This window comes from Oncorhynchus tshawytscha, linkage group LG32 (genome assembly GCF_018296145.1).
Source record: "Oncorhynchus tshawytscha isolate Ot180627B linkage group LG32, Otsh_v2.0, whole genome shotgun sequence".
NCBI lineage: Eukaryota > Metazoa > Chordata > Actinopteri > Salmoniformes > Salmonidae > Oncorhynchus > Oncorhynchus tshawytscha.
The window spans coordinates 2,958,411-3,030,499 of NC_056460.1; the positions used below are offsets into that span (position 1 = coordinate 2,958,411).

Here is a 72,089-nt window from a genome sequence, read left to right on the forward strand (position 1 = left end):
ACGGTGCAGGTCTTTCAGTGTAGTTATTTCTCGTCACGCTTCAGCCTTGGAAAATATTTGTTTGTAAGTTCGATTCAAGTATTTAGCTAATGATGATAATCTTGTTATTGATAGTTGCTTGCATATCAATGTTGGTTGGTTGCATTTACTCACACAAATTGCAATGCCTTTCATGTATGTCGTTAGCTGTATTACTTTACTCGTGCGTCAATGCAAACGAATTGTAAAATATACAATACTGTAGTTTTGTTACTGTTTCTATTGTATTATGCTTTGTTATTCTACATAGATGGTTGTACATTATTAGAGTAATGAAAGGAGTTAGCCAATTAACATATGAGTAACAACTAGCTATATGGTTTGGCATCATGCCAAATGCATGGTACCTTAGCACGTGCTTTGTATTTATGCAACTTCAAATGTATAATGTACAGCTACAGTATGTCGGTGTGAATTGAGTACTAAAGTATATTCTTTTCTGTATTTTTTCAGTTTCACAACATAAACGTTTTCAATATATTCATTCAAGAAAAGTCATGCCTTGGGAGTTTTATTGAAGACTTAGTTGTTAGCTATCTGTCTAGTTTTGCATGAGAACGCAACTCAAGGGCAGAATAGGTATATTTGTTGTTAGGTGAAGTTATGGGCCAAACAGTGTACAAACCCTCATTGTCAATGTTGATGGAAAAGCTAGACAAAGAGCCTTTTACTGGTTGAAGTGTTTTTTTAAATGCAAAGCGGTTGATTTGCGATGACACAAACATTATATTAAGCAGGACATTCAAACTATCCTTATAATGATAATCCAAAGTAGTGTGAAATGCACTCATAAACAACCTGGAAATGGAGGTTACTCCCCTGAGTTTCCCCTTTCACATTCAGAATACATTGTGAAAAACTACAATCTTTGCTCACCATTTTTGCTCCTGGCAGATATACTACATCCATAACTAGCGGTTTCCTCATTACCAGATATACTACATCCATAACTAGTGGTTTCTTCATTAGCATGGAGGAGTTTCTGCAATCAAATTGCCCTCGTGCCGCTATTTTATTAAACACTGAAAGGGGCCTGTATTGGAGACCAAAAGTCATCTGGCACACTGCTTAGAGTTTCAACAACATGAATAACTTATTTCTAGTCTACAATCTTAGATGTTACTAATAATGTGAAAACAACACAAAATATGACTTCTTGCTCATTTTAAGACAATTGTCAAATAATTTTAACATTCATTACAGACATCAATTGTTGTACAACATCATGGCTATGCTGTTGGCATCACCTTTTACAGTGGATTACCGCTGTTGTGGGCCTTTAATCATCTGTCTGTCTTTGTTGTTCACACAGGAGAGATGCGGGACTACCGTGGATCCTCTGGGGAGCCTCAACAACCTAATGATGCTGATGAGGCAGAGAAGAGTCTCTCCAGATCAGAACACCTGCAGAGATCCACAGGGAAGAGAACTCACTGCTGCTCTGACTGTGGGAAGAGATTCATCTCCTCAGCAGACATTAAAATTCATCAGAGAATCCATACAGGAGAGAAACCTTATAGCTGTGTTCAATGTGGGAAGAGTTTTACTCAGTCAACCATCCTGGTATAACACCAGGAATACACACAAGAGAGAGACCTTGTAGCTGTGGTCAATGTGGGAAGAGTTTTACTACATCTAGAACTCTGACTCTACACCAGAGAATACACACAGGAGAGAGACCTTATAGCTGTGGTCAATGTGGGAAGAGTTTTGGTCGATCTGGCTCCCTGACATCACAACAGAGAACACACACAGGAGAGAAACCGTATAGCTGTGTTCAGTGTGACAAGAGATACTCTGATAAAAGATATCTGATCAAATATCAGAAAATACATACATGAAGGAGTTGTTTCGTGATATCAATGAAATAATGTCACAATGTAGAATGTTTTAACATTGTAGAAGGAGTATTTTATGGAATTTCACAATGTAGAACCCAAAACGTTTGCCCCATTCTATTGATTTCAGCGTGATATGGATATTAGTCTCTGGAAAAATCCAGGTTCTGAATTGAAAGAGTACTATTTACTATTTATGAGATTTAACAAAAAGTGACTCACACAACAACAGCTGTGTTACACTTACCACGTTGGTGACCCACTTGAATCAAAATGCAACACTTTGTGTCCTCTAACCAGGGATGTACACATTACTCCCAGATTCCGTGTTTTTGAGCTGTTAGTTTTAACAGGACGTGCAACCTCATCTCCATCCTCTCGGCACAATTCATTTCAACATGATATCGATGAGTGATGACAAAGTGTTGTGTTCCTTCCTTGAAATGAATCACTCCCAAATGTAGCTGACTGTCTTCTGCAGGTTGTCCTCTAACCAGTGAGGTGAAAGATATCTCCCATTTCCATGTGTTTTTTTAGTTGTGTTAGTTTCAACAGCATGTACAACCTGATTTCCCCCCTAATGATATCAGTGATTTATTGCTACTTGTCAAAACAACAGTGTTTCTGGTGCTTGTGTAACAGTATAACTTTAGACCGTCCCCTCGCCCATACCCGGGCACGAACCAGGGACCCTCTGCACACATCAACAACTGACGAAGCATTTATAAAAAGCCCTTCTTGCAGAGCAGAACTATCTCAAAGTCTCAGAGCAGTGACGTCACCTAAAACACTATTTACAGCACCACTGCAATGCTAGGTTTCAATCCGTTACACTTGTGCAGTTTATAAGGAGCTTGTTTAAAAAATACAAGTAATATGATTATTGTGGCAGATGTTTGTGTAGATAGTACATTTTACGTTTAGGTTTTCAATTTCTCACAAACTGTTTCTGCATTTGGACTATTGATTTGGACACGTTTAAACTGTGACGTACAATATAAGTTTGGTTTTAGTTGAAAGTTGAAAAGAAAACTAATTTCAACGTACTTGCAGCTTATATACATGGACTCAGTATAATATATTGGTTTATAATAAATTTTATTAACAATCCTAATAAATTGAGTCATAAATATAAAATATATTTGTTGTCCTAAGGGGAAGGAGTTACAGTCTTTGGTTTTTCTATTTATGTTTTGAGATTGGACTTTAGCATGTATAGCTCGTTAGCACGTCTAGCTCGTTTGCATGTCTAGTTCGTTAGAACGTAGGACGCACTGATTTTGGTGTCACCTCGTTAGTCAGTATGTGTTACACCTGTGCTGGCTTGTCCATCTCGTTAGTGGGAAGGTGTTTCACCTGAGCTGGTCCAGGTTCTATTTAAGAGTGTCTGGCCCAGTGCTCCAGTTGTCTTGATAGATGTGGAGAGTCAACACCTTTAGTCGATCCACCTTTTTGGTTTAAGATGCTTTCTTTTCAGGTTGAAGCTTATTTCTGAAGAGAGCTTTTTTTTTTAAATGAATACAAACAAGCAAACCTGGTCGGTTCCGGGGATTGGTATAGCAAATACCGTAAGATTTTCATGGACTGAAAAGGAGATGGAACCTTGGGGCAGGGAAACTTTTGGAAGGACTATATTGATGGGATGCCTCAGGATAGAGGTGAAGGAAGTACTCTGCCTTCAAGGGAACCCGAATGAGAAGGCTTTCGATGTGACGTTTCACAAAGAGGAGAAACATGATGATGTATTGAAGATGGCAAAGGAAGCGGAGAAAACGGGACCCCTGTGCCATTATGCGGTGACCAGCCTGGCGAAGAACAACTTCAGGGTGGTCACCGTAACCATGTACAATCCGCATGTGAAAGATGAAGAGGTGAGGGCCTTTCTGGGGAGGTACATGGACAATGTCTCCTCAGCGAGGTACCTCAGGGACTCCCTGGGTTTCTGGAATGGGAGGAGAGGGTTCCAGGCATTACTCAGGGAGTCCCCGAAGAGTGTGGATGGCTACCTCCATCCTCCAGCGATGTTCTCCCTGGGGGCTGACAGGGGAACACTCTACTATGCACGTCAGCCCCCCCGTTCTGCAGGCGTTGTATGGCCTACGGCCATATCCTGGCCTCGTGCAGCGCCAAGAAATGTCGTTTTTGTGGGTCGGAAGAGCACGAGGCCAAGGAGTGTGACGAGCCCAAGGCTTGCCACGGGTGTGGCTCGAAAGTACACCTGTGGCGTGATTGCCCGGCTCGTCACAGGTCATACGCGTCTGCAGCTGGGGGGGGAGCGGGGGATGGGGGGAGGAAAGAGAGGACGCATGCGGATTGTACGGATGGCACAGGGGAAAGGAAGGAGAAGGACGAAGAAGGGAAGAAGGAAGAGGCGAAAAGAAAGAGGAGAGAAGATGGAAAGAAGGAAGAAGAAGGAGAGATTAAAAAGAAGGTGGAAGAACGTGGAGGAGCTGAGAAGAGGGAGAAGGGGACAGTGGTACGAGAAGGAGTGGAAGAAGGAACGGGGACAGTGACGGAGAAGGAGGGAGGAGTGGAGTTGGGAGGGGGGGGTGGGAGGGGAGGGAGATGGGGGAAGGAGTGGGGGACAGCCTGCCAGGCTTCCTCGAGGTCGAAATGAGGGATTTGGTGGAGGAGTTAGCGGGGATGGGACGTTGTGTCTCCCCGCTACCTCCTTCACCAAAGAAGAAAGGGATGAAGAGGGGGAGCTTGGCAGGAAGTGAGAGGGAGGGGGTGTGGAGGGGGAGGGGGGGGGGCTAAGAGAGTGGCGGGGGGGGGGAGGGGAGGTATTTTGTCCTCCCGGTTTGCCTCAGCCCCTTGCATTTTAGTGGATGACTCCAGTGAGGGGTCGGTGGGCTGTTTGCTAGAGGGATCCCAACTCCTGTTTGAGGAGGTGGGGTCCCCTACATGCAGCCCCGAGGCAAACAGGGAGGGGGGATGGTGGGTGGGGAGGGAGGACCCAACACACTGCCTGGGTCATGGGTTGGGATGGAGGACGGGGGGCGTCAGGAGAGGAGAGGACGTCCCCGCCGGTGGAGATGGACCAGGGGAGCATCGGGTGAGTCTCCTGTTTTTTTTTTTGTTTTTGGGGTTTTATTTGTTGTTAATAATTAAATGAATAGTTCTGTTTCTTTTTTAGTCTAAATGTTAGGGGTTAAGGAATAATGTTAAAAGGAGGGCGGTTTTTTGTTATTTAGAGGGTGTGGGGTTTGATTTCTGTTTTTTACAGGAGGTTCACCTGAGGGATGGTGGGGATGTGTGTAGATTTAAGAGGGAGTGGGATAAGGGGGAATCTTTTTGGGGCATAGGAGGGGTGCACTCAACAGGAGTAGGGATTTTGTGTGGGCATAGAGAGGTTAAAATAGAGAACACTTTTGTAATAATGCAGGGTAGAGTTTTGGGGATAGATGTTAAGTTTAGAGAAGCTAGATATAGGTTAATTGGGGTGTATGGGCCACAGGTGGCGGCAGACAGGAGGGAGATGGTGGACTGTCTGGCGCCCCTGTGTGTTACAAACAGGCACTTGGTGATAGGAGGAGACTTTAATATAGATTTAGGGGTAGGTGGTGATAGCAGTGCAGGTGCCATCTCTGGGCTAATGGCTTGCCATGGTCTGGTTGATGGTGGCCTGCACACTAATCCGGCAATGGTCGGTCCTACATGGCGCAACTCCAGGGGGGATGCGCGGAGGCTCGACTACATTTTTGTATCCAGGTCTTTGGGTCAGTTGTCTGGGCGGCTGTTGCCTGTTTTCTTCACGGATCACGACGGGGTGTTCCTGCAGGTGGGGTCGCCAGTCTGCCTCTTCGGTAGGGGGTACTGGAAGTTAGATCGGGATATACTGGAGGAGCAGGCTTTCGTTGACGCATTTTTTTGTTTCTTTCGGAGGCTTGACGGCCTCCGGTCCATGTGCGAGGGGGTGTTAGAGTGGTGGGATTTAGTTAAGGTGAGGATTAGGGCTTTTATAATAGGATATTGTAGAAGGAAAAAAGGGAGGAAAGGAGGGAGGTGGATCGTATCCAAAGGTTAATTGAACTCGAGTACGAGGCAGGCAACCTCGGCGGGTCGATTGACTGGGAGAGATTCGCAGCCCTAAAGGCGCAGCTCAGGGAGCTGCAGGAGCAGAAGGCTCGAGCTTTCCTGGAGCGTGCGCATAGTGGCTTTCTAGAACATAATGAGACTTGTTCCGCTATGTTCTTTAAGTCGGTTAGGGCCAGGCAGAGTAGGAAGGTAATGCATGGAGTTAGGGAAGAAAATGGTAGTATAGTAAGTAAACCAGAGGAAATGGTCAGGGTGACAACTGATCATTTCCAAGGTTTATTTAAGGAAAGGGAAATAGATGTAGAGCAGGGAAACGTGTTTTTAGAACACTTGTCCCGGCGGTTGCCAGAGGACATTAGAGACGTGATGGAGGCCCAGATCTCACTAGAAGAGGTTGAGAGCGCTCTTAGGAGGATGGGAAAAGGGAAGGTGCCTGGGATGGATGGGCTGCCGGCTGAGTTTTACCTCAAGTTTTGGGGTATACTTGGACCAGTGGTTCTCGAAGTCTTGAAGGCCATCCTTGAGACGGGGGTCCCGGGGGGATCAATGGCTGTTGGTGTGCTGTCACTTCTTTATAAGAAGGGGGAAGCAACTGACCTTGGCAACTGGCGGCCATTGACCATGCTGTGCGTAGATTACAAGATTCTTGCAAAGGTTTTAGCAGACCGGTTGCGCACAGCCCTTCCCTACGTCGTCCACGAGGATCAGACGTGCGGGGTAGAGGGCCGCTCTATAAGATGGAACCTACAGTTGATCAGGGATTCCATCGCTTGGGTTGAAGATAGAGGGCTGCCTTTAATGGTAGCAGCGCTAGATCAGGCGAAAGCTTTTGATCGCGTGAATAGATCTTTTCTATTCAGGGTGTTAGGTAGATTAGGATTTGGGGAGAAGTTTATAGGATGGATCCGTACTTTATATGTCGGAGCGGGGTGTCGAGTTAGTGTAAATAGTCACTTAGGTGACGTTTTTGACCTCTCGTCTGGGGTCAGGCAGGGATGCCCACTCTCGGCTCTCCTCTTCGTTCTGTACATGGAGCCTCTGGGGGCTGCCATTAGGGCAGACACAGGGGTGGAAGGCTTGTTGATCCCTGGAAGTGGTGGGCTGCGTGTTAAGATGACGCAGTACGCCGACGACACTTCCTTGCTGTTGTGCAAGGACTCGTGCCTGACAAGGTCCCTTGCCATCTTTGGGGATTTCACCCGAGCGTCGGGAGCAGTTCTGAACCATGCAAAGTCTTCCGTCAAGTTTTTCGGAAGATGGCGCGGTAGAACGGATGTGCCTGGGGGGTTATCTCTCTGTGAAGGGGCCCTGAGGATTCTCGGGGTTCATTTTGAGACCTCCGGCTCAGCGACGCTAAACTGGAACATGCGTATCGCAGTGGTACAGAGGAAGCTAGCAATGTGGAAGGCTAGGTATTTGTCTTTTATGGGCAAAGTCCTGGTCCTAAAGGTGGATGTGTTGCCGTCTCTTTTGTATTTGGCATATATCTACCCATTGCCGGCTTGTCTGAGGAGGCCTCTAGTGAGGCTTGTGTTTCAGTTTATGTGGAGTGGCAGGTGCGAGTGGGTCGCCAGGGCACGCATGATCTGTCCCATCGGGGAGGGAGGTAGGGGGGTACCACATTTCCCCCTCAAGCTGGACTCAATTTTTGTTTCTTTCTTGTTAGCGGAGCTTGCTCAGCCAGTGATACACCCGTCCGGTTACCTCCTGCGGGTGTTCTTCTCGTATCAGGCGAGAAGCGTAATGGTGTGGTCTAACACGGGTCCTCGGGCGGAACAGCTGCCGTGGCACTTTGGTCATGCGGCCAAGTGGCTGCGTGCGCACCCCGAGGTTGAAGTTGCCCGAGTAGGTTTAGACCACAGGCACCTGTACGAGGAGGTCAGGCAGGCAGGGAGTCCTGCGCCCGTAGCGGGCATCTCGTCAGTGGTCTGGGAGGGAGTGCAGGCGCGGGGCCTGGACAACGGGCTCAAGGACCTGAATTGGTTGAGCCTTCATAAGCGTTTGCCGGTACTTTCCATCTTGTACCGGTATAGTTTGGTGCGATCCCCCACCTGTCCAAGATCTGCTTGTGGCAGGGAGGAGACTGTGCGCCATGCCTTCTGGGACTGTGCCTTTGCCGGACTAGTATGGGCTAGGGCACGGGTGATGCTAGGTGTGGTTAGGAGTGATTTTGTTTTGACATGGGCTAGGCTAGAGAGAGGCGTAGGGAGAGCAAAGGGAACGGATAGGGACAGGTTTCTGCTCTGGCTTCTCATGAGTCTCTTTAAAAGGGACTGTGGGAAGCCAGGAAGAATTTAGTCAAGACAGGGAGAGATTGGGGGGTGGAAGGGATAGTGAGAAGGGTGGAAGGTGATTTGAGGGGGAGGATGAAGAGGGAGGAGAGGAAGTGGGGGAAGCATGCGGCACGGGAGAGGTGGAAAGGGGGTTTAGGGCTGGGAGTGTTAGAGTGAGTTTGGTAAGGGGATAGATTAGGGAAGGGGAGATAGGGAAAGGGTTAGGTATTGGTTAGGTATGACGGGGAGGGACGATGCTCCCCTGAGGTTTGTTTTTGTTTGATGTTTTTGTAAATAGAATTTTATTAAGAATGAATGAGAATTATGATTTTGTAATAGTATGAATGGTTTTGATTGTAATAAATTATTTTAACCACCTTTTGGTTTGCTTCCTGTCTTTACGTTTGGTGTGTGTTTTTCTTTTGTTTGTCGCTTCTTGGGCAGATTTAGTGAGTCTCATGGTGGGTGTCTTTTAGGTCCCAGTTGTTGTTACTAGTCAACTTTCAATGGACACCCCCATTGTGTCTTTAAGAGCCCCTCCTATAAAACAAGCTTATATTTTGGGTTGGATATTGCATCCAATTATTAATATTTTAATCTATGGCATTTCCATAGGGTGCTCATTAGTCTTTCAGTTGTTATTCTTCTGTTTTTTATCCTCTTATGTTTGTGTACTAAATAGTTGTTTGTTTTCATTTTTTTATGTTTTTACCTGTGAAGCCATTGTGTTGCATCCATGTCTGAAATGTGCTGTATAAATAAAGCTTGATTTGACTTGAACATATTTTCAAAACAAATTAACCCAAGGACCGACCAATCAACAGACTCTTGGTCCCTTTTATTATCCCCCTTGTCCCTTTGAACTAGACCAGGTACTGTGATACAGCTGCTCTCTCCTCCTCAATGCCATGAACTAGACCAGGTACTGTGTTACAGCTGCTCTCTCCTCCTCAATGCCATGAACTAGACCAGGTACTGTGTTACAGCTGCTAAACTCACTGAGATGAGGTCCAAAGCCCGCTACTCCTTGGTTTCCCCAACCTAAACTCACCTAAAGTTAAAATATTAGTATCGTGTTGTTTAAAAATTCATATGAACTTACTTTCTTTGCATTATTCGAGGTCTGACAACACTGCATCTTTTTTGTTATTTTGGCCAGTTGTCATTTTCTGCAAATAAATGCTCAAAATGACAATATTTCCACAACCTAAACTCACTGAGATGAGGTCCAAAGCCCCCTCCTCCTTGGTTTCCCCAACCTAAACTCACTGAGATGAGGTCCAAAGCCCTCTCCTCCACGGTTTCCCCAACCTAAACTCACTGAGATGAGGTCCAAAGAGGTGACGTCTAATAGAGGTGGTTTGATGAGTAACTTTGCCTGAAGACTTGTTAGGTTCCCAAGCACTTTAATTTGTTGTCCATGTTTCATGGAAAGAGACAGCAAAGTTAAGCCCAGTGTGTAGCAGGTGGACATTGGGTTTGATCCAGACCCTGTCAGTGTGCCAGGTGGACATTGGGTTTGATCCAGACCCTGTCAGTGTGCCAGGTGGACATTGGGTTTGATTCAGACCCTGCCAGTGTGCCAGTGGGACATTGGGTTTGATTCAGACCCTGCCAGTGTGCCAGGTGGACATTAGGTTTGATTCAGACCCTGCCAGCATGGCCAGAAATGTATTCCAAGGTCCGTAACTTAACCACAGAACCACCCCAGACCTTTCATGCATGACTAAAAACACAGAAGTATTAGATTTACTGCCATGGTCTAGTATGTCACTGCCTCAAACACCATTCACAATGCTGGCTTCAGGCTGGCTGAAACAGTAAAACATTACATATTATTTCCTAATTGTAAAAAATGTCAAGGCTTTAGCTAAGTGGGCTTTTCCATTGTTGATGAAAGCAGGGAAAGTGTTGTGAGTAACAGAACTGCCTTAGATGTGGGGGAAGGGAAACTGCTCACTGATTGGCTGTAGTGACAAGGGTCCCTCCAAAATCTATCATTATTCCAACTGACATGTCAAATTCTCCCCCAAATCTACCACTAATAGGCCAAGCCTCTGCAGACCCTGTCTTGTACTGACAAACAGAACAAATCATTTGACATTCAAATACGTCATTTTAAATAGTTCAATTCCATCCAGCTGGGCCTTTTTAACACAGACAGTTGTTCCTGCTGTAGATGTTATGCCTTCACACAGATCTCGGATCAGTTCGTTTTATATGCTCTCTAACACAGACAGTTGTTCCTGCTATAGATGGTATGTCTTTGTACAGATCTAGGATCAGTTCTCCTCCACAATGCATACACAGTCAATTGTTTGGACACACCTACAAATTCAATGTTTTTTCTTTATTTTGACTATTGTCTACGCTGTAGAATAATAGTGAAGACAACACGACTATGAAATAACTCATATGGATTCATGTAGTAACCAAAAAAGTGTTAAACAAATCAAAATATATTTTATATTTGAAATTCTTCAAAGTAGCCACCATTTGCCTTGATGACAGCTTTGCATACTCTTTGCATTCTCTCAACCAGCTTCACCTGGAATGCTTTTCCAACAGTTTTGAAGAAGTTCCCACATATGTTGAGCACTTGTTGCCCGCATTTCCTTCCGTTCCGATTCATCACAAACCATCTCATAGGCATAGTTGTGTTGTCTTCACTGTTAACTCTTTTGAACCTATCTTCTGCAGCAGAGGTAACTCTGGGTCTTCCTTTCCTGTGGCAATCCTCATGAGAGCCAGCTTCATCATAGCGATTGATGGTTTTTGCGACTTGCACTTGAAGAATCTTTCAAAGTTCTTGAAAGTTTCCGCATTGACTGACCTTCATGTGTTAAAGTAATGATGGACTGTCATTTCCTTTTGCTTATTTGAGCTGCTCTTGACATAATATAGACTTGGTCTTTCAGCAAATAGGGCTATCTGTATACCACCCCTACCTTGTCACAACACAACTGATTGGCTCAAATGCATTAAGAAAGAAAGAAATTCCGCAAATGAACATTTAACAAGGCACACCTGTAAATTGAAATGCATTCCAGGTGACTACCTCATGATAGATAGATGATAGGAGATAGAATGATGGTCAACAGATAAAAGTCAAAGTAAAACATAATAAAAAGTACATTTGAATGACACTAAATGGCAGTGTTTTTACAACTAATGCCGGTTTACCTGAGGCTGGTGCCATGCAGGTGTTGGTACACATGCATATACATACACTCACTCACTCACTCACTCACTCACTCACTCACTCACTCACTCACTCACTCACTCACTCACTCACTCAAATAAACACATTCAAGTACACACACATACATGTAATAGTGCCAGACATGCACACAAACATATACAGTTGGCATTGCTGTTATGATTTTAGTTGTCATTGATGTCCTTTGTTTTAAATGTATTATTTTGTTTTATTATTTTTTTTGCATTGTTGTTTGCTGTTTTCTTCTGTCTTTTCCTTTTTTCTCTTTAGTTCATTCTTTTGGTTGTTGGTACATTGGGGGGTTCTTGGGGGTGGGGAATGGAATTAATTGTTTTTTCTTCCTGAGGGGGGACAGTGGGAGGGGTCTCGAATGCTTGAGGGACAGCTATTGGGGAACTGTGGGATCTTGGAGGGTTCGGGTTCACGTTTTTTGGCCTGGTGGTAGATCGGTGAGCAGGGCATTGACCCTGGATGCTTCTGTGTGTTGCTCTGAATGGGAGTCTGTTGGGTGACTGGTGTGATGTAGTTGTTGAGTGGCTTCACTGCAAATATATTGTATGTTAATAATATTAAATAAATAAAAATTAAATAAAAAATAAAAACTTTTGCAAGCTTGAGCTAGATATCGAGCTAGTGTGACCTTCCTGGTCCCGTCTCTCAAGTCAGTGAGTCAACACAGGAAGGAGCAATGGATGGATAGTTCATTTATTTCCAAAGCTGCAATGATGGGACACACGCAGTATGGATGAATGATCAGTAGTGACGGAATATAAACAGCACTCCCACAGCAATTCTACATAAATCTGCCCTATAATATACTAACAAAAAAACAGTTGAAATGTCGATCAAAGTTATTGTGATTGTATAGTGGATTTAACAATTCCTACTAATTCATAATTTACTATATTAAATTAATCAATTGTTTCCATGTGTCTCATATTCACTACATCAGAATCAACTGTCATCCATTTTAGTATCAAAATATATCAAATTAACCTGAAAAATTACTCAATGTCCGAAGAAGTATAATAGACCTAAACCTAAACTAACAAAACCGGGCTAATAAACTGGCTGGTGTTCATGTTTTATTTATTTATTTCACCTTTATCTAACCAGGTAGGCTAGTTGAGAACAAGTTCTCATTTACAACTGCGACCTGGCCAAGATAAAGCATAGCAGTGTGAACAGACAACAACACAGAGTTACACAAGGAGTAAACGATAAACAAGTCAATAACACAGTAGAAAAAAAAAGAGTCTATATACATTGTGTGCAAAAGGCATGAGGAGGTAGGCGAATAATTACAATTTAGCAGATTAACACTGGAGTGATAAATGATCAGATGGTCATGTGCAGGTAGAGATACTGGTGTGCAAAAGAGCAGAAAAGTAAATAAATAAAAACAGTATGGGGATGAGGTAGTTAAACTGGGTGGGCTATTTACCAATGGACTATGTACATCTGCAGCGATCGGTTAGCTGCTCAGATAGCAGATGTTTAAAGTTGGTGAGGGAGATAAAACATATACTTTATACATTTGTCATAAATTACCAGCATTGACGGGACACACAGTGTGGATGAATGATCAGTGGTCAACAGGGTAAAAATAGCACTCCTAAAGAAGATCCATTTTCCAGTTAGATACCAATTTGAAAGAGGGATCTTTAGCATAAAACCCACATGGAAAACTGAGATTTGGCAAATAACGTATAAAGAGAGGCTGACTTGACACCAAACCAACAACAGTAGTTACTAAAACATAAATTGCTAATGTATGATTTAAAACGTGGATTTTAAGATGTAATGTCAACTTTATACATTTCTATCCCAGGACCACTCAATTTTCAAATTCTCCAAAAATCTGCTGTGGATTACCCAGAATCCCATACCTTTATCACTGAGTGTATTCACAACGAGTGTAATGTTAACACACGAGCAGCGCAGCGGTCTAAGGTTCGGCATTTCAGTGCAAGAGGTGTCCCTACAGACCCTGGTTCAAATCCAGGCTGTATCATAACAGGCCGCGATTGGGAGTCCCATAGGACAGAGCACAATTGGCCCAGTATCGTCTGTGTTAGGGTTTGGCCGGGGTAAGGACGTCAATGTAAATAAGAATTTGTTCTGAACTGACTTGCCTAGTTAAATAAAGGTTAAACATATTTAAAACATGTAGCTTCACTACACTGTTACACTGGCATACAAACTCAGTAGCACAGAGTAGATCATCCATATGACCTTGTCAATCGTGCATTGTGGGTAGTTTAGAAGATTTCCTGAAATTAGTTAATATAAATTACATAAATATGTAATTACGCAAAAGCATAACTGTTTGTCCTTATAGGTAACCATAAAGTGACTACAACTAGCTTACTAAGTCTTTACACTTGTGAGTAAAAACTAATGCTTCCTACACTTTAACTTGTTGTTTGAAGATAAAATATACATTTTACTCAACTGCGTTACCCACTCCAGTCAGCAGATGGCGGTCTGGGAATTTAAGGTTATGCTATTATTGTGACGTATAATCTAATGGACGGAACGCTTCTTTCAGCAGCGGCAACAGATAGTCAGACACCTCGATAGCTTGCTAGACAAAAAAAGCAGAATCAATAAGCTCTTTAGACGCTTTAGTGTTTATTAGCCACTGTTTTAAACCCTCTTCTGCCGTCTAGTTAGTTATCCGATTTAATTTCATATTTACGGTGTTGATATTAGTCAGCTAGCGGGCTGGTTCAGTTAGTATTAGCCTAGTTAACATCCCCGACCATGCGGTCACTAAGCTACTCCACTGCTAAAGAAGAGGTGGATATCACAGTAAAACAAGAAGTAGAGGGTGAGGCTGTTACTGTGAAAGAAGAGGAAGACGCGTTCAGAGTGAAAGAGGAGGAGGATGTTACAGTTAAAGGAGAGGATGATGCAGTTTATGGAGTGAAAGAGGAGGGAGAGATGACTGTTACATCGAAAAAGGAGGAGGAGGGAGAAGAGGAGGAACCTGGATATCTGGGCCCGGTTTCCCAAACGCATCTTAAGGCATCCAATGGTTGTAACGATGAATTTAGCCATAAGACGGTTTTGAGAAACCGTTCCGTGATTAACAGGAGTAAGTACTGTCTTAAAAACAGAGGCACAAACTCTGCAGTTGTTGAACTGATGTTTGGTGTTAAAGCGGAAATCTGCAATTGCTACATCCATATTGTGACTTTTTAATGATTTATTTCTATTATTGAAGAATATAACGCATGTCTCATGAGCTTATTTCAACTGTTGTACCCCATCAGAACCCAGAAAAAAACTTTTTTAACCCTAATGTTTAGAAACGATGTGCATCATCACTGTATAGCCTCAACATGGTTAAAACTATAATGTTGATATCATGGATGGTCAGTCCTTACATCCATATGTCTGTCTATGAATTTTGAAAGTAGTTACATTTCTCCAACCCCATCATCATCTCATTAGCAAAATAATGGTGGAATGACAGATTTGTTATTGTTTGAACTGCAGATTGCTGGGATGTGTGTTTTTTAAACAGCAGCAAAATGGCTGCCCAGAGGCTTGTTTTGGTAAACATGTGAGGGATGGGGGAAGGAGAAGTGTGACCATTCTCACATTCATAGAGAGAGCTATTGTAGCAACCTCACACCTAGCGACCTCGTCAAGAAGTTCAGAAATCTTGGCGTAACAGTTATAAGGTGTTGGCTTGACAGTCACTGGACCCAAGTTTGAGTTCAGCTCAGGGCTACCCCCTGAATTCACTACACTATGAATACAACGACTGGCCATGCATGAGGTCATAATGATAGTTTAACCAGGTTTCTTGGCTATATAGTGTATTCTAGAATTCATCCATGAGGTCATACTGATAGTTTAACCAGTTTTCTAGGATATTAGTATATTCTAGAATTCATCCATGATGTCAAAATTATAGTTTAACCAGGTTTCTAGGCTATATAGTATATTATAGAATTGCCAGTGAAGATTTCCTGTGGGGGTCAAATTGTTAGAGCTGTTGATAAGTCATTGTATAATATCAGCCAATTTATTTTCATGCCATTTCGTCAATATAGCCCAACCAGAAAATAACCACCTTCTCCTGCTGGCCTTCGTAAATTCTGACGTTGCTGGTAATAGGCTACACAAGCAGTCGGCAACCTGCATTTGGAGTGCAAATTATCTTACCTTTTCTACCTATCTGCTTGCCAGTTATGGTTGTCATATGCACATGGTTGTCATATGCACATTTTCATGGAACAGTTTAATTTCATTGATAATAGTATCTCAAAATCATTGTCTGTGATTAATCTACATTCTATCTAAATTTGAATGAAATCTAAAAGTAACCTTTATTGCCATTGACAACTATGTAAAAAATTCCCTACATAAAGCCTACAAATAAAAACATTGCAAATAAATATCCTATAAATCACATGGCCTGTCTATAACGAACTTGAAACATTGTATAAAATATTCTGGGCCCTCAGGTTCCCGCGCCAGTGAGTTTGGGACAGACACAGTTGTCGGCTATTTGTGTAAAGGATAAGAAGTAATCAGGTATTTTCCACTGGATCAGCGCATTACATTTTTCCCTTTCGTGCCGAGTGGTTATCGAAAGGGCGAGAGCTGGAAATATTTTTCAAATACTTTATAGATCTATTCTCATTTGCAATTGATTTTGATTAGACTTTGTTTACTTGCTGTTTGAGGTGAAGATAAATTAGCTTTGAGAAGCTCCTCAGCTCATTAGTGGTGGTGCGTTAAGACAATCAGAAGTACTATCAGACATCCCCAAATAGGCCCATTTATAGGCCTACATTTGCGCTCAGGCCAGGTAGGCTAGTCCTACTTCTATATGTCTAGTAGGTCTATGTTGTTAGGTTAGGGGTCCTACAGTAGGTCTATGTTGTTGTTAGGTGAAGTTATGGGTCCTACAGTAGGTCTATGTTGTTGTTAGGTGAAGTTAGGGGTCCTACCATAGATGTATGTTGTTGTTAGGGGTCCTACAGTAGGTCTATGTTGTTGTTATGGGTCCTACAGTAGGTCTATGTTGTTGTTAGGGGAAGTTATGGGTCCTACAGTGGGTCTATGTTATTGTAAGGTGAAGTTATGGGTCCTACAGTGGGTCTATGTTATTGTAAGGTGAAGTCATGGGTCCTACAGTAGGTCTCTGTTAGAGGAAGTTATGGGTCCTACAGTAGGTCTATGTTGTTGTTAGGTGAAGTTTTGTGCCAATTTGGCAAGCACTTAGTGTACAAACCCTCATTAATATTTAACCTTAACCCTAATTAATAATTAACCTTAATAATTTGAATAACTCAATCATCGATGTTACTACTATGGGCCTTTAACCATCTGTCTGAATTTGTTGTTCACACAGGAGAGAGACGTGACTGTCGTGGATCTTCTTTGGAGCCTCAACAACCTCATGATGCTGATGAGGCAGAGAAGAGTCTCTCCACATTAGAACACCTCAAGAAACACCAGCAGAGACCCACAGGGAAGAGAACTCACTGCTGCTCTGACTGTGGGAAGAGATTCACCTCATCAGCGGGCATTAAAATGCATCAGAGAATCCACACAGGAGAGAAACCTTTTAGCTGTACTCAATGTGGGAAGAGTTTTACTCAATCATCCAGCCTGATGTCACACCAGAGAACACACACAGGAGAGAAACCGTTTAACTGTGATGAATGTGGGAAAAGTTTTACTCGGTCAACTGGCCTGATATCACACCAGAGAACACACACAGGAGAGAAACCTTATAGCTGTGATGAATGTGGGAAGAGATTTGTTACATCTAACAGTCTGACTAAACACCGGAGAACACACACAGGAGAGAAACCATATAGCTGTGCTCAATGTAGGAAGAGCTTTACTGAGTCTAGCAGTCTGACTAAACATCGGAGAACACACACAGGAGAGAAGCCTTATAGCTGTGATGAATGTGGGAAGAGATTTACTGAGTCTGGTTGTCTGACTAAACACCAGAGAACACACACAGGAGAGAAGCCTTTTAGCTGTAATGAATGTGGGAAGAGTTTTACTCAGTCAACTGGCCTGATATCACACCAGAGAACACACACAGGAGAGAAACCTTATAGCTGTGATGAATGTGGGAAGAGATTTGTTGCATCGAACAGTCTGACTAGACACCGGAGAACACACACAGGAGAGAAATCATATAGCTGTGCTCAATGTAGGAAGAGCTTTACTGAGTCTAGAAGTCTGACTAAACATCAGAGAACACACACAGGAGAGAAGCCTTATAACTGTTATGAATGTGGGAAGAGATTTACTGAGTCTGGCCGTCTGGCTAAACACCAGAGAACACACACAGGAGAGAAGCCTTTTAGCTGTAATCACTGTGGCAAGAGTTTTACTCAGTCAACCAGCCTGAAATCACACCGTAGAACGCACAGAGGAGATACATCTTATAGCTGTGCTCAATGTGGAAAGAGTTTTACTCAGTCAACCAGCCTGATATCACATCAGAGAAAACACACACAGGAGAGGAATCTTATAGCTGTGCTAAATGCGGGAAGAGATTTACTACGTCTAGCAAGCGGACTACACACCATATAACACACACAGGAGAGAAATCTCAGCTGTGAGCAGTGTGACCAGAGATAATCTGATAAAATACCTATGATCAAACATCAGAAAGTACATACATGAAGGAGTTTCATGGTATCAATGAAATAATGTCTCAATGTAGAATGTTTTAACATTGTAGTAGGGGTATTTTAATAATGTCACAATGTAGAACTCTAATCGTTTGCCCCTTGTTCTATTGATTTCAACATGATCTGGATATCAGCCTCAGGGGGGAAATCCAGGCTCTGAATTGAAAGAGAAGTATTTATGTGATGTAACAAAAATTGACCAAAAAAAAGAGTTGTGTTACACTTACCACGTTGGTGACCCACTTGAATCAAAATGCAACACTTCAAAATGTAGCTAGCTGTTTTCTACAAATTGTACTCTAATCAGGGATGTACACATTATTCCCAGATTCCGTGTGGTTTTTGAGCTGTTAGTTTTAACAGGACGTGCAACCTAATCTCCCTCCTCTCACACAAATGATTTTAGCGATGAGTTATGACAAATAAGTGTTGTGTTCCTTTGTTTAGCGACCCCTACATTTAAATGCATCACTCCAAAATGTAGCTGACTGTCTTCTGCAGGTTGTCCTCTAACCAGTGAGGTAAAAGATATCTCCCGTTTCCAGGGGTTTTGTTTAGTTGTGTTAGTTTCAACATCACGTACAACCTGATTTACCCCCTAATCGATATCAGTGATTTATTGCTGCTTGTCAAAACAACAGCGTTTCTGGTGCTTGTGCAGTTTATAAGGAGCTTGTTTAAAAAAATACAAGTAATATGATTATTGTGGCAGATGTTTGTGTATACAGTACATTTTATGTTTAGGTTTTTAATATATCACAAACTGTTTCTGCATATTGGTTATTGATTAAACTGTGTACAAACTGTGTTTTATAGCACATTTTATGTTTAGGTTTTGGTTATTGATTTGGACACGTTAAAACTGTGTTTTGACATTGGGCTGTCCCACCTAGCAAAATGTAATTAAAAATAAGACTATGCAACCAAATATTTCATATTTACATTTCATGTAACATTTAGTAATCATAATTATTTATGTAACCAACTGACAGTTTTTGGGTACACTTATATTGACATGGTTTCCCTGCTTTTAGAATACCAGCATTCATTCTCAGATCCCATATGTACGAGAGCATGTGGTAAGGACAACTTGGTTGCTGATTGTCTCATCAAGGTGAGCAGTCAAAATATTTGTGTTGTGTATTTAACCAGTGTGTTACCATGGATCACAATTTATTTTGACATGTTTTTCCGTGTTGGAGATGAGTTTTATCTCTTATTCTTATCTGTATTTTTTTTTAAATTGCACTGTTGGTTAGGGGCTCTTAAGTTAGCATTTCACTGTTAGATCTACCTGTTGTATTCGGCTCATGTGACTAATATAATTTGGTTTGAGTTTTGTTTGAACCAAGTGGACGAGAGTTCTAGAAGCTAGTGAGTTTTAGGATTCTATAGAAAGAAAAAGGAGAAAAAATATATACGATTGTATATTATTATTTAGAAATATGTTTTTTCTTGTTTTAATTGTTGACAGCCAGTAGACATCATGTTTATATTATAGAAGGGGAAGCATTGTAGTTGATTATGTGAATTGGAAGTTGTTTTCTAGTCAATTGTTCAACTGAAATGTGTCTTGGGCACACTAGTTGGTGTTACCTCATTAGTCAGTATTGTGTTACACCTGTGCTGGCTTGTCCATCTCGTTAGTGGGAAGGTGTTTCACCTGAGCTGGTCAAGGTTCTATTTAAGAGTGTCTGGCCCAGTGCTCCAGTTGTCTTGATAGATGTGGAGAGTCAACACCTTCAGTCGATCCACCTTTTTGGTTATTTTGCTTCCTGTTTATAAGTTTGAGGTGGTGGGACGGGTGCGCCATCGTCCGTGAGGAGATGGCGCAAAGTACATCTGGACCGTCGGTTCCGGGAATTGGACTGGCCAACACGGTGCGCTTTTCTTGGCGGGGAAAAGAGATGGAGCCTTGGGGGAGAGAAACCTTCGGGAGGAACATCCTAATGGGGCACCTAAAATTGAAGGTTAAAGATGTGCTATGCCTTCAGGGGAACCCAATGGAGAAGGGGTTTGATGTAACCCTATATTTGGAAGAAAAACACAATGAGATTATGAAGACGGTGACGGAAGGGAAAGAAGAAGGTCCCCTGTGTCATTACACAGTGACCAGCCTGGCAAGAAACAACTTCAGGGTGGTCACCGTAACCATGTACAATCCGCACGTGAAGGACGAAGAAGTGAGGGCCTTTCTGGGGAGGTACATGGACAATGTCTCCTCAGCGAGGTACCTCAGGGACTCCCTGGGTTTCTGGAATGGGAAGAGAGGCTTCCAGGCGTTACTCAGGGAGTCCCCGAAGAGTGTGGATGGCTACCTCCATCCACCGGCAATGTTCTCCCTGGGGGCTGACAGGGGAACCCTATACTATGCACGTCAGCCCCGTTCTGCAGGCGTTGTATGGCCTACGGCCATACCCTGGCCTCGTGCAGTAACAAGAAATGTCGTTTTTGTGGGTCGGAAGAGCACGAGGCCAGGGAGTGTGACGAGCCCAAGGCTTGCCACGGGTGTGGCTCCAGAGAACACCTGTGGCGTGATTGCCCGGATCGTCACAGGTCATACGCGTCTGCAGCTGGGGGAGCGGGGGATGGGGGAGAGGAAAGAAAGGACGCGTGCGGATTGTACGGATGGCACAGGGGAAAAGAAGGCAAGAGAAGAGGATGGAAAGAAGGAAGAAATGAGAAGAAAGAGGCGGAAGAAGGAAAGAGTGGAAAAGAAGAGGAGAAGGAAAAGAAGGCAGAAGAATGTAAAGGAGCGGTGAAGGGGACAGTGGTGCGAGAAGGAGTGGAAGAGGGAACGGGGACAGTGACAGGGACAGTGACGGAGAAGGAGGGAGGAGTGGAGGTGGGAGGGGAGGGGGGGGGGGGAGATGGGGGAAGGAGTGGGGGACAGCCTGCCGGGCTTCCTCGAGGTCGAAATGAGGGATTTGGTGGTGGAGTTAGCGGGGATGGGACGTTGTGTCTCCCCGCTACCTCCTTCACCAAAGAAGAAAGGGATGAAGAGGGGGAGCTTGGCAGGAAGTGAGAGGGAGGGGGGTGTGGAGGGGGAGGGGGGGGGCTAAGAGAGTGGCGGGGAGGGGAGGGTAATTTGTCCTCCCGGTTTGCCTCAGCCCCTTGCATTTTAGTGGATGACTCCAGTGAGGGGTCGGTGGGCTGTTTGCTAGAGGGATCCCAACTCCTGTTTGAGGAGGTGGGGTCCCCTACATGCAGCCCCGAGGCAAACAGGGAGGGGGATGGTGGGTGGGGAGGGAGGACCCAACACACTGCCTGGGTCATGGGTTGGGATGGAGGACGGGGGCGTCAGGAGAGGAGAGGGCGTCCCCGCCGGTGGAGATGGACCAGGGGAGCATCGGGTGAGTCTCCTGTTTTTTTTTTTTGTTTTTGGGGGTTTTATTTGTTGTTAATAATTAAATGAATAGTTCTGTTTCTTTTTTTAGTCTAAATGTTAGGGGTTAAGGAATAATGTTAAAAGGAGGGCGGTTTTTTGTTATTTAGAGGGTGTGGGGTTTGATTTCTGTTTTTTACAGGAGGTTCACCTGAGGGATGGTGGGGATGTGTGTAGATTTAAGAGGGAGTGGGATAAGGGGAATCTTTTTGGGGCATAGGAGGGGTGCACTCAACAGGAGTAGGGATTTTGTGTGGGCATAGAGAGGTTAAAATAGAGAACACTTTTGTAATAATGCAGGGTAGAGTTTTGGGGATAGATGTTAAGTTTAGAGAAGCTAGATATAGGTTAATTGGGGTGTATGGGCCACAGGTGGCGGCAGACAGGAGGGAGATGGTGGACTGTCTGGCGCCCCTGTGTGTTACAAACAGGCACTTGGTGATAGGAGGAGACTTTAATATAGATTTAGGGGTAGGCGGTGATAGCAGTGCAGGTGCCATCTCTGGGCTAATGGCTTGCCATGGTCTGGTTGATGGTGGCCTGCACACTACTCCGGCAATGGTCGGTCCTACATGGCGCAACTCCAGGGGGGTTGCGCGGAGGCTCGACTACATTTTTGTATCCAGGTCTTTGGGTCAGTTGTCTGGGCGGCTGTTGCCTGTTTTCTTCACGGATCACGACGGGGTGTTCCTGCAGGTGGGGTCGCCAGTCTGCCTCTTCGGTAGGGCCTCCGGTCCATGTGCGAGGGGGTGTTAGAGTGGTGGGATTTAGTTAAGGTGAGGATTAGGGCTTTTATAATAGGATATTGTAGAAGGAAAAAAAGGGAGGAAAGGAGGGAGGTGGATCATATCCAAAGGTTAATTGAACTCGAGTACGAGGCAGGCAACCTCGGCGGGTCGATTGACTGGGAGAGATTTGCAGCCCTAAAGGGGCAGCTCAGGGAGCTGCAGGAGCAGAAGGCTCGAGCTTTCCTGGAGCGTGCGCATAGTGGCTTTCTAGAACATAATGAGACTTGTTCCGCTATGTTCTTTAAGTCGGTTAGGGCCAGGCAGAGTAGGAAGGTAATGCATGGAGTTAGGGAAGAAAATGGTAGTATAGTAAGTAAACCAGAGGAAATGGTCAGGGTGACAACTGATCATTTCCAAGGTTTATTTAAGGAAAGGGAAATAGATGTAGAGCAGGGAAACGTGTTTTTAGAACACTTGTCCCGGCGGTTGCCAGAGGACATTAGAGACGTGATGGAGGCCCAGATCTCACTAGAAGAGGTTGAGAGCCCTCTTAGGAGGATGGGAAAAGGGAAGGTGCCTGGGATGGATGGGCTGCCGGCTGAGTTTTACCTCAAGTTTTGGGGTATACTTGGACCAGTGGTTCTCGAAGTCTTGAAGGCCATCCTTGAGACGGGGTCCCGGGGATCAATGGCTGTTGGTGTGCTGTCACTTCTTTATAAGAAGGGGGAAGAAACTGACCTTGGCAACTGGCGGCCATTGACCATGCTGTGCGTAGATTACAAGATTCTTGCAAAGGTTTTAGCAGACCGGTTGCGCACAGCCCTTCCCTACGTCGTCCACGAGGATCAGACGTGCGGGGTAGAGGGCCGCTCTATAAGATGGAACCTACAGTTGATCAGGGATTCCATCGCTTGGGTTGAAGATAGAGGGCTGCCTTTAATGGTAGCAGCGCTAGATCAGGCGAAAGCTTTTGATCGCGTGAATAGATCTTTTCTATTCAGGGTGTTAGGTAGATTAGGATTTGGGGAGAAGTTTATAGGATGGATCCGTACTTTATATGTCGGAGCGGGGTGTCGAGTTAGTGTAAATAGTCACTTAGGTGACGTTTTGACCTCTCGTCTGGGGTCAGGCAGGGATGCCCACTCTCGGCTCTCCTCTTCGTTCTGTACATGGAGCCTCTGGGGGCTGCCATTAGGGCAGACACAGGGGTGGAAGGCTTGTTGATCCCTGGAAGCGGTGGGCTGCGTGTTAAGATGACGCAGTACGCCGACGACACTTCCTTGCTGTTGTGCAAGGACTCGTGCCTGACAAGGTCCCTTGCCATCTTTGGGGATTTCACCCGAGCGTCGGGAGCAGTTCTGAACCATGCAAAGTCTTCCGTCAAGTTTTTCGGAAGATGGCGCGGTAGAACGGATGTGCCTGGGGGGTTATCTCTCTGTGAAGGGGCCCTGAGGATTCTCGGGGTTCATTTTGAGACCTCCGGCTCAGCGACGCTAAACTGGAACATGCGTATCGCAGTGGTACAGAGGAAGCTAGCAATGTGGAAGGCTAGGTATTTGTCTTTTATGGGCAAAGTCCTGGTCCTAAAGGTGGATGTGTTGCCGTCTCTTTTGTATTTGGCATACATCTACCCATTGCCGGCTTGTCTGAGGAGGCCTCTAGTGAGGCTTGTGTTTCAGTTTATGTGGAGTGGCAGGTGCGAGTGGGTCGCCAGGGCACGCATGATCTGTCCCATCGGGGAGGGAGGTAGGGGGGGTACCACATTTCCCCCTCAAGCTGGACGCCATTTTTGTTTCTTTCTTGTTGACGGAGCTTGCTCGTCCGGTTATACACCCGTCCGGTTACCTCCTGCAGGTGTTCTTCTCGTATAAGGCAAGAAGCGTAATGGTGTGGTCTAACGCGGGTCCTCGGGCGGAACAGCTGCCGTGGCACTTTGGCCATGCGGCCAAGTGGCTGCATGCGCACCCCCCGAGGTTGAAGTTGCCCGAGTAGGTTTAGACCACAGGCACCTGTACGAGGAGGTCAGGCAGGCAGGGAGTCCTGCGCCTGTAGCGGGCATCTCGTCAGTGGTCTGGGAGGGAGTGCAGGCGCGGGGCCTGGACAACAGGCTCAAGGACCTGAATTGGTTGGGCCTCCATAAGCGCTTGCCGGTACGTGCCATCTTGTACCGGTATAGTTTGGTGCAATCCCCCACCTGTCCAAGATCCTCTTGTGGCAGGGAGGAGACTGTGCGCCATGCCTTCTGGGACTGTGCCTTTGCCGGACTAGTCTGGGCTAGGGCACGGGTGATGCTAGGTGTGGTTAGGAGTGATTTTGTTTTGACATGGGCTAGGCTAGGGAGAGCAAAGGGAACGGATAGGGACAGGTTTCTGCTCTGGCTTCTCATGAGTCTCTTTAAAAGGGTATCAGAATTTAGTCAAGACAGGGAGAGATTGGGGGGTGGAAGGGATAGTGAGAAGGGTGGAAGGTGATTTGAGGGGGAAGATGAAGAGGGAGGAGAGGAAGTGGGGGAAGCATGCGGCACGGGAGAGGTGGAAAGGGGGTTTAGGGCTGGGAGTGTTAGAGTGAGTTTGGTAAGGGGATAGATTAGGGAAGGGGAGATGGGGAAAGGGTTAGGTATTGGTTAGGTATGACGGGGAGGGACGATGCTCCCCTGAGGTTTGTTTTTGTTTGATGTTTTTGTAAATAGAATTAATTAAGAATGAATGAGAATTATGATTTTGTAATAGTATGAATGGTATTGATTGTAATAAATTATTTTAACCACCTTTTTGGTTTGCTGCCTGTCTTTAAGTTTGCTGTGGGTTCTTATTTAGTTTGACTCTTGGACATATTTAGTGGGTCTCATGGTGGGTGTCTTTTAGGTCCCAGTTGTTACTTGTCAACTTTCAGTGGACACCCCCCCTAAAAACAATATTATATTTTGGGTCGGATGTTGCATCCAATTAATATTGTAATCAATGGCATTTCCTTAGAATGCTCATTAGTCTTTCAGTTATTATTCTGTTTTTTTATCCTCTTATGTATGTTGTGTACTAAATATTTCTGTTTATTTTGATTGTTTTTTAATGTGAAGCAATTGTGTTGCATCCATGTCTGAAATGTGCTGTATAAATAAAGCTTGATTTGATTTCAACACATGAACGACCAATCAACAGACTCTTGGTACCTCTTAGTATGAAAATCAGTATCAATCCCATGTCAAAGGATTCAACTACTGAAAACAAACAAATGGATCAACCAGATCAATCCCACTTTTCAAGCCTGCTGAAGGAGTGGTAAACACCACCCCCGGCTCTACCAGGGGCTTGAGGTGGTCTCCCACAGCTCTGCTAATGTCATGTTCTGTGGCCTTGCCATTCCATTTCTTGACTGCCCCTGCAACACATTTAGTCATATTATATAAAACTCTCAAAGTAATGGATATGAAGCATCTACAGTTACATCTACTGTTACACATGGCACATATATGTGACTTCTGTCATCTGATCACTCCAAGCTACATTAGATCTGGATGCACAAAAGTATCCAATTGTTAGTAGCTACTATCTTGTCTCATCTCTACAACTCCCGTACAGGCTCGGGAGAGACAAAGGTCGAAAGTCATGCGTCCTCCGATACACAACCCAACCAGCCCCACTGCTTCTTAACACAGCGCGCATCCAACCCGGAAGCCAGCCGCACCAATGTGTCGGAGGAAACACGGTGCACCTGGCAATCTTGGTTAGCGCACACTGCGCCCGGCCCGCCACAGGAGTCGCTGGTGTGCGGTGAGACAAGGATATCCCTACCGGCCAAACCCTCCGTGACCCGGACGACGCTAGGCCAATTGTGTGTCGCCCCATGGACCTCCCGGTCGCGGCCCGTTATGACAGAGCCTGGGTGCGAACCCAGAGTCTCTGGTGGCACTTAACCATGGCTCCACCCGGGACATCAACCCAACTTAACCTTTTAATAACTGTTGTTGCATCCAAACTTGTCACCATCGTTTTCAATTGAAATTGCGAAGTTCCCGGAAGAAGTCCAGCAACAGCCGAAAGGGGTGAGAAATTACACCAATATCAGTGGACAATTTACACTAATGTAAATAAACATAGATGATGGAACATATTCCCTTTTGCTTACGTGATGAACCGCTATGGGGACATAAATATTTACCATCTAAACCATGTGTGACCTCTCACCTCTCTGGCTGTAGAAGTGTTCTTCCTACCCAGTCCCTCAACAGCTCTCTGACTGAGCTCCACCCTCACTGGGTCTTCAGGAGGGATGGAAGGAGGAATGGATCAGTCAGTCAATAAAGTGTAGAGCTGATGTCTATGCTGTCTGACAGAATCACTATTTTAGTAGTTCATTAAAGTAAATAAGGCTTTATGACTGCTGAATACCAACTATCAATCACTTAGATCATGTATTTTCAGGTAGAGATACATCCTTGGGACGTCCCTAGCCCATTGAAGTTGACATTTAAAATGGTTAAGGTTAGGGTTTAGGATAGGGATCTCCCAAGGATCCCAGATAGCATTGACCATCGTGCATTCTTCTGTCTCTTTTACATAGCAGGTGTAAAATAAACAGACCAGACAAGTAGGCATGCAATGCATTATGGCCATTGTAGTTCAATTATACCAATGGCTGATGAAACATATTCCCTTTTTTTCTTCCTTTATTTAAATTGACAAGTCAGTTAAGAACAAATTCTTATTTACAATGACGGCCTAGGAACAGTACCTTCCTAGGCAATGTGCTGGACGGTAATTATTTATGTGGCCCATGGACCCTGTGTAACTTTACGAGAAAAAAAAACTTTTCTCCACAGACTGCAGGCGACAGGCTCAGGACACGGTTGATTGGCTGTCAGACAAGGTTCCTTACACTGCTAGCTGGTAGGACTGCTTTTCTGGATTATACTATAGCTGAGATCCCAATACCCATGTAAACATAGCTTATTGATAGATCAATGAGGTCAGATCCCAATACCCATGTAAACATAGCTTACTGGAAGATCAATGAGGCTAGATCCCAATACCTATGTAGACATAGCTTACTGGCAGTTGTCTGACTATTATATTATTATTTAATGAAAGAAATGTAAAAATTCACTTTTTGTCTGGAAATAAAATAAACATGTATCTGCTTTACCCACTCCAGTCAACAGATGGCGATGTGCGTCTTTCAGGCGATGCTATCAGCGTGAATTATGATCTTGGAAAGTCTACACATTCTAGTTATCGTGGAATTCTTGTGCAATTTAAATGTTTAAATATGAAATGTAATTTTAGCTTCTAAATGAGAGAATTGTTTTCATTAAGTGAACTGGGCTCAATCAGTGGCCACGCCCAAGTGAACAGACATTGGTTGAGAACTATGAAACACGCCCTTCTCCCCTACTACAAAAGTCTGTTGACGGAAGTCAACCTCATGTTCCAGATGAGGTGTCCATACGTTTAAAAGGGCTAATTTCAACCCTGGCGGTGACGATCACCACACTGGAAGGATGAATTTCGACTACACCAGCCAGAATATAGTACGAGCTGCATTGAGGCAACTTGGTAAGAACTTTGAACTCTTATTCACTGAAGAAGAAGTGATACATCCTAGACGTCGAGTTATCAGCTGCAGCTGTAAACGTACGTGGCCTAGGAAAGGACAGACAATCTCCTGAGAACGACAGGGTACAACGTATCCGTTCTACGACACTACGACCAGACAGATTCTACAAGGGACGAGGGCGATCTCTGCTGGGCAAACCAGTCTTCCATCTTCGACCCGTCATGACACAGGTACAAGAATGTCAATATACTTGTATAATATTCTACAGGAAGGCGGTCCAGACCAGGTGATTTCCCTGCTTTCATAGATAAAATGGCGTCTCTAACCTCCTCTTCTGTTATAGTCCAGTCCAGGTCCTCTACCTGGCTATCTGATAATCTAGGTAATTCTATACCAGACAAAGAAGTGTCCATATCTATGGGGCTCGCTGAACAGGAGGATGTATATACATCTTCATAATAACATTAAAACACGCTGTCAATCTCTTTGGATGAGGTCAACATCTTAGTGTCCTTCTCAATGGCTGGAGTACGTTCCAAGTGTTCTGCATTTCTAGTTGTCTTGCTAGTAGCCTGCCTGTCTTCTCACCTCTCTCATTAAACTGGTTCTAGGTCTAAACAGAGCATATTCTGCCTTTTTTGTTATACGTTTCCTGCATCTGAAATGTGAATTTGCAGGCAGTTTTGAAATGTGCAATCTGTGAAATGTCCAAATCCCTTTCCAGACCACTTCTCTGTTTCTAGTCTTTTCACTGCTTCAGATCTTCACTCTTCTTTCTGGAGGCATGTCATTTCCCATCTAATACACCAGAGCCATAATACATGGTGTTATTTCCCCTCTAATACACCAGAGCCTAACATAATACATGTTATAGAGGTTCCCCACACGGTGTTATTTCCCCTCTAATACACCAGAGCCATAATACATGTTATAGAGGTTTCCACACTGTGTTATTTCCCCTCTAATACACCAGAGCCATAATACATGTTATAGAGGTTCCCACACGGTGTTATTTCCCCTTTCCCCTCCATAATACATGGTGAGCCATAATACATGCCATAATTATTTCCCCTCTAATACAATACACAGAGCCATAATACATGGTGTTATACATGTTATAGAGAGCCCCCATGTTACGGTTCCCCACACGGTGTTATTTCCCCTCTAATACACCAGAGCCCACCGTAATACATGCTTTAGAGGTTCCCCACACTGTGGAAATCCTTTCAGTTGAGTGCCTCTGCTAGTGACTGGCTAAACATCTCATCTTGTAATAGCATGGTGTTGAGTCTAAATATATGTTTTATCATGTGGAGGTTTCATTCATGTCTCTATTTAATTCAATAATTGGTTTGTTTTTGACCGGATAGAGACCAGACTCTCCTTCTGACAGCAGGAAGAGTCCTTGAGGGGAACCAGACCCTGAGACTTCCAAACCAGCAGGACGACATCACTGCTCCCAGTGTGGAAAGAGTTTTACTCAGTTAGGGAGCCTGAGAACACATAAGAGAACACACACTGGAAAGAAGCCTTACCACTGTTCTCAATGTGGAATGATGTTTACCCAGTTAGGGAGCCTGCAAATGCATGAAATCAAATCAAATCAAATGTATTTGTCACATACACATGGTTAGCAGATGTTAATGCGAGTGTAGCGAAATGCTTGTGCTTCTAGCTCCGACAATGCAGTAATAACCAACGAGTAATCTAACTAACATATATGAATGAGTGATGGTACAGAGCGGCATAGGCAAGATGCAGTAGATGGTATCGAGTACAGTATATACATATGAGATGAGTAATGTAGGGTATGTAAACAAAGTGGCATAGTTTAAAGTGGCTAGTGATACATGTATTACATAAAGATGCAGTAGATGATATAGAGTACAGTATATACGTATACACATGAGATGAATAATGTAGGGTATGTAAACATTATATTAAGTAGCATTGTTTAAAGTGGCTAGTGATATATTTTACATCAATTTCCATCAATTCCCATTATTAAAGTGGCTGGAGTTGAGTCAGTGTGTTGGCAGCAGCCACTCAATGTTAGTGGTGGCTGTTTAACAGTCTGATGGCCTTGAGATAGAAGCTGTTTTTCAGTCTCCCGGTCCCAGCTTTGATGCAACTTTAATGTCCTTGCCTTCTGGATGATAGCGGGGTGAACAGGCAGTGGCTCGGGTGGTTGTTGTCCTTGATGATCTTTATGGCCTTCCTGTGACATTGGGTGGTTTAAGTGTCCTGGAGGGCAGGTAGTTTTCCCCCGGTGATGCGTTGTGCAGACCTCACTACCCTCTGGAGAGCCTTACGGTTGTGGGTGGAGCAGTTGCCGTACCAGGCGGTGATACAGCCCGACAGGATGCTCTCGATTGTGCATCTGTAGAAGTTTGTGAGTGCTTTTGGTGACAAGCCGAATTTCTTCAGCCTCCTGAGGTTGAAGAGGCGCTGCTGCGCCTTCTTCACGATGCTGTCTGTGTGGGTGGACCAATTCAGTTTGTCTGTGATGTGTACGCCGAGGAACTTCAAACTTACTACCCTCTCCACTACTGTCCCGTCGATGTGGATTGGGGGGTGCTCCCTTTGCTGTTTCCTGAAGTCCACAATCATCTCCTTAGTTTTGTTGACATTGAGTGTGAGGTTATTTTCCTGACACCACACTCCGAGGGCCCTCACCTCCTCCCTGTAGGCCGTCTCGTCGTTGTTGGTAATTAAGCCTACCACTGTAGTGTCGTCCGCAAACTTGAAGATTGATTTGGAGGCGTGCGTGGCCACGCAGTCGTGGGTAAACAGGGAGTACAGGAAAGGGCTCAGAACGCACCCTTGTGGGGCCCCAGTTTTGAGGATCAGCGGGGTGGAGATGTTGTTACCTACCCTCACCACCTGGGGGCAGCCAGTCAGGAAGTCCAGTACCCAGTTGCACAGGGCGAGGTAGAGACCCAGGGTCTCGAGCTTGATGACGAGTTTGGAGGGTACTATGGTGTTAAATGCTGAGCTGTTGTCGATGAACAGCATTCTCACATAGGTATTCCTCTTGTCCAGATGGGTAAGGGCAGTGTGCAGTGTGGTTGAGATTGCATCGTCTGTGGACCACACAGGGGAAAAACTTTTCCAATGTTCCCATTGTGGAAAGACTTGTACCCAGTTAAGAAACCTGTATGAGAGGACACACACAGAAAAAAATACCACTGCTCCCACTGTGGAAAGAGATTTACCCAGTTAAGGTACCTGAAAGAGCATGAAAGAATACATACATATACGCAGGAGGAGAAGACATACCACTGCTCTCATTGTGGAAAGACATTTTTCCAGTCAGAGGACCTGAAAACACATGAGAGAATAGAGAGGCTGTGTTCTGACTTGTGTTTTTGACTGAGAATGTGTGTTTTTGTTTGGGCTGTCAGACTTGAGATAACTTTGTGTAATGTTAGTGCACTAGTTTTTTAATTGCGATTAATCCATTGTCTGAAAGCGTTGAAAATACACTGAAAGCATCCAAAATACATCCTATACACCGTTAAAATCTACAATGCCATGTAAAAACAAGATGACATGGAGGTTAAATAAAGTGTGATTTATCAATGTAACATATTTTGACACGTCCACTGTGGGGCGCTGTAGAGTCATAATATCCATAACAACTACAGGTCAAACAGGGAAATCGTTCACATCGTTTTTCCACCATTAATTTTTCCCCACGGGGCTGTGTTTTGTTTAGGCTTACCCCGGTGTGAGGTTTTAATAACCATGTAAATCTCTCTAGGACAAGGTGACTGAGGGTACACCGTGTGTTGTGAATGTATTTTAATGTTGTATAACTGCCTTTATTTTGCTGGACCCCAGGAAGAGTAGCTGCTGCCTTGTCAGGAACTCATGGGGATCCTTTATTCATCGATTCTAAAATGCTAATTAGCATCAAAGTAGACGACATGCAAGACTACAAATAATAATAATAATAATAACAAACTTCTTCCATTAACGTTGATGGAGGCCACTAAGACTACAAATCCCTGCAGCTCCACGGATTCAGACTACACATAATAATAATAATAATAATAACAACAAACTTCTTCCATTAATTCCATTCAATGCTGCAGAAATGTTTTGGTACCCGTCCCCAGATCTGTGCCTTGACACAATCCTGTCTTGGAGGTCTACGGACAATTCCTTTGACCTCATGGCTTGGTTACCTGTGGGACCATATATAGACATGTGTGTGCCTTTCCAAATCATGTCCAATCAATTGAATTTACCACAGGTGGACTCCAATCAAGTTGTAGAAACATCTCAAGGATGATCAATGGAATCGGGGTGCATGTGAGCTCAATTTCGAGTCTCATAGCAAAGGGTCTGAATACGTGCATAAATGTAAAAAAAAGTTTGGGGTTTGTCATTATGGGGTATTGTGATGTCATTATGGGGTATTGTGATGTCATAATGGGGTATTGTGTGTAGATTGATGAGGGAAAAAATCTTACATTTTAGAATAAGGCTGTAATGTAACAAAATGTGGAAAAAGTGAAGGGGTCTGAATACATTACGAATGCACTGTATACTCCTGGTAGACTTTTCTACCACTGGCAGAGTTTTCTACCATTGATAGTTTTGTACAGTCATGTGATACATGGTATAGAAAAATCCAATCTTAGGAGAGTACATGGGAGGCACTATACTGTGTGTCTGCAGGTGTCTATCTGGTCAAAACCACTGATACAGGTGCCCCTCCACCCTCTGGTGGGATGGATCATGTCTACAGAGAAACCTAGATTTGAATACTTAGATTTGTGTATATTGGGTATATATTGTTAAATTGTTAGATATTACTTGTTAGATTTTACTGCACTGTCAGAGCTAAAACCACAAGCATTTCACAACACCCGCAATAACATGCTAAACATGTGTATGTGACCAATAAAATGTGATTTTGATTTTAAATGAACATCCTATTTATCAAAGGTGCTTTTGCCTGGGGTCAAAATGAAAGTTGATATTGATACAGAAACACTGAACCATATTTAGATTTATTAAGAACAAGTTGATTGACAAAGTCATGAAAAACTGGAAGAATTGAATAAACCACATGTTGGCTACGATAAAAGATATGCCTCTGGGGTCAAAATGATCCATGTCAGATGTATGGTTCAATAAAAATATGTAGTGGGTGTAAAGTCGGTTTTAAATTCTCATTAAAAACGAATCAATCATCACATGCTTCTCTTTGAACAACTCAATATAATAATAAACTTTTATGAAATAAATGAAAAATAAACGCTTGGTTGCTCAACTGCGTTGCCCACTCCAGTCAGCAGATGGCGATGTGCGTATTTTAGGTTCAGGCGATGCTGCCAGTGTGACGTATAATCTAGTGGACGGGACGCTCCTTCAACAACAACAGCTTGTCAGACACCTCCGTAGCTTTCTAGCAAACACAGCTACAACATTCACGCTCTTTACACTGTTTTTGGTGTATATTAGTCGCTGTGTATTAAACACACTTCTGTCGTACGTACTTGTTGACCCATTTAATTATATATTTACGTTGTTTGTCAGCTAGCTGGTTTGCTAAGTTAGCTTAGAACTAGGCTAGTCGCTAATGCTAGCTGGCTAACATCTCCGACCATGAGTTCACTAAGCTACTCTCTTCCCGATAAAGAAGAGGAGGTTTGCTGGACGGAGAAAGAAGCTCTCATCAAAGAGGAGGAGGAAGAGAAATATGTTACTATACAAAAACAAGTAGAGGGTGAGGCTGTTACTGTGAAAGAAGAAGAGAAAGACGTTTCAGTGAAAGAAGAGGAAGACACGTTCAGAGTGAAAGAGGAGGGTGCATTTTTTGGAGTGAAAGAGGAGGAGGGGGAGATTACTGTCACATTGGAGGAAGAAGAGGAGGTTGGAGATCTGTTTAACACCAGTAAGTACCGTCTCTGCAGTCGTTGAACCAATATGCAGTAAAGGGGCACCAATATGCAGTAAAGGGGTGGGCCGTCAGGGCCAGCAAGGCCTTCTCTAGCTCTAGCTAGCTGGCCTAAACATCAGAATATATATATATTTTTTAAATATATTTTCCCACATATGTATTAAATTATTCCCCAGAGTAAGAGTTATACTCTTCATTTCATAGCTTTCCTCTTGGTTGCACTGCTTCCAGCCCCAGGTTGAGATTTGGAGGGCAGGTCTTTATGTTAGATCTTTTATCCAATCATATTCAGCCATCATGTGTTGCCAGGGGTCTAAAATCTGCCCTCAGGCCTTCAGAATCAACAGTGCGGGCGCTTGTAGCTTAAAGTGAATGGACATGAACATTTTGTGTCAACCAGTCAGCTTTAGAGTTGGCTATTAGCCAATAGCCAACTCTAAGGCTGACTGGTTGACACAAAATGTTCATGTCCATTCACTTTAAGCTACAAGCGCCCGCACTGTTGATTCTGAACGCCTGCTGGCTGGCTCCAGTGTTACACAGGAGCCAGCTAGCAGGCGTAGTGCGTGCACGTCTTTTGATTGGATTACCAATATTGAGAGGCAGGTCCTATGGGCACCTCAGAACTAGGAAACTGTGTACTACTAAGGAGTTTTTGTACTACTAAGCTGTTTTTTCAACCCACAATGGCGGAAGGTGGAGAAGATATCGATTTGGTCGAGGATATAATTATAACGCCATTCTCAAGACAAACTTTTAAAAAAAAAGTTGGACATTGTAAGGAGAGGACGCCGACGCTACAAAGCCTGTCATAGGCGGGAAAGGGGTTCGTTCGCCACTTTCAAAGTTCCAACTGCGAGCGCTATCAATGGCTCACAGGCTCCGAGAAGCACTGCAAACTGTACTGCTGGGAATGCCTGATATTTGCAAGTGATCGATTTGGTGTTTGTAGCCACACTGGCTTTGCAAACTTGAGTTGTCTAATCAAGGCAGCAACGAGACACCAAAGTACGGCTGGGCACTTACAAGCAATGGTGCTTTTGAAAACTTTTGGGGACACCCGAGTGGATCTACAGCTCAACGAACAAGCGCGCAGGGCAACGGAGCTGCACAATGAAAAGGTGAAGAAAAATAGGGAAATATTGAAAATACTCATTGATTGTGTCATGTTTTTGGGTAAACAGGAACTTTCATTTAGGGGACACGATGAAAGTGCTGACTCCACAAACAAAGGGAACTACGTGGAGCTTCTTTCTTTTCTTTCTGAAAGCAACACAGATTTACAATACCACCTGTCCACTAACAAAGTGTTCATTGGGACGTCAGGCAAAATACAAAATGACCTAATTTATGCTATTGCTGAAGTGATGGGAGAAGTGATGAAAATGGAGATTAAAAAAGCTCCCTTTGTTGCTGTTATGGTGGACGAGACAACAGATGTGGGAAATGCAGCACAGCTCTCACTCGTCCTGCGTTATGTGACGGACACAGGAGTCAAGGAGCGATTCATCAGATTTGAAGATGTGACAAGCGGCAAGCGAGTTGATGACATTGCCGCTCTTATTTTCCGTTTCTTGGAGGAAAATGAATGTAGTCTGGATAAAGTTGTGGCACAGTGTTTTGATGGCGCGGCAGTCATGGCATCTGGACTCAATGGGGTGCAGGCTAAAGTTAAGGAGAGGGCACCGATGGCCTTATTCATTCACTGCTATGCACATCGACTAAATTTAGTACTGACTCAAGGAGCCTCAAAGCTTAAAGAATGCAAGGTCTTCTTTGCCAACCTCAATGGCCTTGCAGCATTTTTAAGGTTGCACCAACGAGGTGGCAATATACATCTAGATTGGTTAATGCAGTCTTTGAAAAGAGAGTTGCCCTAAAGGAGCTGTTTAACCACTTACTGGAACATCATGATGACCATGACGGGGATACTGTGCTTATGGCTGATGGATTTAATGCACGTTTGGATGATTTTGAGTTTTGTTTTTTGCTTGAAACATTCAATGGGATTTTTTATTATTCGGATGGGCTTTTTGGAATTCTACAGAAACAAACTTTGGATGTACAATTCTGCCTGACAAGGGTGTACGAGTTTTGTGACACAATTGAGCGAGAGAGGCGCAGGTTCAGTCAAATCTACGATGACACAGGGCACATCTCAAGTTCACCCAGCGCACGCAGAGGCCCAGCACAAGGAGACCCTCACACATACTACCAACAACTCCACAGCAATATTCTGGACAACATTCTTTGCCAGATACGAAACGTTACATTTTTCGTGGTCTTGAATGTTTCTCTCCCTCCTGGACCCCCAGCACTTTCAGACCTACCGGAAAAAAATCCCGCAAACAGCCTAAACCACATATTAACAAGAGAGTCACGGAACACTGTTCAACCTATCCAAGCTAAAAACAGAACTGACTGTAATGTATGCTATGACTGATTTTGAAGGGAAAAGTCCCTCTGATCTCCTTGATTTCCTTAAACAGAAAAATATGAATGAGGACATGGGACAACTTTACACATTGGCATGTGTGACAGTGACTATCCCTGTGTCCACGGCTTCTGTAGAGCGGTCATTCTCAGCCTTAAAGCAAATCAAAACGTATTCCAGAAATGCTACTGGACAGACTCGGCTTTCATCATTAGCCTCCATGTCGATAGAAAAGGACTTATTGGTGGAACTAAAACGCACAGACTGTACAACAGAGTCATTGAAGTCTTCTTGAAGAAGAAAGGAGGAAGGCTTTTGTGTTCAAATAATCAGCCTTTGGTGAGTAGGCATACAATGCATTTTATTTTTTATTAAATGTGTATGTATGTTTCGCATTTTATTTCGTTAATATTAAATAGCCTATATATTAACAAAATAAAATGGCAAATAGCCTATGTTTCAAATGATTTGTTTGCTTTCTTTTATTTTCAGTGAATAGTTGTGTCTTTATCATCACGGTGAAACTGCTTTGGGTGCGACAATGCGCTGTTTACTGAACACGCTGTATTTTAATTTTTTTTGACTTAAAGCTCAAAGTTTGTGGACCAGAAATGGATAGAAGAAGAATATTCATATAACTCCGTTGCACTCGACTATGTTCTTGCCTATTAGTTGAACTGTACTGTATTGTAGTTTTCCCCTGCAATTCTCTGAATAAAAATGTCAATTTCAAGGTGACACAACGCCTGGTTATACTGCGTTTCTGTCTAAATGTATAGTGTCTAGAGCCATGACATCATAATGATGGTAATAAGAGGTGGATTAATTCGGGTGGGACTGTCTAGGACCTCACTGAAGGCCCAGGCCCACGGCACGCCACTGGGTTCTCCACTTTAATGTTGTTCTGAAGGAATGGCTGAAGCTACACTGTAACGTGTAGAACATCAAGAGTGGACCATCAACAAAACTTTAACAATTGATCAAATGCATCCAATGACAATGCCTGAAATATTGTATTCCTCAATATCTCTTATTAGCTTAGCCCAAGATGTACTCTTAAAGGTGCAATCAGCAGTTGTTACATCCATTTTGGGACTTATACATTAATGATATGTAACCATTTGCTTCTTTAAGAATTCACTTCTAAATAAATACCTCATGAGCTTAGTTCAGCTGTTGTCCCCCATTAGAACCCAGAATATAAGGCTTTATTTTCTCCAATGTTTGTCAGTAAATATAAACAAACACAGTATATCCTCAAAACATGGTTAAAACTATAATGTTGATATCATGGATGGTTGCATTTCTCCAGCACCATCCCTCAGCTTTTTACCGAAACGGGCAGGGAGTTCACTTTGTTATTGTTTCTACTGCTGATTGCTGCTCCTGTTACTCCTCAAGGTCCAAGGACGGTATGTTATTTTCAGAGGTAGACTGGCTCTGGCAGCTAAAATAGTCAAATATTCCATCTAAATGTGAATCGATTCTCAATTGCAATATGTTTCTAGAAACATAAATCACTGTACTTTCATATCACCTCAAAATAATTCCAAATAATACTTTCATATCACATCAAAATTATTTCAAATACTTTGACATCAAAATAGGTAACCAGTTGCGATCCCCCAAAAGGTAATCCAAATGCGTTTCTCGTCATTTCTCCTTCCTTCGGGCTGCTTTGTCTTCTTTGAACTTTATATGGCGGTTGGCAACCAACTTTAAGGTGCATTACCACCATCAACTGGACTGGAGTGTGGACCTCAGTTCATCTTTCAATCACCCATGTGGGTATATACCAAGACAGTCGTGAAGAGGGCACAACAAAACCTTTTCCCCCTCAGGAGACTGAAAAGATTTGGCATGGGTCCCCAGATCCTCAAAAGGTAATACAGCTGCACCATTGAGAGCATTCTGACCGGTTGAATCACCGCCTGGTATGGCATCTGCTCGGCATCTGACCGTAAGGCTCTACAGAGGGTAGTGCGAACAGCCCATTACATCACTGTGGCCAAGCTTCCTGCCATCCAGGACCTATATAGTAGACTGTGTCAGAGGGAAGCCTTCAATGCAGCATAATTTTTTTTGGTACCCTTCCCCCAGATCTGTGCCTTGACGCAATCCTGTCTCGGAGCTCTACGGACAATTCTTTCGACCTCATTTCTTGGTTTTTGCTCTCACATGCACTGTCAACTGTGGGACCATATATAGACAGGTGTGTGCCTTCCAAATCATGCCTAATCAATTGAATTTACCACAGGTGGACTCCGAACAAGTTGTAGATACATCTCAAGGATGATTATGGCTGCATCCCTTGTTCTCAATTTCCACCTGAAGACATACCCTGATCTAATTGCCTGTAGCTCAGCCCCAGAGGCAAGGATATGCATATTCTTGGTATCATTTGATTGGAAACATTCTGAAGTGGAAATGTTAATTGAATGTAGGAGAATATAACACAGTAGATCTGGTGGAAGAAAAGATAAAGAAAGAGCATACGTTTTCTGTATTTTATTGTTGTAGTATCATCTTTCACATGTACTAGAATAGCCACACAGTCAGAGAGGATGCTGGATATAATTTTGATGGATAACACAAGAGGGCAACTGTAGGTGTGCAAAGTTTCAGACTAACTTCAGGAATGGGTGAGCTACATGACATTCAGCATGAAGTCACCCAGGTGTCCCACACAAGTTGCCCAAATGTACCCAAGTTGCCGAATTGGTGAAATGACCTATAACTATATACAACATATCAAAGTCCTCTACACAATATTTTGCTGCCTGTGCCATGTCCCATAGCAGTCTCTTTCTGATGTAAAGCAGAGGCAAACTGAACAAGTGGTGCAGGTCATGCGACACAGAACACAACGACGCCTCCATACTGTGCCCTTTTGGCACAGTCATGCCTGCAGTAATGAACTGTGGCATATGAACACCACTGGAGGCAGGAGTAGAGGGGGCAGAGGTAGAGCGGGCAGCTTGGCACCGGGGGCTCCCAGTCGAAGTCGCTATCACTGTGAAAAAACATTTTAAAAAATATTTGTATTTGTATGAGCCTTTTATCATCACATAAAATAAACAGATATGTATTGTATAGAGCAGAGGGAACAGTCACTAAGGTGAAGTGCTGTTCCATTCAACTCCGGCCATTGTTGCGGGCCTGCACCCAATGCCTATTTCATATGGAAATGGAGAGGAGTAGCAGGCGCAGTGGCCATGTGTGTGTTTGCTGTTCTACTCCATTCCATTTGAATAAAAAATTGAAAATATATATATCTGACATGGAATATATATATATATATATATATATATATATATATATATATATATACACACACACCCAAACCAACCAACAAACACACACACCCAAACAAACCAATTTTTTTTTTGCAAAAATATATATTTCTATTTCATAAAACGGCATGAGCACTTACCCGTCCAGAAGTACGTCCTGTCCTTGCAGAAACAGCTCCTCAGCTCCTGTTTGAATCATAACACTTAGATTCCTCAAACAAAATATCTGTCTCACTTTCCCGATCAATCTCTTCTATAATCTGGTGCAAATCTGTATACTTAGACTTGGACTTCGCTTTTCCTGATTTATTCGCCATGATGTCTTCAATGAAATCATTGAAAATACTACTTTCCAAAATACTGCTGTGCGTAACAAGCGTCACTGAAACTACTCTGATGGTCAAGGCGAGAATGGAGTTCGTTACACGTGCGTTTACAAACAAGGAATGGTGGTCCAACCCATAACCATCACATACTGGCATTTACCTCAGCTCATTGGCTATCGACCCAGCTAGATATTCATGAAGATCCGTGGTCATTGGGCAGAAATACAGTTAAATCAACGAAGCTTGATTGGTGCGCAAGGAAGTCATTGCTCGTTGTCTTCAAATCTGTTCACTTCGGTCAATACTCCCCGCAAAAAAAAACACTGACTTTTGGCTGTGTTGCAAACATCCAGAGGAATGCACTGAAACCAACCATGACTAGATAAACGATTGTTTACGGTGTGTAATTACGTTGAATGCTCCGTAAAAAAATTGATAGAGATGGAATTCACGGCACAAATGGTTGACAAAATGTTTAGATTTAGGCTATAAAAATGGATTTTATCAAAGAAAACGGCACTTCATTTGATCACTGGGACCCTCAGGAAGAGAAATAAGAGCAAGATATCAGAATGTAAGTCATAATTTTACCTTCAGATGTGAATGTGTAAAAACTGTCATGGGAAAAATGTTTCTGTTGATTGCTCTTCTCAAACAAAAGCGTGGTATTTGTTCTCTGTAATAGCTATATTAAATTGGAAAACGTAGTTTGATTACCAAGATTCTAATCTTTTGAAGGGTGTAAGACACTTGTATTTTCAAGAATGTTTAATGTTACGACGTTGTCTTTTTACTTATCACTCTGAAATTTCCCCTGATGTTGATCCCTGTACGGGGATCGCAGCCATAAGAGGTTCATGGAAACAGGATGCACCTGAAAGCAATTGCGAGTCTCATAGCAAAGGGTCTGAATACTTAAGTAAATAAGGTATTTCTGTTTTTTACCTGTTTTCACTTTGTCATTAATGTATGTAGATTAATGAGGATTCTGTTTTTTATAAATACATTTTAAAATAAATCTGTAACGTAACAAAATGTGGAAAAAGGGAAGGGGTCTGAACTCCCTGAATGAACTATGTTTTATATTATTGAACAAAAATGTAACCTTTGTTTAATTCACAATAACAGCCGGTTGTAAACACAGCCTGGACTCGAACCGGGGTGTCTGTAGTGAGGCCTCAAGCACTGAGATGCAGTGTCTTAGACCGCTGCGTCACTCAGGAGCCCCAAAATCATGTTCTAGTGCTGTCCCCACCTAAAATAAGTCTTGGTCAACCAAGAGTCATCTGTTCATTCTACCAATCGATTAGTTGAAATGTTGTTTGTATTTTTCCATATAAAAACACACCTTTTAATAAAATCAACTATATGTACAGAACTGGTCTGATGCTTTAAAACTTCTTAGGGCTGCAATCCCGTTAACGGGTTCGATATGACAACAGCCAGTGAAAGTGCAAGGCGCCAAATTCAAAACATCAGAAATCTCATAATTAAAATTCCTCAAACATAGGATCTTATACCGTTTTAAAGGTAATCTTGTTGTTAATCCCACCACAGTGTCCGATAATTTCAAATTATGTTAGGTCACCACCAAGCCACAGAAAAACATTTTTCCAGCCAAAGAGAGGAGTCACAAAAAGCACAAAGAGAGAAAATGAATCACTAACCTGTGATGATCTTCATCAGATGACATTCATAGGACTTCATGTTACACAATACATGTACAGTGAGGGGGAAAAGTATTTGATCCCCTGCCGATTTTGTACGTTTGCCCACTGACAAAGAAATGATCCGTGTATAATTTTATTGGTAGGTTTATTTTAACAGTGAGAGACAGAATAACAAATGGAAGAAACACAAAAGAATCTCAATCTCCCTCGGCCTGGGGCTCCATGCAAGATCTCACCTCGTGGAGTTGCAATGATCATGAGAACGGTGAGGAATCAGCCCAGAACTACACAGGAGGATCTTGTCAACGATCTCAAGGCAGCCGGGACCATAGTCACCAAGAAAACAATTGGTAACACACTACGCCGTGAAGGACTGAAATCCTGCAGCGCCCGCAAGGTCCCCCTGCTCAAGAAAGCACATATAAATGCCGTCTGAAGTTTGCCAATGAACATCTGAATGATTCAGAGGACAACTGGGTGAAAGTGTTGTGGTCAGATGAGAACAAAATGGAGTTCTTTGGCATCAACTCAACTTGCCGTGTTTGGAGGAGGAGGAATGCTGCCTATGACCCCAAGAAACCATCCCCACCGTCAAACATGGAGGTGGAAACATTATGCTTTGGGGGTGTTTTTCTGCTAAGGGGACAGGACAACTTCACTGCATCAAAGGGACGATGGGCGGGGCCATGTATCGTCAAATCTTGGGTGAAAATCTTCTTCCCTCAGCCAGGGTATTGAAAATGGGTCGTGGATGGGTATTCCAGCATGACAATGACCCAAAACACACAGCCAAGGGAACAAAGGAGTGGCTCAAGAAGAAGCACATTAAGGTCCTGGAGTGGCCTAGCCAGTCTCCAGACCTTAATCCCATAGAAAATCTTTGGCGGGGGCTGAAGGTTCGAGTTGACAAACGTCAGCCTCAAACCTTAATGACTTGGAGAAGATCTACAAAGAGGAATGGGAACAAATCCCTCCTGAGATGTTTGCAAACCTGGTGGCCAACTACAAGAAATGTCTGACCTCTGTGATTGCCAACAAGGGTTTTGCCACCAAGTACTAAGTCATGTTTTGCAGAGGGGTCAAATACTTATTTTCCTCATTAAAATGCTAATCATTCAAACCAATCAACATTTTTGACATGCGTTTTTCTGGATTTTTTTGTTGATAATCTGTCTCTCACTGTTCAAATAAACCTACCATTAAAATTACAGACTGATCATTTCTTTGTCAGTAGGCAAACGTACAAAATCAGCAGGGGATCAAATACTTGTTTCCCTCACTATGTTTTGTTTGATAAAGTTCATATTTATATAAAACAATCTGAGGTTACATTGGCGCGTTACGTTCAGTAGTTCCAAAAACATCCTGTGATTTTGCATCGCCACATCAATTCAACAGAAATACTTATCATAAATGTAGATGAAAATACAAGTTATCCACGTGGAATTATAGGTATATCTCTCCTTAATGCAACCGCTGTGTCAGATTTAAAAAAAATCTTTACGGAAAAAGCAAATCATGCAATAATCTCAGACGGCGCTCAGAAAAAGAAAAAATATCCGAAGTCAACAGAAATCAGAAATAACATTATAAATATTCCCTTACCTTTGATGATCTTCATCAGAATGCACTCCCAGGAATCCTAGTTCCACAATAAATGCTTGATTTGTTCGATAATGTCCATGATTTATTTATGTCCAAGTAGCTACTTTTGTTAGTGCGTTAGGTACACATATCCAAACGCTCGTGCAGGTCAGGCATAACATCGGACAAAAACTTCAAAAAGTTTATATTACAGAAACATTTCAAACTAAGTATCGAATCATGTTTTTATCATAAATCTTCAATAACTTTCCAACCTTTGTGTAGAGAAGCAATGGAACGCAGGTTGCTATTATGTGAAATGCGCGTGACCAGGAAATGGCTCTCTGCCAGAAACCTGACTCATTCAGCTGTTATTCAGCCCCACATCACAGTAGAAGCCTCATTCAAGTTTCTAGAGACGGTTGACGTCTAGTGGAAGCCCTTCATCCATATCCCACTGTAAATTAATTAGGGTCTGGGTTGAAAATTGACCAACCTGAGATTTCTCACTTCCTGTTTGGATTTCTTCTCAGGTTTTTGCCTGCCATATGAGTTATGTTATACTCACAGACATCATTCAAACAGTTTTAGAAACTTCCGAGTGTTTTCTATCCAATACCAATAATAAATTACATCTATTAGCAACTGGGACTGAGGAGCAGGCCGTTTACGCTGGGCACCTCTGGACACCTTTCATCCAAGCTACTCAATACTGCCCCTGCAGCCGTAAGAAGTTTTAAGCATGCTGTTTGATCAAATAATGAAGACACACAAATGACTTGAGGGAGCCAGAGATCCTAACCAGAAGGGGAGAAATTCTGCCGTTATGCTCCTGAAGTTTCCTGTAGTGGGCTACACCAGCGGTCGGCAACCTTTTCCATTTGGAGTGCCAAGTTATCTTACCATTTCTACCACTCTGCGTGCCAGTAAGGATTTTCATATGCATATTTTCGTGGAACAGTTTCATTTAATTTATAATTAATTGTCTGTGATTAATATACATTCTATCTAAGTTAAAATGATACTTTTATATTTAATTTTTATTGCCATTGCCAACTATGTAAAAATTGCCTACATAAAGCCAAAAAAACAAACATTGCATCCTGCAGGTAGAAAATAGCCTAAATATCACATTTTCTGCACATGGCCTGTCTACAACGATCTTGAAACATTGTATCAACTATCAACTTGGTCCTACGAAACTTGCAACATTGTATAAAATATTCTAGGCCCTCAGTTTCCTGGCACCAGTGAGTTCTGGACAGACACAGCTGTCGGCTATTTGTGCAAAGGATAAGAAGTAATCAGGTATTTTATGACATTTCCACTGGATCAGAGCATGACTTTTTTCCCTTTCATGCCAAGTGGTTATCGAAAGGGTGAGACCTGGAAATGTTTTACGAAAATACTTTGAAGAGATATTGTCATACGCAATTTTGATTATACTTTGTTTACTTGCTGTTTGAGGTGAAGAAAATGTTTTTGAGAAGCTCCACAACTCATTAGTGGTGGTGCGTTAAGACAATCAGAAATACTACCAGACATCCCCAAATGGGCACATTTATAGGCCTACATTTGTGTGCAGACAAGGTAGACTAGTCCTACTTCTGTATGCGTAATTAAGTGTGCGCCCTTTCTCTGGACCATTACACCGGATAATCGCAGCTAGCTAGCTGCCACCGAGTTGCCCAGCCTCGAAGCTAGCCTTGAGCCAGGCCCATCTCCTGGCCTGCTCAGTGGACCCTATGATCACTCAGCTACACAGCTGATGCCTCCCAGACTCTTCACTAAGATTACTAGAAGCCACGACATCACCGGATTCCTGCCGTAAGCTCTGGACCTTTGGCTACAGTGGCTAACGCCCTTGTCCCGAAGCTTGCACCAGTTATCGAGCCAGGCGCATCTCCCGGCCAGCGTAGTAAAGACTACCATACATTTTGCTGTTCACTGGACCCTATGATCACTTGGCTACGTAGCTGATGCCTGCTGGACTGTTCATTAATCACGGTACTCCATTTTGTTTATCTGTCGGTCCCAGCCTCGAACTCAGGCCCTGTGTGTAGTTAACTGACCCTCTCTGCCCATTCATCTCCAGTTTACCTGTGGTTGTCTTGTCTTACCCGTTGTTCTCCCAATCAACACCTGCGATTGCTTTATGCCTCGCTTTGTCTGTCTAATGTCAATATTCCTTGTATACTGTTGTTTAGGGTTGTTATCATTGTTTTATTTTACTGCAGAGCCCCAAGTCCCACTCAACATGCCTCAGAGAACTCATTTGTCCCACCTCCCACACATGCAGTGACCTCACCTAGCATTACTGGTGCCTCCAGAGATGCAACCTCTCTTATCGTCACTCAATGCCTAGGTTTACCTCTACTGTATCCACACTCTACCATACCCCTGTCTCTACATTATGCCTTGAATCTATCCTACCACGCCCAGAAATCTGCTCCTTTTACTTTCTGTTCCCAATGCACTAGACAACCAGTTCTGATAGCCTTTAGCCATACCCTCATCCTACTCCTCTGTTCCTCTGGTGATGTAGAGGTTAACCCAGGCCCTGTGTGTCCCCAGGCATCTTGGTTTCATGCATGTTAACATCAGAAGCCTCCTCAAGTTTGTTTTACTCACTGCTTTAGCACACTCCGCCAACCTTGGTGTCCTTGCCGTGTCTGAATCCTGGCTTTGGAAGGCCACCAAAAATTCTGAAGTTTCCATCCCCAACTACAACCGCCAAAATGAGAGGAGTTGCAATCTACTGCAGAGATGACCTACAAAGTTCTGTCATACTTTCCAGGTCTAAACCCAAACAGTTTGAGCTTCTAATTTTAAATATTAATCTCTCCAGAAATAAGTCTCTCTCTGTTGCTGCCTGTTACAGACCCCCCTCAGCTCCCAGCTGTGCCCTGGACACCATATGTGAATTGATTGCCCCCCATCTATCTTCAGAGTTCCGTCTGTTAGGTGACCTAAACTGGGATATGATTAACACCCCGGCCGTCCTACAATCCAAGCTAGATGCCCTCAATCTCACACATATTATCAAGGAACCCACCAGGTACAACCCTAGATCCGTACACATGGGCACCCTCCATAGATATTATCCTGACCAACTTGCCCTCCAAATACACCTCTGCTGTTTTCAATCAGGATCTCTGCGATCACTGCCTCATTGCCTGCATCCGAGGGGTGGTCAAACGACCACCCCTCATCACTGTCAAACGCTACCTAAAACACTTTTGCAAGCATAAGGATATTGACCTCATCCCGTCAATAGAGGATGCCTGGTTGTTCTATAAAAGTAATTTCCTCACCACCTTAAATAAGCATGCCCCTTTCACGAAATGTGTAACTAAGAACAGATATAGCCCTTGGTTCACTCCAGACCTGACTGCCCTCGACCAGTACAAAAACATCCTGTGGCGTACTGCACTAGCATCGAATAATCCCCGCGATATGCAACTTTTCAGAGAAGTCAGGAACCAATACACACAGTCAGTTAGGAAAGCAAAGGCTAGCTTTTTCAAACAGAAATTTGCATCCTGTAGCTCTAACTCCAAAAACCTTCTCCTTCTGGAAGAGTTGCAAAAGCTGGACCCGTACAAATCAGTTGGGCTAGACCCTCTGGACCCTCTCCTTCTAAAATTATCCACCACCATTGTGGAAACCCCTATTACTAGTCTGTTCAACCTCTCTCTTGTCTCGTTCGAGATTCCTAAAGATTGGAACGCTTCCGCGGTCATCCCCCTCTTTAAAGTGGGTGGCACTCTAGACCCCAAACTGTTACAGACCTATATCCATCCTGCCCTGCCTTTCTAAAGTATTCAAAAGCCAAGTTAACAAACAGATCACTGACCATTTTGAATCTCACTGTACCTTCTCCGCTGTGCAATCTGGTTTCCGAGCTGGTCATAGGTGCACCTCAGCCACGCTCAAGGTACTAAATGATATCATAACCACCATCGATAAAAGACAGTACTGTGCAGCAGTCTTCATCGACCTGGCCAAGGCTTTCGACTGTCAATCACCGTATTCTTATCGGCAGACTCAACAGCCTTGGTTTCTCAAATGACTGACTCGCCTGGTTCACCAACTACTTCTCAGACAGAGTTCAGTGTGTCAAATCGGAGGGCCTGTTGTCCGGACCTCTGGCAGTCTCTATGGGGGTACCACAGGGTTCAATTCTCAGACCGACTCTTTTCTCTGTATATACCAACGATGTTGCTCTTGCTGCGGGTGATTTGTTGATCCACCTCTATGCAGGCGATACCATTCTGTATACTTCTGTCCCTTCTTTGTACACTGTGTTAACAAACCTCCAAACATGCTTCAGTGCCATATAACTCCTTCTGTGGCCTCCAACTGCTCTTAAACGCCAGTAAAACTAAATGCATGCTCTTCAACCGATCGCTGCCTGCACCCGCCCGCCTCACTACTCTGGACGGTTCTGACTTAGAATATGTGGACAACTACAAATACCTAGGTATCTGGTTAGACTGTAAACTCTCCTTCCAGACTCATATTAAGCATCTCCAATCCAAAATTAAATCTAGAATCGGCTTCCTATTTCGCAACAAAGCCTCCTTCACTCACTGTATACATCAATGATGTTGCTCTTGCTGCGGGTGATTACTTGATCCACCTCTACGCAGACGACACCATTCTGTATACATCTGGACCTTCTTTGGACATTGTGTTAACAAACCTCCAAACGAGCTTCAATGCCCTTCAATGCAATACCAAACTCCTTCTGTTGCCACCAACTGCTCTTAAACGCTAGTAAAATTAAATGCTTGCTCTTCAACCGATCTTGCCTGCACCCGCCGCCTGACTAGCATCACTACTCTGGACGATTCTGACTTAGGTATTTGTTGTTGTCCACATATTCTAAGTGTCTGGTTAGACTGTAAACTCTCCTTCCAGACTCATATTAAGCATCTCCAACCCAAAATTAAATCGGCTTCCTATTTCGCAACAAAGCCTCCTTCACTCACGCTGCCAAACATACCCTCGTAAAACTGACTATCCTACCGATCCTTGACTCCGGTGATGTCAACACTCTACTCCAACACTCTACTCAATAAACTGGATGCAGTCTATCACAGTGCCATCGGTTTTGTCACTAAAGCCCCATATACCACCCACCACTGCGACCTGTATGCTCTCGTCGGCTGGCCCTTCGCTACATATTCGTCGCCAAACCCACTGGCTCCAGGTCATCTATAAGTCTTTGCTAGGCCGCCATAACTCGGCTCACTGGTCACCGTAGCAACACCCACCCATAGCACACGCTTCAGGAGGTATATCTCACTGGTCATCCCCAAAGCCAACACCTACTTTGGCCGCCTTACCTTCCAGCTCTCTGCTGCCAATGACTGGAACGAATTGCAAAAATCGCTGAAGTTATAGACTCATAAATCCCTCACTAACTTTAAGCATCAGCTATCTGAGCAGTGGATCGCTGCAGCTGTACACAGCCCATCTGTAAATAGCCCATACAACTGCCTACCTCATCTCCATGTTTTTCTTTTTTTGCACCCCAGTATTTCTACTTGCACATCATCATCTGCACATCTATCACTCCAGTGTTAATTTGCCAAATTGTAATTACTTCACTACTATGGCCTATTTATTGCCTTTCCTCCTTACTCCATTTGCACACTGTATATTGATTTTCCTATTGTGTTATTGACTGTACGTTTGTTTATCCCACGTGTAACTGTTTTTTTGTCGCACTGCTTTGTAAATGAGAACTTGTTCTCGACTGGCCTACCTGGTTAAATAAGTGTGAAATACAAAATAAAATCTTAACTTTATTGACAACGCCCAAATGGATACTGTCATTAACCCAGTTCTTTAATTAATACCCTTTTAGGGATAGGGGAGCATTTTCACTTTGGATGAATTGCGTGCCCATAGTGAACTGCCTCCTACTCTGTCCCAGATGCTAACATATGCATATTATTATTACTATTGGATAGAAAACACACTGAAGTTTCTAAAACTGTTTGAATTATGTCTGTGAGTATAACAGAACTCATAGGGCAGGCAAACTTCCAAACAGGAAGTGGAAATTCTGGGGCTGGTTGATTTTCAACTCATTGATTCTCTACTTAGTTTGACCAGTTTATTCGACCTGGAATATATCTTTTTGAAGTTTTCGTCCGAGTTCGCCTGGACCAGCGCCAGCTTTTGGACATGTGAACTAAACGTGCTAGCTGAAGTAGCTAATTGGCCACTTATGGAACAAAACAACAATTTATTGTGGAACTAGGATTCCTTGCACTGCATTCTGATGAAGGATCATCAAAGGTAAGGGAATATTTATGATGTAATTTCGTATTTCTGTTGACTCCAACTTGGCGGAGAAATATATTTACGTCTGAGCGCCGTCTCAGATTATTGCATGGTATGCTTTTTTCGTAACGTTTAAAAAAAATCTGACACAGCGGTTGCATTAAGAACCAGTGTATCTTTAATTATATGTAAAACGTATCTTTCGTCAAAGTTTGAGTATTTCTGTTATTTGACGTGGCTCTCTGTAATTACTCTGGATATTTTGGAGGCATTTCTGAACATGGCGCCAATGTAAACTGAGATTTGTGGATATAAATATGCATATTATCGAACATAACATAAATGTATTGTGTAACATGATGTCATATGAGTGTCATCTAATGAAGATTATCAAAGATTAGGGATTAATTTGATCCAATTCTGCTTTTGTGACTATCTTTGGCTGGGAAAAATGGCTGTGTTTTTTTTGGATTTGGTGGTGATCTAACATAAATATATGTTGTGTTTTTGCTGTAAACCATTTTAAAAATCAGACACGATGGGTAGATTAACAAGATGTTTCTTTCATTTGCTGTATTGGACTTGTTAATGTGTGAAAGATAAATATTTCTGAAAAATATTTTTGAATATCCCGCGCTGCCTTTTCAGCGGAATGTTGGGGGGGGTTTCTTTAGCGGAACCTGTGTCATAGACAGGTTAATAATTACACATAATTCATAATACTGTAGCAAACACATTAAACAGGACCATCAAACGAGCCTTAAAATTATAATCCAAAGTAGTGTGAAATGCACTCATAAGCAACCTGGAAATGGAGGTTACTCCCCTGAGTTTTCCCCCATTCACATTCAGAATCCATTGTGAAAAACTAAAACCTTTACTCGCCATTTTTGCTCCAGGCAGATATCGTACATCCATAACTATCAGTTTCCTCATTAGCAGGGAGGAGTTCCTGCAATCAAATCGCCCTCGTAACCCCAATTTTAGCAAACACAGAAAGGGGCCTATATTGGAGGCCAAAAGTTGTCTGGCACACTGTTTAGGGTTTCAACAACATGAATATCTTATTTCTATCCTACAATCATCGATGTTACTACTAATGTGAAAACAAGACAACATATGACTATTCTTGCTCATTTTAAGACAATTGTCAAATAATTTTAACATTCATTACAGACATTACAATTGTTGTATAACATCATGGCTATGCTGTTGGCATCAACTTTTACAGGGGATTACTGCTGTTGTGGGCCTTTAATCATCTGTCTGACTTTGTTGTTCACACAGGAGAGAGACGGGACTATCGTGGATCCTCTGGGAAGCCTCAACAACCTTATGATGCTGAAGAGGCAGAGAAGAGTCTCTCCAGATCAGAACACCTCAATAAACACCTGCAGAGATCCACAGGGAGGAGAACTCATTGCTGCTCTGACTGTGGGAAGAGATTCACGTCATCAGGCATTAAAATGCACCAGAGAACACACAAAGGAGAGAAATCGTATAGCTGTGTTCAATATGGGAAGAGTTTTGGTGGATCTGGCTCTCTGACTGTACACCAGAGAACACACACAGGAGAGAAATCGTATAGCTGTGTTCAATGTGGGAAGAGTTTTGGTGGATCTGGCTCTCTGACAGTGCACCAGAGAACACACACAGGAGAGAACCCTTTCAGCTGTGGTCATTGTGGGAAGAGATGCACTACATCTGGCCATCTAACTATACACCAGAGAACACACACAGGAGAGAAACCTTATAGCTGTGGTCAATGTGGTAAGAGTTTTGGTCAATCTGGAGAGCTCACAGTGCACCAGAGAACACACACAGGAGAGAAACCTTATATCTGTGTTCAATGTGGGAAGAATTTTGGTCGATCTGGCTCTCTGACAGTGCATCAGAGAACACACACAGGAGAGAAACCTTACTGCTGTGATCAATGTGGGAAGAGATGTACTACATCTGGCAATCTAACTCTACACCAGAGAGCACATACAGGAGAGAAACCTTATACCTGTGGTCAATGTGGGAAGAGTTTTGCTGCATCTAGCACTCTGACTCAACACCAGAGAACACACACAGGAGAGAAACCTTACAGCTGTGTTCAATGTGGGAAGAGTTTTGCTGCATCTAGCACTCTGACTCTACACCAGAGAACACACACAGGAGAGAAATCTTACAGCTGTGTTCAATGTGGGAAGAGTTTTAGTCAATCTTGCCATCTGACTCTACACCAGAGAACACACACTGGAGAGAAACCGTATAGCTGTAATCAATGTGGGAAGAGCTTTACTCAGCTAAACAGCCTGATATTGCACCAGAGAACACACACAGGAGAGAAACCTTACAGTTGTGTTCAATGTGGGAAGAGTTTTCGTCAATCTTGCCATCTGACTCTACACCAGAGAACACACACAGGAGAGAACTCATCAGAAAATACATGAAGGAGTTGTTTCATGATATCAATGAAATAATTTCACAATGTAGAATGTTTTTAACATTGTATTTGGAGTATTTTAAGGTATTTCACAATGTAGAATCCTAAAAGTTTGCCCCCTGTTCTATTGATTTCACCATGATATGGATATTAGCCTTGGGAAAAATCCAGGCTCTGAATTGAAAGAGTACTATTTATGTGATTTAACAAAAAGTGACTAACACAAAAAGAGCTGTGTTACACTTCCTGTGTTGGTGACCCACTTGAATCAAAATGCAACACTTCAAAATGTAGCTAGCTGTTTTCTACAAGTTGTCCTCTAACCAGTGATGTACACATTATTCTCTGATTCCGTGTGGTTTTTGAGCTGTTAGTTTTGACAGGACGTGCAACCTCATCTCCCTCTCGGCACAATTGATTTCAACATGATATCGTTGAGTGATGACAAATAAGTGTTGCGTTCCTTTGTTTAATGACCCCTACATTTAAATGCATCACTCCAAAATGTAGTTGACTGTCTTCTGCAGGTTGTCCTCTAATCAGTGAGGTAAAAGATATCTCCCATTTCAATGTGTTCTTTTAGTTGTGTTAGTTTCAACAGCACGTACAACCTGATTTCCCCCCCTAATCGATATCAGTGATTTATTGCTACTTGTCAAAACAAGTGTTTCTGATGCTTGTGCAGTTTATAAGGAGCTTGTTTAAAAAATACAAGTAATGTGATTATTGTTGCAGATGTTTGTGTACATAGCACATTTTACATTTAGGTTTTCAATATATCACAAACTGCATATTGGTTATTGATTTGAACACGTTAAAACTGTGTTTTTACTTTGGGGCTATCCCACCTAGCAAAATGTAATTGAAAAGGAGACTATGCCTGACATCCAATATTTGTTCGGTTGTAGTTGAAAATATGTATTTTCGGGTCATTTTTTAAATTACTTTCAACGTACTTTCAGTAGCCGAGTGGTTAGAGCGTTTGGCAGTAACCGAAATGTTTGCTGGATCGAATCCCCGAACTGATAAGGTAAAAATATGTTGTTCTCCCCCCAGCTAACCCACTGTTCCTAGGCCGTCACTGTCGATAAGAAGTTGTTCTTAACTGACTTGCCTAGTTAAATAAGAAAGTGGACTAGAGTTCTATTAGCTAGTGAGTTTTTGGGTTCTATAAAAAAATAATGAAAAAAATAATACTATTGTATATTATTTTGATTTTTTTTTGTTTTTTTTTGCTGTCTTCAATTGTTGCCAGCCAGCAGACACCATGTTTATATTGTAGAATGTGAAGCATTGTAGTTGATTATAATGTGAAATGGAAGTTGTTTTCTGTTGGTGGTGAGCAAACTTGTCCATCAAAAATATAGGATATATTTGTTGTCTTTAAAGGGGAATGTTTTACAGGCTTTGGTTTTTCCATTTATGTTGTGAGGTTGAACTTTAGCTCATTAGCACGTAGGACGCACTGATTGGTGTCACATCGTTAGTCAGTATGTGTTACACCTGTGCTGGCTTGTCCATCTCGTTAGTGGGAAGGTGTTTCACCTGAGCTGGTCCAGGTTCTATTTAAGAGTGTCTGGCCCAGTGCTCCAGTTGTCTTGATAGATGTGGAGAGTCAACACCTTTAGTTGCATCCCGTTTTTAAGTTTGTTGTGGGTTTTTTCTTTTGTTTGTCGCTTCTTGGGCAGATTTAGTGGGTCTCATGGTGGGTGTCTTTTAGGTCCCCGTTGTTGTTACTAGTCAACTTTCAGTGGACATTGAGAGCAAAATTACAAGATTATGTTATAATATTTTTATTGCATCAAATGGTTGTTTTATGCAACAGAATAGAGAGTTCTTAGAACTATAGTGTCTGTGTGTTCTACTGAGGATGGGCCCCTGGGTGAAAACACTGGCAGGAGATTTACAATGTATTTTCGGTGATAAAACCTAAAGAGACTGCATTCCAGAGCATGTGTTTCTGTTCTATATGGTACCAGGGAGAGATGACCCTAGGGCCAGACCCTGGTCTCTACACAAAGAGGACTGTTTTTACAGCAGATGCTGTCTGCTGTGAATTATAAGTATATTTCATACAAGTCTTAACCTTGTGACCTGTTCTATACATCTATTGTTTGTCATGTAGATTGAAAGGGGTGTATCTTGGCTGTAAAATACTTTTGTCTCGTGGCTCTCAACGAATCATCTGGGGGTGATTTGTCGACCAGCCATCATTATCTTAGAGCACTCAATTGATTCACTTTGTATGTGTGCGTTGTATTGCCCTGCTCCCATATTAAGTATTTAAAGATTTAGTTTAAGAATAACTCTGACTTGTGTGATATGTTTGTTTCTCCTCATTTGATATTAGAGAAATTAACCACCACATTTGGCAATGGGGATATGAATCCTGACTTGGGGATCCCTCAAACTTGCAATCTCAGGGAGAGCACACTTCGGGAATGGAGCAAATGCACCGACCTTTGATCTGAGAGGCAGCGAGCGAACCCCTTATCATGGTTCCTCAAAGAACCTTTTTGGGTTCATTTCTTAAACTCCCTGTCCACCCTCCCTCCATTATAAAAACATATTTTAATAATGACAATATTGATTTAAATAATTCATTCTTTATTTAATGGCACCACAAATGTGAATTAATATTTACAAAACAATTTACATTACAAAATTTCTGCAGACATGTCAGACCATAATAGATAATACATTTACTTTGTTCAGTGCTTTTCATGACATTTAAATATTTTTTAATAATGATGTACAATAAAAACGAATCATAGGTAAACTAACAATATTGTAGACTTGATGCTAAATACAGATATTTCAGCTTTAGTGTGTATATCATATTCACTTATGTTAGGAAGTTTGCCATCTTTATGACCGGCCCTGGTAACTTCACCCAACTTCTCTTATCCCTAGAACACAGTAACTTAACAACATAAGTGTTTTTCTGAAAATTAATAGAAAATAAAAATACACCCCTAGCAGAGACCCAAGTCCCATGACGTCCTCGAGGGCGTGGATGTTCTCCCCATCAAAGGCCAGCGGGATTTCACTCTCATGGTGAAATGGATTTCCACCGATGTGCAATAAATGAGTGAAGAGCAGTAAAATCTGTGTCAACAAAAGTAAGAAAAGATTCATACACATACAATTAACAAAGAACATAAATGTTCAGCTGTAGTTTTATATAAGCGTGCACACTTATGTTTATGAAGAAACATATGATTGGTGCATTGGCATACCTTATCACGGACATAAAGGCCACTCGGGTCCTCATTGAAGAGGTTGGGCAAGAGCAGGATCGCTGCGGTCTCCAGTCCAAGTAAAGTAAAGCAATGATCTTACTACACTTGCTAATTTTATTACAAAATACATTAGAGAAAGGGAAGGAATAAGCGCAAATCCCTATTCTGTATTGTCCTTCAAGGACAGTCAAAATAGCAGGATGATGTCCTCACCCCTGCCTCGCCTCTCTCTGATAGTCCTTCAATTCTCTTTTTGTCTATATCCATTCCATGGACTTGATTCATTTCTGAGAAGATCTGAAAAGATCATTTGCACACATTTGGATGCTAATAGATTTCAGTTTGTATTGACTGCTATGAAAGTTAAATGTACACTTCAAATGCAGCTGTCCTACAACAGATCTGTACCTTCTTGATCCCAATTGCATTGTGTCCATGTTCTGTCCTATAAGAATATCAAAGGAAGAGAAAATGTGTCAAAGAATTTGTCTTACAAGCATTAAAAGATATATATCAAATAAACATTGAAAGATAAATGGCATCAATATACAATGTAATGTAAAATAGAAGAACATATTGGAGAAAGCATTAGCCAATACAGTACTGCCATACAGTAAGAGTACTGCCATACAGGCCTAATATCACATTTCAAGATATCTTTGTACACAAATTGTTCAATATTTTATCAGGCTGACTTGAATGATTATAAGCAACATTTTGCTGCGTGGCAATACTGTGTTTGGATTCTAAAGGGCATTTATACAAAAGAGGTAGTCTAGACACTGTATTAATACCATTATGTATTTGAATCCCATCTTCAGCTACCATCTAAGATATTAATTTCCCTCCACAGGGGCGCAGACATGTAACGTTTCCAAAATGGGATAGTATTGTCCTTGTAATGTTTCCAAAATGGGATAGTATTGTCCTTGTAACGTTTCCAAAATGGGATAGTATTGTCCTTGTAACGTTTCCAAAATGGGATAGTATTGTCCTTGTAACGTTTCCAAAATGGGATAGTATTGTCCATGTAACGTTTCCAAAATGGGATAGTATTGTCCCTGTAATGTTTCCAAAATGGGATAGTATTGTCCTTGTAACGTTTCCAAAATGGGATAGTATTGTCCTTGTAACGTTTCCAAAATGGGATAGTATTATACATGTAACGTTATGCCCCCTTGTGAGTTAATAGTATTGCATGCTGTAGCAGGCTATATAAAGAGGAAGACCTCCATTGACGATTCAGTTCGTTGTAACATCTCGTCTGGACAGGTCACCGTCCTTAGTTAGTTAACGTTAGCTAGTTCATCATCACAAAAGTGGGAACTGCTCTAGATTGGAAACTTACACGTTAATGAGTGTAAAGCCATGTTGGCTTTATGGAAACGATATACAATATATGGTAAATAATATAGTTGAGGGAAATAATCCAAACCTAGTTGTGCCTAGTTAGGACATACCGTTATCTAGCTAGATAACGGTACTGTACTGTAGCTCATACAACTCCGACGGTCAAACCCGGCTTTCTAATATTTACAGAAAACCATCATTATCTTCGTTATTCATTTTTAGTATGTTTTATTATATATAAATGATTTCGAGACATATTCAGTACCAAACATCAACCCAACTTAACCTTTTTAACTTGTCGCATCCAAACTTGTCACCATAGTTTTCAGTTGTAATTGCGAAGTTCCCGGAAGAAGTCCAGCAACAACAGAGGTTCCTCGGTGAACCCACCTTCTAACAAGTTATTTGAATAACCTTTTGGGGCTGTTTTTCATTGACCAAGAACACTACGGTTCTTAGGGGATCCGAGAACAACTCCTGCTGAACCCTTCATTTTTAGAGTTGTAGTCTATTTAGTCTCAGATTCAAACATGATGATTAGCATCAACGATCAAGTCCGCTGCTGCTGCTCCAATACAGTATGAGGTGAGACGGTGAACTGATGTTGAACCATAATGATTAAGTTAATTAAAATGAATTAGTGAAACTTAAAAAATAGTATTTGGCATATTAAATATATTACTCTATTGTTATCATATAGAAACATCATGGAATATTGTACATCATATTAGCATCAAAAACAATTGTTTCATTCAATTTCACATAATAAGGATATTTAATATTTTCAAGTTCAGAACCCATCACCTGCTATGTAAAAGAGACAGAAGAATGCACAATGTTCAATGCTATCTGGGATACTTGGGACATCCCTACCCTAAACCCTAACCTTAGCCATTTTAAATGTCAACTTCAACGGGCTTAGGGACGTCCCAAGGATGTATCTCTACCTGAAAATACATGATCTAAGTAATTGATAGTTGGTATTTAGCAGTCATTAAGCCTTAATTACTTGAATGAACTACTAAAATTGTGATTTTGTCAGACAGCATAGACAGCAGCTCTACACTTTATTGACTGATCCATTCATCCTTCCATCCCTCCTCAGCCTTCCTCTCCTCTGAAGACACAGTGAGGGTGGAGCTCAGTCAGAGCTGTTGAGGGACTGGTTAGGAAGAACACTTCTACAGCCAGAGAGATCACACAAGGTAAATATTTATGTCCCATTAGCAGTTCATCATCTCAGCAAAAGGGAATATGTTCCATCATCCATGTTTATTTACATTAGTGCAAATTGTCCACTGCTATTGGTGTAATATCTCACCCCTTTTGGCTAAATGAAAGTTATTTTCCCCTCAGGCACACACATTTGTTCTTTGATATTATGAAGGTAATTTGTGTAGAATGTACTTTACCCCACATCTCTTTACATTGCTTATGCATATTTGGTGGCCTGACTGTGTCCAGACTATGTCAAAGGCCCATCCTGGTAGATCTGAACCCAATGCAGCTTGGAGAGATCTGATAAAAGAAGTCACATTTAGGTGTCAGGTGTTACGGAGACAATAGATGCTCCGTATCCATTACTTTGAGTGTTTTATATAATATGACTAAATGTGTTACAGGGGCAGTCAAGAAATGGAACGGCAAGGCCACAGAACATGACATAAGCAGAGCTGTGGGAGACCACCTCAAGCCCTTGGTAGAGCCAGGGGTGGTGTTTACCACTCCACCACGCCTTCAGCAGGCTTGAAAAGTGGGATTGATCTGTTTGATCCATTTGTTTGTTTCAGTTAGTTGAATCCTTTCACACTAAGAGGGACCAGGAGTCTGTTGATTGGTCGGTCATTGGGTTCATTTGTTGAAATCAAATCAAGCTTTATTTGTAAAGCACATTTCAGACATGAATGCAACACAATGGCTTCACAGGAAAAAAACATTGAAAATAAACAGAAATATTTAGTACATATCAAACAGAAGACTAAATGAGCACCCTAAGAAAATACCATAGATTAAAATATTAAGAGGCCAGACACTCTTACATAGAACCTGGACCAGCTCAGGTGAAATACCTTCCCACTAACGAGATGGACAAGCCAGCACAGGTGTAACACATACCGACTAACGAGGTGACACCGATCAGTGCGTCCTACGTGCTAACGAGCTAGACGTGCCAACGAGCAAGACACGCGAAAGTCCAACCTCAAAGCATAAATGGAAAAACCAAAGCCTGGAACACCTTATGCTAGATTTTTGTTGGACAAGTTTGCTCACCACCAACAGAAAACAACTTCCAGTTGACATTATAATCAACTACAATGCTTCACCAATATAAACATGGCGTCTACTGGCTGTCAACAATTAAAAACAAGAAAAAAAACACCTATTCCTAAATAATAATAAACAATCATATTATTTTTTTTCTACTTTTCTTTCTATAGAATCCTAAAACCCACTAGCTTCTAGAACTCTCGTCTCCCTAAAACTCACTAGCTTCTAGAACTCTCTTCCCCTTGGAACGACCCCAAACAAAACTCAAATCAAATTGTATTAGTCACATGCGCCGAATACAACAGTGAAATGCTTCCTTACGAGCCCCTAACCAACAGTGCAGTTTCAATACAGAAAAGAAGAGATAAAACTCCAAATAAACACACCGGCTAAACGCAAAACACAAATCTTTTTGACCCCAGAGATATTCAGCAACCAAATTTTCCTTACCGCGGACATGTCTGATTTCATGAGGAAACTCCTGCGATATCCGTAGCAACTTTTCACCTCACTGCGGAGCTTCTCTCTCTTTTCAGGGTTTACTCAATAGGCATGTTGTTGGCTCTGGGCCCAGTCCCCAATGTCATGCTCTAGTACATTTGGTTTGGCACGTAAGAATTAACCCTGATATTCTAAAAACAGGGCAACAATGTCAATATAATTGTACCAAAAAATGGTCAGTTGGTTGCATGAATAAATATCACTACTAAATGTTTACATGAATTGAAATATTTGATTGCATAGTCATACTTTCAACATCTTTTCAATGGCATTTTGCTAAGTGGGATAGCCCAATGTCAAAACACAGTTTTAACGTATCCAAATCAATAACCAATATGCAGGAAGTTTGGGATAAATTGAAAATGTAACATGTGCTATATACACAAACATCTGCCACAATAATCGTATTACTTGTATTTTTAAAACAAGCTCCTTATAAACTGCACAAGCACCAAAAAAGCTGTTTTGACAGTAGCAATAATTCACTGATGTCGATTAGGGGGGAACTTCGGTTGTACGTGTTGTTGAAACTGACACACACAAAAAAAAACACATGGAAATGGGAGATATATTTTACCTCACTGGTTAGAGGACAACCTGCAGAAGACAGCTACATTTTGGAGTGATTGCGTTTAAATTTAGGGGTCGCTAAACAGTGGAATGCAACACGTATTTACCATGCTAAAATCATTTGTGCAAGAGGAGAGAGATGAGATTGCACGTCCTGTTAAAACTAACAGCTCAAAAACCACATGGAATATGGGAGTAATGTGTACATCCCTGGTTAGAGGACAATTTGTAGAAAATAGCTCGCCACATTTTGAAGTGTTGCATTTTGATTCAAGTGGGTCACCAATGTGGTAAGTGTAACAACTCCTAACTGTCCCTAGAATTTCTAAGCAAACAGCTGGAGGCAGGGCTTTCTCCTATAGATCTCAATTTTAATGGAATGGTCTGCCTACCCATGTGAAACGCAGACTCTGTCTCAACGTTTAAGTCTTTACTGAAGACTCATCTCTTCAGTAGGTCATATGATTGAGTGTAGTCTGGCCCAGGAGTGTGAAGGTGAACGGAAAGGCTCTGGAGCAACGAACCGCCCTTCCCCTCTCTCCACTGGGATTCCCTGCCTCTAACCCTATTACAGGGGCTGAGCCACTGGCTTACTGGTGTTCTTTCATGCCATCCCTAGGAGTGGTGCGTCACTTGAGTGAGTTGAGTCACTGACGTGATCTCCCTGTTTGGGTTGGCGCCCCCCCTTGGGTTGTGCCATGGCGGAGATCTTTGTGGGCTATACTCGGCCTTGTCTCAGGATGGTAAGTTGGTGGTTGAAGATATCTCTCTAGTGTTGTGGGGGCTGTGCTTTGGCAAAGTGGGTGGGGTTATATCTTTCCTGTTTGGCCCTGTCTAGGAGTATCATCGGATGGGGCCACAGTGTCTCCTGACCCCTCCTGTCTCAGCCTCCAGTATTTATGCTGCAGTTGTTTATGTGTCGGGGGGCTCGGGTCAGTTTTATATATCTGGAGTACTTCTCCTGTCTTATCCAGTGTCCTGTGTGAAATTAAATATGCTCTCTCTAATTCTCTCTTTCTTTCTCTCTCTCTGAGGACTTGAGCTCTAGGACCATGCCTCAGGACTATCTGGCATGATGAGTCCTTGCTGTCCCCAGTCCATCTGGCCGTGCTGCTGCTCCAGTTAACTGTTCTGCCTGCGGCTATGGAACCCTGACCTGTTCACCAAATGTGCTACATTATAATCAACTACAATGCTTCACAAATGAGGAATCATGAAATCATGTGAAACATGATCAATGAATGATCAGTGAATCAATGAAATCATGAAACAACTCCTTAAGATTATCTCTGGTCACAGCTATGAGTTCTCTCCTGTGTGTGTTCTCTGGTGTATAGTCAGATTGCTAGATGCTGAAAAACTCTTCCCACATTGACCACAGCTGTAAGGTTTCCCTCCTGTGTGTATTCTCTGGTGTTGAGTCAGGTGGCCAGATGTAGCAAATCTCTTCCCACATTGATCACAGCTATAAGGTTTCTCTCCTGTGTGTTTTCTCTGGTGCACTTTCAGATTGCTAGATGTAGTAAAACTCCTCCCACATTGATCACAGCTATAAGGTTTCTCTCCTGTGTGTTTTCTCTGGTGTACTGTCAGATAGTTAGATGTAGTAAAACTCCTCCCGCATTGACCACAGCTAAAAGGTTTCTCTCCTGTGTGTTTTTTCTGGTGTACTGTCAGATAGCTAGATGAAGTAAAACTCCTCCCACATTGATCACAGCTATAAGGTTTCTCTCCTGTGTGTTTTCTCTGGTGTACTGTCAAATAGCTAAATGTAGTAAAACTCCTCCCACATTGACCACAGCTAAAATGTTTCTCTCCTGTGTGTGTTCTGTGGTGTAATGTCAGCTGGTCAGATCGAACAAAACTCTTCCCACATTGACCACAAATATAGGGTTTCTTTCCTGTGTGTGTTCTCTGGTGCACTGTCAGATCTCCAGATTGACTAAAACTCTTCCCACATTTATCACAGCTATAAGGTTTCTCTCCTGTGTGTATTCTCTGGTGCACTGTCAGATGGCTTGCTTGAACAAAACTCCTCCCACATTGATCACAGATATAAGGTTTCTCTCCTGTGTGTATTCTCTGGTGCACTGTCAGATCTCCAGATTGACTAAAACTCTTTCCACATTGATCACAGCTATAAGGTTTCTCTCCTGTGTGTATTCTCTGGTGCACTGTCAGATCTCCAGATTGACTAAAACTCTTCCCACATTGACCACAGCTATAAGGTTTCTCTCCTGTGTGTGTTCGCCTATGAATTTTAATGCCTGATAAGGTAAATCTCTTCCCACAGTCAGAGCAGCAGTGAGTTCTCTTCCCTGTGGATCTCTGCAGGTGTTTCTTGAGGTGTTTTGATCTGGAGAGACTCTTCTCTGCCTCTTCAGCATCATGAGGTTGTTGAGGATCCCCAGATGATCCACGATAGTCCCCACTCTCTCCTGTGTGAACAACAAAGTCAGATGATTCAAGGCCCACAACAGCAGAATAAAAACACTGTAAAAGACAGGTCAGGCCAACAGAGTAGCCATGATGTTGTACAACATTTGAGGTCTGTAAATGTATGTTAAAATTATTTGACAATGGTCTTAAAATGAGCAAGAAGTCACATTTTGTCTTATTTTCACATTAGTAGTAACATTGATGATTGTTGACTAGAAATAAGTTATTCATGTTGTTGATACTCTAAGCAGTGTGCCAGACGACTTTTGGTCTCAAATATAGGCCCCTTTCTGTGTTTAATAAAATTGCGGCAAAAGGGCGATGCGCACAAAATTTGATTGCAGAAACATCTCCCTGCTAATGAGGAAACCGATAGGGGCAAAAATGTATTTAGTCAGCCACCAATTGTGCAAGTTCTCCCACTTAAAAAGATGAGAGGCCTGTAATTTTCATCATAGGTACACTTCAACTATGACAGACAAAATAAGAAAAAAATCACATTGTAGGATTTTTAATGAATTTATTTTCAAATTATGGTGGAAAATAAGTATATGGTCACCTACAAACAAGATTTCTGGCTCTCACAGACCTGTAACAACTTCTTTAAGAGGCTCCTCTGTCCTCCACTCGTTATCTGTATTAATGGCACCTGTTTGAACTTGTTATCAGTATAAAAGACACCTGTCCACAACCTCAAACAGTCACACTGCAAACTCCACTATGGCCAAGACCAAAGAGCTGTCAAAGGACACCAGAAACAAAATTGTAGACCTGCGCCAAGACTGAATCTGCAATAGGTAAGCAGCTTGGTTTGAAGAAATCAACTGTGGGTGCAATTATTAGGAAATGGAAGACTTACAAGACCACTGATAATCTCCCTCGATCTGGGGCTCCATGCAAGATCTCACCCTGTGGGGTCAAAATGATCACAAGAACGGTGAGCAAAAGTCCCAGAACTACGCCGCCAGGGACTCAAATCCTGCAGTGCCAGACGTGTCCCCCTGCTTAAGCCAGTACATGTCCAGGCCCGTCTGAAGTTTGCTAGAGAGCATTTGGATGATCCAGAAGAAGATTGGGAGAATGTCATATGATCAGATGAAACCAAAATATAACTTTTTGGTAAAAACTCAACTCGTCGTGTTTGGAGGAAAAAGAATGCTGAGTTGCATCCAAAGAACACCATACCTACTGTGAAGCATGGGGGTGGAAACATCATGCTTTGGGGCTGTTTTTCTGCAAAGGGACCAGGACGACTGATCCGTGTAAAGGAAAGAATGAATGGGGCCATGTATCGTGAGATTTTGAGTGAAAACCTCCTTCCATCAGCAAGGGCATTGAACCGCTGTGTCAGATTTCAAAAAAGCTTTACGGCAAAAGCACAATATTCAATAATCTGAGAACAGCGTTCAGCCAGAAAAGCAAGCTATACAGTTACCCGCCAAATTGTGGAGCATTATAGATCTTCACTTACCTTATCTTTGTTGGAAAGCACTCCCAGGACTACCACAAGAAATGTTTGTTTTGTTTGATTACATCTATATTTATGTCCAAATACCTTCGCTTTGTTCACGTGTTTAGTTCACTATTCCAAAGGCACAATGCGCAAGCGCAAAATCTAGACGAAAAGTCAAGAGTTCCATTACAGTTTGTAGAAACATGTCAACCGATGTTAACAATCAATAGGGTCTTCGGGTCTTTTTTATAATAAATCTTCAATAATTTTCCAACCAGACAATAGCGTATTCATTACAGAGGAAAAAGAGGGAACAGCGTGACCGCGCAGTAAACAACTGATTGGCCACAGCCTAGTCCACTTGTTGAAACAGCTCTTATTCGACCCCCTTCCATAATAGAAGCCTCAAACAACTTTTAAAGACTGTTGACATCTGCTGGATGCCTTGGGAAGTGCAATCTGACCCCATAGACACAGCATATTGGATAGGCAATCACTTAAATGAAACTACAAACCTCAGTTTTTCCCACTTCCTGGTAGGATTTGTCTCAGGTTTCCACCTGCCATATGAGTTCTGTTATACTCACAGACATCATTCAAACAGTTTTAGAAACCTCAAAGTGTTTTCTATCCAATACTAACAATAATATGCATATATTAGCATCTGGGACAGGGTAGCAGGCAGTTTACTCTGGGCACCTTATTCTTCCAAGCTACTCAATACTGCCCCCCTGTCACCAAGAAGTTAACAGTGTCCAAAAAAGGGCCAGATGTATACACAATGGTGTCGTCTGCGTAAAGGTGGATCAAGGAATAACCCGCAGCATGAGCAACATTGTTGGTATATACAGAGAAAAGAGTCGGCCCGAGAATTGAACCCTGTGGTACCACAGAGACTGCCAGAGGTCCGTACAACAGGCCCTCCAATTTGACACACTGAACTCTGTCTGAGAAGAAGTTGGTGAACCAGGCGAGTCAGTCATTTGAGAAACCAAGGCTGTTGAGTCTGCCGATAAGAATACGGTGATTGACAGAGTCGAAAGCCTTGGCCAGGTTGATGAAGACAGCGACACAGTATTGTCTCTTATCGATGGCGGTTATGATATCGTTTAGAACCTTGAGCGCGGCTGAGGTTCACCCGTGACCAGCTCGGAAACCGGATTGCACAGCGGAGAAGGTACGGTGGGATTCAAAATGGTCAGTGATCTGTTTGTTAACTTGGCTTTTGAAGACTTTAGAAAGGCAGGGCAGGATGGATATAGATCTGTAACAGTTTGGGTCTAGAGTGTCGCCCCATTTGAAGAGGGGGATAACCGCGGAAGTGTTCCAATCTTTAGGAATCTCAGACGATAAGAGAGGTTGAACAGACTAGTAATAGGGGTTGCCACATTGGCGGCGGATCATTTTAGAAAGAGATTGAAATTCTCGACTATTGTGGAGTTATCGGTGGTGACAGTGTTTCCTAACATCAGTGCAGTGGGCAGCTGGGATGAGATTCTCTTATTCTCCATGGACTTTACAGTGTCCCAAAACTTTTTAAAGTTCGAGCTACAGGATGCAAATTTCTGTTTGAAAAAGCTAGCCTTTCCTTTCCTAACTGACTGTGTGTATCGGTACCAGACTTCTCTGAAAAGTTGCGGAGACTATTCAATGTTTTTGTGCTGGTCGAGAGCAGTTAGGTCTAGAGTGAAACAAGAGCTATATCTGTTCTTAGTTCTACATTTTTTGAAAGGGGAACGCTTATTTAAGGTGGTGAGGAAATTACTTTTAAAGAACAACCAGGCATCCTCTTCTGACAGGATGAGGTCAATATCCTTCAAGGACACCCGGGCCAGGTTGATTAGAAAGGCCTGTTTGCAGAAGTGTTTTAGGGAGTGTTTGCCAGTGATGAGGGGTGGTCGTTTGACCGCGGACCCATAACGGATGCAGGCAATTATGGGGTTATCACTGAGATCCTGACTGAAAACAGCAGAGGTGTATTTGGAGTACACGCTGGTCAGGATAATATCTATGAGGGTGTCCATGTTTGTAGAACGGCCGGGGTGTTCAGCATATGAGGTCACCCAACAGAAAGAACTCTGAAGATAGATGGGGGGAAATCAATTGACATATGGTGTCCAGAGCACAGCTGGGAACTGAGGGGGAGGTCTATAATAGGCAGCAACAGTGAGAGACTTATTTCTGAAGAGATTAATTTTTTTAATTAGAAGCTCAAAATGTTTGGGTGTAGACCTGGAAAGTATGACATGCCATTTCTGCAGTAGATTGCATCTCCTCCTCCTTTGCCAGTTATATCTAGACGGAAAATGTTGTCGATGGGGATGGAAATTTCAGAATTTTTGGTGGCCTTCCAAAGCCAGGATTCAGACACGGCAAGGACATCAAGGTTGGTGGAGTGTGCTAAAGCAGTGAGCAAAACAAACTTAGGGAGGAGGCTTCTGATGTTAACATGCATGAAACCAACGCTTTTATGGTTAAAGAAGTCAACAAATGAGAGTGCCTGGGACACACAGGACCTGGGTTAACCTACATCACCTGGGACCTGGGTTAACCTACATCACCCGAGGAACAGAAGAGTAGGCTGAGGGTACGGCTAAAGGCTATCAGAACTGGTTGTCTAGTGCGTTGGGAACAGAGAATAAAAAGGGCAGATTTCTGGGTGTGGTAGGATAGATTCAAGGCATAGTGTACAGACAGGGGTATGGTAGGGTGCGAGTACTGTGGAGGTAAACCTAGGCATTGAGTGACGATAAGAGAGGTTGCATCTCTGGAGGCACCAGTTATGCTAGGTGAGGTCACTGCAAATGTGGGAGGTGGGACAAAAGAGTTCTTGGAGGCATGTTGAGTGGGACTAGGGGCTCCGCAGTAAAAAATAAAACAATGATAACTACCCTAAACAACAGTATACAAGGCATATTGACATTAGAGATAAATAAAGCAATGCATAAAGCAATCAAAGGTGTTGATTGGGAGAGCTAGCTAAGACAACAACGGGTAAGACAACAACAGGTAAAATGGTGATGAACGGGCAGAGAGGGTCGGTTAACGACACACAGGGCCTGAGTTCGAGGCTGAGGCCGACAGATAAACAAAATGGAGTACCGTGATTAATGAACAGTCCAGCAGGCATCAGCTATGTAGCCAAGTGATCATAGGGTCCAGTGAACAGGAATATATGAACCAGGGAAGCCATTAGGTAGTCATTACTACGCTAGCACCAGTTACGGGCAGAGAGGGTCAGTTAACGACACACAGGGCCTAAGTTCGAGGCTGAGGCCGACAGATAAACAAAATGGAGTACCGTGATAAATGAACAGTCCAGCAGGCATCAGCTATGTAGCCAAGTGATCATAGGGTCCAGTGAACAGGAATATAGGAACCAGGGAAGCCAAAATGACTCCAGCTACAATTCATATTTTACCAATTGGCCTGGACCCTTTGTCGACATGGAGCCCCGCCGATCCATCACGACTGGTCTGCGACGCAATTCCATCCGATGTACCCTCAACCGGCCTTTGCCAGATGTCAATGACGCCCTCGTCCCGAAGCTAGCATATGATGAACTTCAACTTAAATACAGGATCTTGCTGTCGGACAGTTTTTTGTATTCTGAAATGCACTTGAACTATGTATCTACGCTGGGAAAATAGTGTTCGTGGGAACAGAAATACGAAATAATTTCAGAGTTGGTTTTTAACTGAGTGTCAGGGCATTAGCCACTCCGGTGCGTCCGGTGCAAAGGTCCAGAGCGTACGAAATTATTATTATTTAGTCATTCTGTTCCCATGAAAACAGTTTTTCCAGCTTAACATAATGAGCCACTAGAGATTGGAAGGTATATTTAATTTAAAAATGGAAAAAGAGATTGAAATGTATTGCAATTTATACAAAAAGACAAAAAAAAAACATTTACAACAAACACGTATTACTGCTACGCCATCTTGGATTACAAGATGACACTCAGTTAAAAACCATTGGATTTAGCAAACTCTGAAATTATTTAGTCAGGTTATGTCGATGACCGGCTCCCTCCTAGACAGGTTGTGTCGATGACTGGCTCCCTCCTAGACAGGTTGTGTTGATGCCAGGCTCCCTCTAGTCAGGTTATATTGATGACTGGCTCCCTCTAGTCATTTGTGTGTCTTGTTTATTTAATCAAACAGCGTGCATAAAGCATCATACATTCAGTACATATAGATTTTATAAAAACAAAAATTACAGATGACTCTTGGTTGACCAAGATGTATTTTAGTTGGGGACAACACTAGAACATGATTTTGGGGCTCCCAGAAGGCGCAGCAGACACTGCATCTCAGTGCTTGAGGAGTCACTACAGACACCCTGGATCAAATCCAAGCTGTATCACAACTGGCCGTGATTGGGTTACTTGTAGATAAATAAATGTTACACGACAAACCATTTTTTACAAATCCGTCAAGGCACCAACTTTGAGGGTTTAAAACAAAGGTTTCAAACCAATTGATGAATGTAATTGAATCTAATGTAAGGGCATGAAAAAAAATTGGCTGAATATTATACAATGACTTAAACAGCTCTAATAATTTGCCCCCACAGGAAATCGACACAGGCATTTATAGAATATATTATATAGCCTCAATCTGTTTAAAACAATAATTTTGACCTCATGGATGGCCAGTCGTTGTATTCAAAGTGTAGTGAATTCAGGGGGTAGTCCTGAGCTGAACTCAAACCTGGGTCCAGTGACTGTCAAGCCAACAACTTATAACTGTTACGCAAGATTTCTGAACTTCTTGACAAGGTCGCTAGGTGTTAGAGAAAGCTACTGTAGCAACCGTAACCTATGAATGTGAGAGTGGTAACACTTTTCCTTCCCCCATCCCTCAGCTGTTTAACAAACCAAGCATCTGGGCAGCCATTTTGTTGCTGTTTAAAAAAAAAACATACAACCCAGCAATCTGCAGTTCAAACAATAACAATTCTGTCATTCCGCAACTATTTTGGTAATAAGATGATGGGGTTGGAGAAATGTAACTACTTTCAAAATTCATAGACAGACCTATGGATGAAAGGACTGACCATCCATGATATCAACATAACAGTTTTAACCATGTTGAGGTTATACAGTGGTGTTAAAGCGGGAATCGTTTCTAAACACTTGAGTAAAAAAACGTATTTGGTACAACAGTTCATGAGCTCATGAGGCATGTGTTACACACTTCAAGAATCAATGACTATAAATAAGTAATAAAAAATTCACAATAAGGATGTAGCAATTGCAGATTTCCGCTTTAACACCAAACATCAGTTCTACAACTGCAGAGTTTGTGCCACTGTTTTTAAGGCAGTACTTACTAGTGTTAATCAGGGCCCGTTCACCGTTAGAACCATTGGACCCCTTAAGATGCGTTTGGGAAACCGGGCCCAGATATCCAGTTTCCTCCTCCTTTGTGGATGTAACAGTCATCTCCTCCGCCTCTTCTTTCACACCATAAAATTCATCCTTCTCTCCTTTTACTGTAACATCTTCTTTCACTCTGAACGAGTCTTCCACTTCTTTCACTGAAACGTCTTTCTCTTCTTTTTTCACTGTAACAGCCTCACCCTCTGCTTGTTTTTGTATTGTAACAGCCTCCTCTTCCTCCGTCCAGCAGCCCTTCTCTTCTTTAGCAGGGGAGTAGTTTAATGACCGCATGGTCGGGGATGTTAGCTAGCTAGGCTAATGCTAACTTAACCAGCCCGCTAGCTGACTAATAATAACAACACCGTAAATATGAAATGAAATCGGATAACTAACTAGACGACAGGAGTGGTTTTAAACACAGTGGCTAATAAACACTTAAGCGTCGAAATAACTTTATTGGTTCGTCTATTTTGTCTTGCAAGCTACGGAGGTGTCTGACTAACTGTTGTTGCTGCTGTTGAAAGAAGCGTTCCGTCCACTAGATCATACGTCACACCAGCAGCATTGCCTTAATTCCCACATCGCCATCTGTTGACTGGAGTGGGTAACGCAGTTGAGTAAAACGTATATTTAATTTTCATTCAAGTTAAAGTGTAGGAAGCATAAGTTTTTACTCACCAGTGTAACGATACAGTGTGGTTAAAGACTTAGAAACTTAGTTGTATTGAAGATCTGGTAACCTATAAGCACAACCAGTTATGTTGTTGAATTATCACATATCTGTTATTTCACCTTTATTTAAACCAGGTAGGCCAGATAGTATATAGTATATTCTAGAATTCCTACATGATGTCATAATGATAGTTTAACCAAGTTTCTAGAATATATAGTATATTCTAGAATTTGTCCATGATGTCATAATGTTAGTTTAACCAGGTTTCTAGGCTATATAGCATATTCTAGAATTAATCCATGATGTCATAATGATAGTTTAACCAGGTTTCTAGGCTATATAGTATATTCTAGAATATCCAGTTTAGAACAAGTTCTCATTTACAACTGAGACTTGGCCAAGATAAAGCAAAGCAGTGCGACTCAAACAACAACACAGTTACACATGGAATAAACAAACGTTCAGTCAATAACACAATATAAAAATCTATATACAGTGTGTGCAAATGAGGCAAGATAAGGGAGTTAAGGCAATAAATAGGCCATGGTGGCAAAGTAATTACAATATAGCAATTAAACACTGGAATGGTAGATGTGCAGAAGATGAATGTGCAAGTAGAGATACTGGGGTGCAAAAGAGCAAGATAAATGAATAAATACTGTATGGGGATGAGGTAGGTAGATAGATGGGCTGTTTACAGATGGACTATGTACAGGTGCAGTGATCTGTGAGCTGCTCTGAAAGCTGGTGCTTAAAGCTAGTGAGGGAGATATGAGTCTCCAGCTTCAGAGATTTTTGCAGTTCGTTACAGTCATTGGCAGCAGAGAACTGGAAGGAAAGACAACCAAAGGAGGAATTGGCTTTGGGGGTGACCAGTGATATATACCTGCTTGAGCGTGTGCTTCAAATGTGTGCTGCTATGGGGACCAGTGAGCTGAGATAAGGCGGGGCTTTACCTAGCAGAGACTTGTAGATAAACTGGAGCCAGTGGGTTTGGCGATGAGTATGATGCGAGGGCCAGTCAACGAGAGCGTACAGGTGGCAGTGATGGGTAGTATATGGGGCTTTGATGACAAAACGGTGGCACTGTGATAGACTGCATCCAGTTTGTTGTGGAGAGTGTTGGAGGCTATTTTATAGATGACATCACCGAAGTCGAGGATCGGTAGGATGGTCAGTTTTACGAGTGTATGTTTGGCAGCATGAGTGAAGGTTGTTTTGTTGCAATATAGGAAGCCAATTCTAGATTGAATTTTGGATTGGAGGTGCTTAATGGGAGTCTGGAAGGAGAGTTTACAGTCTAACCAGACATCTAGGTATTTGTAGTTGTCCACGTATTCTAAGTCAGAGCCGTCCAGAGTTGTGATGCTGGACGGGCGAGCAGGTGTGGGCAGTGACCGGTTGGATAGCATTAATTTAGTTTTACTTGCGTTTAAGAGCAGTTGGAGGCCACGGAAGGAGAGTTGTATGGCATTGAAGCACATTTGGAGGTTTGTTAACACAGTGTCCAAAGAGGGGCCAGAAGTATACAGAATGGTGTCGTCTGTGTAGAGGTGTACCAGAGAATCACCAGCAGCAAGAGCAACATCATTGATGTATACAGAGAAGAGAGTCGGCCCGAGGATTGAACCCTGTGGCACCCCCATAGAGACTGCCAGTGGTCCGGACAACAGGCCCTCCGATTTGACATACTGAACTCTATCAGAGAAGTAGTTGGTAAACCTTAGTGGACGGGACGCTCCTTCAACAACAACAGCTAGTCAGACACCTCGGTAGCTTTCTCGTCAACATAGCTACAGATATGATCGAGTATCTTTCAAGCTGAGAGCAGACTTGTTTAGAAAGAGGGTTGACGCGCAAGATGGCGGTCAGTGCAGATAATTTGTTTTGGTAGCTGAAGAAATGATTGGATTTCCTTACGCAATTATGACCATTGGATTAGTTCTATGGACATAAATCCCTGTGTGAATATGGTTTAGTTTATTTACCAAAGTAATTGATTACATTCTGCAAGTTATTCACCTCTAAAACAGAGTTTGCGACTACACTAGATAGCCTGATAAGCTAGCTAGCTCAAAAACTAGCTTTTCAAATGTTAATGGAATGTGCCACCAGAACCTAAAGGAAAGAAATGGAGAGTTCGTCAGATGTACAATTAACCACAAAAGATAGTATGATTTTGGGTTACTCCTCTTCAGAATGTAACTGTTGGGGGAAATACTGCAATGGGTGATGAAAATGTGGTGAACACGGACAACAATGCTCACAATATGCTCCCCTCCAGTCCCCAGCTCTGGCCTTTACCTTACGACCCCGGCACTCCAGTCAAGCCCCAGGGAAAAAAGATGAAAGGCCAAGAGGGTGTCACTTCTTGAGATGCAAAACAATATTGTAATGCTTTTTACAGCAAAGATAGATGAAAGGGCAAATGGCTTGGAGGTCATGGTTAGGGAGAATACTATGAAAGTTGAGGCCATTCAAAAAATCTGTTGGCTTTATCTTTGGAG

General features: G+C 42.6%; 2 protein-coding genes, 1 long non-coding RNA gene and 1 pseudogene across 4 annotated transcripts; 2 read left to right on the forward strand and 2 right to left on the reverse strand.

Annotated features, from left to right (window-relative positions):
* The first annotated feature begins 13,933 nt into the window (after positions 1 to 13,933).
* On the forward strand, positions 13,934 to 17,785 carry LOC112245062 (annotated as a pseudogene).
* A 15,345-nt stretch (positions 17,786 to 33,130) lies between these two features.
* Positions 33,131 to 57,491, forward strand: LOC112245066 (zinc finger protein OZF-like). 2 transcript variants are annotated; one of them, XM_042310850.1, is made up of 2 exons: positions 33,131 to 33,662; positions 57,401 to 57,491. In XM_042310850.1, the coding sequence occupies exons 1-2, from the start codon at positions 33,374 to 33,376 to the stop codon at positions 57,451 to 57,453; spliced, it is 342 nt and encodes a 113-aa protein (XP_042166784.1). In that variant the 5' UTR covers positions 33,131 to 33,373; the 3' UTR covers positions 57,454 to 57,491. The 2 variants fall into 2 exon arrangements, with proteins under 2 accessions (XP_042166784.1, XP_024268777.2); XM_024413009.2 differs by lacking the exon at positions 57,401 to 57,491 and adding an exon at positions 50,560 to 51,917.
* On the reverse strand, positions 54,301 to 55,443 carry LOC121841613. The gene is made up of 3 exons (XR_006080633.1): positions 55,354 to 55,443; positions 54,943 to 55,242; positions 54,301 to 54,811 (listed from the first exon to the last, which is right to left on the reverse strand). It is a non-coding gene; the product is annotated as an uncharacterized LOC121841613 (long non-coding RNA).
* A 3,202-nt stretch (positions 57,492 to 60,693) lies between the features above and the next one.
* LOC112245063 (zinc finger protein 2-like) lies at positions 60,694 to 69,452 on the reverse strand. The gene is made up of 2 exons (XM_042310846.1): positions 68,861 to 69,452; positions 60,694 to 62,072 (listed from the first exon to the last, which is right to left on the reverse strand). The coding sequence occupies exons 1-2, from the start codon at positions 69,198 to 69,200 to the stop codon at positions 60,934 to 60,936; spliced, it is 1,479 nt and encodes a 492-aa protein (XP_042166780.1). The 5' UTR covers positions 69,201 to 69,452; the 3' UTR covers positions 60,694 to 60,933.
* Positions 69,453 to 72,089: the final 2,637 nt, after the last annotated feature.

Excerpts from the sequence above, each read along its gene's own strand:
- LOC112245066 (XM_024413009.2), top strand. The coding sequence starts at position 33,374 with ATGAGTTCACTAAGCTACTCTCTTCCCGATAAAGAAGAGGAGGTTTGC. Across the intron at positions 33,663-50,559 it reads TGGAGATCTGTTTAACACCA|GAGAGAGACGGGACTATCGT; the intron begins GTAAGTACCGTC and ends TTGTTCACACAG.
- LOC112245063 (XM_042310846.1), bottom strand. The coding sequence starts at position 69,200 with ATGCGGTCATTAAACTACTCCCCTGCTAAAGAAGAGAAGGGCTGCTGG. Across the intron at positions 62,073-68,860 it reads ACGGGCCCTGATTAACACTA|GAGAGAGTGGGGACTATCGT; the intron begins GTAAGTACTGCC and ends TTGTTCACACAG.